At 45.2% G+C, this 66,456-nt stretch overlaps 3 protein-coding genes and 1 long non-coding RNA gene across 4 annotated transcripts; 1 reads left to right on the top strand and 3 right to left on the bottom strand.

The window, feature by feature from the left end:
- Positions 1-7,701: 7,701 nt before the first annotated feature.
- LOC127678455 (aldo-keto reductase family 1 member B7-like) lies at positions 7,702-19,043 on the bottom strand. Its single transcript, XM_052173410.1, has 8 exons — positions 19,026-19,043; positions 17,784-17,836; positions 14,295-14,417; positions 13,947-14,053; positions 13,443-13,524; positions 12,489-12,572; positions 11,789-11,871; positions 7,702-10,113 (listed from the first exon to the last, which is right to left on the bottom strand). Exons 3-8 carry the CDS (start codon positions 14,412-14,414, stop codon positions 10,071-10,073), a joined length of 519 nt encoding a protein of 172 aa, XP_052029370.1. The 5' UTR covers positions 14,415-14,417; positions 17,784-17,836; positions 19,026-19,043; the 3' UTR covers positions 7,702-10,070.
- Positions 19,020-24,235, bottom strand: LOC127678456 (aldo-keto reductase family 1 member B7-like). Its single transcript, XM_052173411.1, has 3 exons — positions 24,130-24,235; positions 20,461-20,628; positions 19,020-19,142 (listed from the first exon to the last, which is right to left on the bottom strand). The coding sequence occupies exons 1-3, from the start codon at positions 24,157-24,159 to the stop codon at positions 19,020-19,022; spliced, it is 321 nt and encodes a 106-aa protein (XP_052029371.1). The 5' UTR covers positions 24,160-24,235.
- On the top strand, positions 23,356-33,743 carry LOC127678457 (uncharacterized). The gene is made up of 3 exons (XR_007976566.1): positions 23,356-23,409; positions 29,881-30,009; positions 32,361-33,743. It is a non-coding gene; the product is annotated as an uncharacterized LOC127678457 (long non-coding RNA).
- Positions 33,744-41,458: 7,715 nt separating this feature from the next.
- On the bottom strand, positions 41,459-54,316 carry LOC127678454 (aldose reductase-related protein 2). Its single transcript, XM_052173409.1, has 10 exons — positions 54,201-54,316; positions 52,103-52,270; positions 50,916-51,032; positions 50,300-50,377; positions 45,278-45,400; positions 44,906-45,012; positions 44,398-44,479; positions 43,520-43,603; positions 42,835-42,917; positions 41,459-41,762 (listed from the first exon to the last, which is right to left on the bottom strand). Exons 1-10 carry the CDS (start codon positions 54,264-54,266, stop codon positions 41,720-41,722), a joined length of 951 nt encoding a protein of 316 aa, XP_052029369.1. The 5' UTR covers positions 54,267-54,316; the 3' UTR covers positions 41,459-41,719.
- Positions 54,317-66,456: the final 12,140 nt, after the last annotated feature.

Here is a 66,456-nt window from a genome sequence, read left to right as displayed (position 1 = left end):
CTTCTTTGAAGGCAGCACAAAGACCTCTCTGCTGGAGAAAAAGAAGGTCTAGCCCTCGCCTATTCTGGAGGACCACCTCCAATAATGAGGTCAGGGACTCCTGGAGTCTAGAAAATGAATTTTCTGTTCTTTCTATGTCTGTATCTATAGCATTTCTAAGGTCTTTATAGGCTTTGTAAGAGTCCGTTGGAAGACCCCCACTCAATAAGGCCACAGAGACCAGAATCGCTGCAATCTGCATGAGGTTTATTGTTCCAATGTACACTGGGGTCCCTCAGCGCGCAGGCAAGAGGAGACCCCGAGCTCTCAAACCATACCCTTTTTATGAACATTTTGGCGGGGAGTTCAGCAGTCGCCTGAGTTGAATGACTGTGATTGGTTACCCTGAGTAACAGTTAAAATTATTGGTTAACTCAATAGGAAGGTTGTCTCTGCCTTTTGGCCTTGTCCTGCCCACCTTGAAGCATTTGTGGTATTTCCTGGCTTTGTCTTTTTTGTCTCTTCCCTCTCTAGCCTCACCCTAGGCAGGGTGCTTCTGTTTAGGTCTTATCCTCCCCAAGGTAGAATAAGACCTGGGCAGAATGCAAAGTTTCAGTCCAGCTTTGAGCCCCCATTCTGGGTCGCTGGGAACTGGCCTGCTGTTTCTGACAGGGTTCTCACATTTCCCCCTTTTTTCTTATGGCATTTCAATCTTGAAATGAGGGCTCATACTGTCCTAGTTCCTGGTACTGTTGCCGCAACATTAGCACCTGAATGGTACTGATGTGTTCTCTTAAAAGGCAGCTCTTTTGTTAAAGATTAGGGGTCCCAGGAAAGGATCAATAGTAAGTTCACCAGTGGTCCTAATAAGGGGAGCAAATAAGGTAAATATTCATTCCAGGTACCCCACATGGGGTTATTAAAAAGCTCTTGGCATCTTTTTTTTTTCTAGAACTTTACTGGGTACTGGCTCCACTGCTCAGGTGGCTGGGTAGATAACCTGCTTAATTCAGGAATTCATAGACCTGGAGGAACAGTGAACTTCACCTTCACTGAGTGCTCCATCCTAGGCTGGGAGAGAAACTTCACCTTGATGAATGTCAAGTCATGTCAGGTGGCATAGCACCCCAATATGGTTCTCTGCATCTCCTCCCTTTTTATTAGTTTTAAGATGAGGAGGTAACAACCAAGAGGATAAACATCCATCAAAAGACGGTGGGCATTAACCATAGAGGGGAAGAATTGACCTGATCCTCCTAGATACTTTGTCGTGTCTTTTTTCGAAGGAGAGGACTTAGGCTTCCTTGTTGTTATTTTAAGGACCGCCTCTAAACACCAACCTCTATGCAATCAGGTATACTTCACAAGAGACCCAGAAACAGAAAACATGGTCCTCCCCCTGCAGTGCTTTGCCTTGCACCTCTCACTGGTGCCCATGTCTGCTCACAAGCTGACACACATAGATCTGAGTTCTATGTGGCTCCTAAAAGGAGATCCACTTGTATAGGTTTCTATGCCAGAGTCGATTTGTGCCAAACACTCTGCAAGTCTCTTTAACAGACTCGTGATTTTCAATCCAGGTGAGCCTGGGTGGAAACAGCCAGTCTGCTTAACAAATAAGGTCAAGAGTTAGAAGCAAAACAGAATTAACTTGCCTTTGGATGGCCCAAGGTGTCTCATTCAGTTCCAAATTTGTGACTTTCAGGCATAAAGCCTGGCATCCGGGGTGGGGGAGGATAGCTTTGTGAATCAAGAGACAAGCTGTGACTTCTCTGGAAGAGTGGAGATGACTCTTCTCTTTTAGATTGATTTTTCTAAGTTAGTTTAACACGTTACATGCTCTGCCCCACAAGGTCTAAGAGCTTGAGGCAAGGCAGCTTGTCCAGTCTGGGATATAGGCAAGCAAAGGTGGGTCAGGAACCAATGTCCAAAACAGCTTCCAGTCACCACTGTCAGGGCACTCAGCAAGCTCACAGGTCAGCATCATTCTTTGTCCAAGCATCAGCATGTCACACCAATCACTCTGACAGCTAGCACACTCTTTCAGCATCCTGTAGAAAAAACACAAACATGCCCTCTTCCTCATATTAAATACCTGATTGGAATCATGACATACGCCAGTATGTGGATCCTTCCATCTCACCTAGGCATAAGTATGCCTAGTTGTAGGATGCTATAGAGAGTCAACAAGGAGTTCCTTGGCATCCAAATTTTAAAATTTTCTTAATAATATACAAGCATAATTTAAACAATATGCATGGGGATATAATTTCCCCTTTTTGTTTTTAATAAGATATTGTTTTACATTTTCCATATTAGGTCATCCTTTTTTTATTTTTTATTTTTTTTTTTGGTTTTTTTTTCGAGACAGGGTTTCTCTGTGCAGCCCTGGCTGTCCTGGAACTCACTCTGTAGACCAGGCTGACCTCGAACTCAGAAATCCACCTGCCTCTGCCTCCCAGAGTGCTGGGATTACAGGTGTGCGCCTGCGCCTGCGCCTGCGCCTGCGCCTGCGCCTGCGCCTGCGCCTGCGCCTGCGCCTGCGCCTGCGCCTGCGCCTGCGCCTGCGCCTGCGCCTGCGCCTGCGCCTGCGCCTGCGCCTGCGCCTGCGCCTGCGCCTGCGCCTGCGCCTGCGCCTGCGCCTGCGCCTGCGCCTGCGCCGCCTGCGCCGCCTGCGCCGCCGCCGCCGCCGCCGCCGCCGCCGCCGCCGCCGCCACCGCCGCCGCCGCCGCCCGGCAAAATCTTGATTTTTAGCATCTTAAAAATAGCCACTGCAGCACCCAAGTCAATTATCTGTGCTGAAGCAGGAGGAAACTCAAAATATATGCATGTGATCCAATTACATGAGCTTCACTCCCACAGTAAATGTATTCTCCATAGGATATATGTATAAATCTATAGAAATGCATGAGCATGCATGGAAGCAAATTTTAACAACTTATCTTTTGGATAACAATTATTAATTTTGCCTAAAAGACTTGTCATGTAATAGGTTAACTATTAATATTCTGCAATAACCAATTTGATTGCTGTTTGAAACAAGGAACAAATGTTTCATCAGGTTCTTAAGACATTCCTTTTAACATACTTTTATGATTTTATCTTACAACACTTTATTAACACATCAATATATTTGTCAGAGGATGTTAAAACTTTACTTGGAGATGGAAAAAGGTGATTCCATATTAATGTTCCCTTTGCCAAGGAATGGCTGTAAACACATATCATAAACAGCTGATTACAGTAGCCTTCTCTACTATCTGTAAGTTATTTGTCCTTTGCCAGTTAATTTGTATCTACCTTGAAAACAGAGATTTAAGTCCTCCTGTGGCAAGCTTAAGATGAGGTTAATATAAAATAAAGCCAATTAATATATCCTAACAACCTTTGAAAATCATTTAGAAATAGCAAGTTATCTTTATTTGAATTTTTAGTGTCAATTTGCTTAGGATATAATTAATACATTACCTTTGAATCTTTTTTTTTTTTTTTTGGAGCAACAACTACTTAAAAAATTTAAAAACCCATTGTTAAGAGCAAAGGCCTGTAATAAAACTCCATGAACAACATACTGAAAGATTTAAAAATGTTAGCTTCTTGTATTGAAGCAGAGACAATATATTTTTTTCTCACATAAAGTAAGGATATCAGCCATTTCTTGAGGATAAACCTTCTAATGAAATTGCTTTATTGATACTTTAAAACCTTAAAGTTAGCTCATTGGAAACAAATGCCCCTACAATCATCAGGATCCACAAAGAAAAAGAAATCTTTTAAATCTTTAATAATTTTGTATGGAGTACGCAGGACAAATTTTAATGCCTACACAAGTTCTACATAGCCTTATTGATCCTTCATAGATCTGAAGTTTGAACTGTATTTTGAACCACACCTGGATAAATTTGTCAGGAATGTGCTTTTGGCCAGAAACTCCCTAGGTGGGGCCTTAGGGACAAAAGGAGGATCTCTTAAGCCTCCACTGAGTCAGCTCTGAGCTCTGCATTAACTCAAATGTGAAATTTTTTCTAATCTGTCCAACACCCACCAGTCCAGCAAGGATGTTGTATGAGGGTCGAATAACAAAAGGAACCTATAAAATTTTAGGGTTCCCTGAAAAATTCTACTAGCTGTTTTTAGTAGTCAAAGGAGCCTGTTTGATATCAAATAAATTCTCACTGAGATCTGCTTTTCAAATTGGGGGGTTAAATTTTGTTCCTACCACTGTAGCCAATAAACTTGTGAAAAAGCGGCAATAGGCCTATACTGGCCACAGCTGTTTTTAACCTTTATCACTCTAGAAATAATCTTAATTACTAAATGTTAAGAATCATGAGCCTTCACTCAGACTGCAAACTGCAGTCAATGGCACCCTGGCAGTTTTTACCGTAATTCTTAATTTTCTCTTGCAAATGTACCTCAATGGCAAACGCATTACTTTCACACTATAAAGTTTGTCTGCCAGTTCTTATGTTCAAATATATGATAGTATAACTTATCAAAGAGACATTGTTTTAAATCTTATTCCTCTTAAGTCTAATTTCCAACATTATACCTTTTAAATCATGCCCAATAACTTATAAGCCAATACTCTATAGTCAAGACATGCAAAACCTTATACCTTTACGACCAATTAGACACAAAATTGAAGCGACTACACGAATCTTATAAAATTAAACCAAACAAATTTTTTCTAGCTGTAATTTCAAGAGAAAAAAAAAGCACTTTGTACCCCAAATCACAATTGTACAGATTTCTCTAGGAGAAATAACCATCAACCCATTTGCCCTAGAATTTGAGCCGCTGCTGGCCCCTTTAAAAGCAGCTTTTTACTCCTAGTTAAATGTGAGGCACCTTAAATCAGCCTCCACTGTGTAAACTAAGACTGGCCGAGCCACCAGCAGATGAAGTTTTACCATTCTTTTTTAAACATGAAACATCAAACAACAGTCATTCAAACAACAAAACAGAGACAGACAAAAATTGACAAACTGGTGCACCAAAGACAAACAATACACAGAGCGGGAAGCACACTTGTACAGGTCTGTAACTGCCTGGAGTTATATGGATCGGGTTACCTTCAGGGGAGCTATAGTTCCAGGCAAGGCGGTGGAGAGGGAATCCATAAGCGCTTGGTTGCTGTCCTCATCGGGTGGCCTGTATGCTTGGAGAAGTGTCACCACAGGGCCCGGGGGCGCAGCTTGTCAACTCCAGCCCCCATAGCTGATCCAGAACCAGCCTCAGAAGATGGGGCTGAAGGGGGCGGGTGGTGATCTCTGTGAATTCAAAGAAGGAGGCTAGGGAGAGGGTCTAAAAGGAGGAGATCGGCATCAGGATCTGATAAGATGGTCTCCTTGGGGGTCTCCTGGAGAGTATACATCCCCACTGGCAGAGGTCCTGTGGAGGAAAGGAAGGGACAGGCCAAGGAGGGCAGAAAGGTGGCTAAGTCCTCCCAGACAATGATATACAGGACTTGATCTGGGTGACTTGCAAACCCGGTCCCAAAGATTTGTCAGAGTCAGAGTAGAAGCAGTCTGTCCCGTGGATTCAAACACAGTCATCAGTCCAAGTCCCCAAAAGAAACAGAGGCCACAAAGACACTAAAAAACAACATCCCAGCAACTGCTACAGAAGAAAAACAGGCTCAGATGGCTGAGGGCAGAAGCCCCCTTTGCCCAGATAGAGATGAACCCTATCAGATTCCTTCTACCAGCGGGAGACCAGAGTGTCCTCCTAGTCCCAATGTCACCACGGTGTTCCGGCACACCTGCCTGCCATCCTGGCAACTACAGATCAAACCAGACCAAATGCAGCCTCCAGAGGGAAAAAAAAAAAACAGAAAGAAAGAGGCACACAAGACGCACACACAGACAGACAAAGATGGCAGATAGGGATCCCATGTTACCTTGCTCGAGCAAAATTCCGATACAGGGCATCTGGGTCCTGAGGGGGGAAACTTCCTGGCCCATGCACCAGATGTAAAAGTCCATTGGAAGACCCCCCATTCAATAAGTCCACAGAGTCCAGAATCGCTGCAATCTGCAAGAGGTTTATTGTGCCAATGTACACTGGGGTCCCTCAGCGCGCAGGCAAGAGGAGACCCCGAGCTCTCAAACCATACCCTTTTTATGAACATTTTGGAATGGAGTTCAGCAGTCACCTGAGTTGGACGACTGTGATTGGTTACCCTGAGCAACAGTTAAAATTATTGGTCAACTCAATAGGAAGGTTGTCTCTGCCATTTGGCCTTGTCCTGCCCACCTTGCAGCATTTGTGGTATTTCCTGGCTTTGTCTTTTTTTGTCTCTTCCCTCTCTGGCCTCACCCTAGGCAGGGTGCTTCTGTTTAGGCCTTATCCTCCCCCAGGCAGTCCTGGGCAGAATGCAAAGTTTCAGTTCAGCTTTGAACCCCCATTCTGGGTCGCTGGGAGCTGGCCTGCTGTTTCTGACAGGGTTCTCATAGTTTGTCTATATGAGACCAAGGCAGAAGATCCAGTGGCAGCCCCTGCCACCCCCAGCCCTGTGCTGAGTAGGATTGAGAGAGTTATTCCCACTTCTCTTTTTGTTCTGACCAGTTCTCCCTCCCAGAGAGACAATAACTCTTCATACGGGTGATACACAAGTTGGGGGACTAACTGTACCAATACACAAAAGTCTTGAGCTTCCTTAAGCACTTGGAGGTTGACACAAGGCGTAAGTAACTCCAGATGCGCAGGCCCACCCTCCATCTATTGAGATTAACAAATAACCTGAAGAGGAGACATTTGACTGAGTCCGATTACAGAGGTGTTTGTGTGTGAGGAGGACCTTCCCCACACATAACCCTTGCCCAGTGACTACGGATAGGGTGAGCCTGACATTATGCGATTGTTGCTGCCTACAGGCATTGGCATCTTCAGTCTGGCTGACTAACTCTAGGTATGCTGTACCTTCATCATAGGGGGGTGCTACATCATAGCATAATAGGGGGTGCTACATCATAGCATCATAGGGGGGTGCTATATCATAGCATCATAGGGGGGTGCTACATCATAGCATCATAGGGGGGTGCTATATCATAGCATCATAGGGGGGTGCTACATCATAGCATTATAGGGGGGTGCTATATCATAGCATCATAGGGGGTGCTACATCATAGCATAATAGGGGGTGTAATATATCATAGCATAATAGGGGGGTGCTATATTATAGCAGAGCCAGCACGATTTGGTGGCTTCCGGATTTGTGGCATTTATGACCTTGAAGGCCCCCTTGAACAGGCCAGTCAGATAAGAATCCTTAGGCAGTTTGGGAGAGGCTGCAGGTAGGAGTAGCCGTGATCATACTTTTCGGTGGGTCAGCGGCACCAGCAGCGGCAGTGGGAGAGCTAGTTAGTTTAGGCCTTGCTGGTAGTTTGGGGCAGGGTCTAGTGGGGGCCAGAATCTTGTTGGGGCCTACAGGGATATAAAGGGTGTCTATTTAACTTGACAGTGAACGATAACCCATCATCATATCTCTCTTTATAAAACCTGAGACCCCAGGTGTATCCTTTGGTCCACCCTAAAGCCTGTCTTCCAGGCTCACTGAATGAGATTCGAAGTGGGTGGCACCATCCCCGTACACTCGGGAACATTTGTCCACCCTGAGTTTCCCTGACTACAGGACTTCCAGGGAGGGGGAATCCAAGAAAGGGGAAATCATTTGAAATGTAAATAAAGACTAAAAAATGCAAAAAAAAAAAAAAAAAAAAAAAAAAAAAAGACTTTAGGGGATTCCAGCTTGCAGGTCTCTCCTTCTGTCTCTGAACCTGTGAGCAGATACTTGACTGGCAGTGTGTTCTGAGAACCATGTAGTGATGTGTATGTGGTGTGTGTGTGTGTGTGTGTGTGTGTGTGTGTATGTGTGTGTGTTAGAGAAAGTAGAAAGTCAGAGAGAGAAGAAGAGGAAGCAGCAGAGAGAGAGAGAAAGAGAGAGGGGGGAGAGGGAGGGAAGGAGGGAGGGGAGGGAGAGAGAGACTGGATCTTGCTGCAATTTTCCTGCCTAAGCCTCCTTGGTGCTGGGTGTAAACACTTGTAACACCACGCCAGCTCATTATCACTAATAGTATTTTACAGTTAACACCCAGAAAAGAGGTTCTCTTTTTTGTTTGTTTGTTTCTGTTTTGTTTTCCTTGGAGACAGGGTTTCTCTGTGTAGCCCTGGCTGTCCGGGAACTCACTCTGTAGACCAGGCTGGCCTCTGCCCCCCAAGTGCTGGGATTAAAGGTGTGTGCCACCATCGATCACCCAGTGGAAAAGAGGTTCTTAGAGAGGGGCTAGCCTTGAGTAGTTTTATCCTCACAAACCTGCTTCCTCTAAAATATTGAAGCACTTGTCTTGGGGGGAGAGCAATGTGAGGTGGCTCCTTAATCCAGTGACGCCTCAGAATGTCATGGAGACACAAATGGCGATCAGCTACAAAGCAAAGAGCCTTGGGGATTCTGGCAACTAGCAAAAGTCAGAAAAGGTCAAGGGAAGAACCATCAGAGCGTCACTAGGGAGCACCACCCTTCTGAAACCTTGATGGAAGAATGGGAATATCAATCAGGAGGGTAAGCGGTCATTCCAAGGTTGGCAGCAGCAGGAAGAGACAGCCAGGCCTAGGGATGAGAGGATACAGGAGGAAGAGGGATATCCTACCCCAAAAGTGGTATCAACAGGTAGGATCAGAATCTATGTGCAGGCATGAAGGAATAGCTGGAGTTACTCAGGAAATGTCACTTCTGCTGAAATGCCACTAGAGAAGACAGATGCACCACCTGCCTTTCTCTTTCTGCAGACCTTCCACCTCCTACCAGAAGTGTCCACTGAGCAATGACAGAGGGAGCCATCTGACTAGGAGGCCTGGATTGCAAGTGTGCACACATGCCCCAGTTCCATGGGACCCAGAAAAGAGCTGAGCAGGACAGTTATATGAACACAACTAGGCCTCCGGGCAGCAGAGAATGGGGTGACACAGTGATCTTCAGTGGACATTGATTATGGCAAACACGCATGGGGTTCTATAGAGCAGTCGTCCACTTAGATCTTGAATAAATTTCTTTTTACAAAAAACATTTGGGGCTCAGTGTGGTGGCTCATACCTCTATTCCCAGCACTCAGGAGACAGAAGTAGGCCAATGTCTGTGAGTTTGAGGCCAGACTGGTCTACAAAGTGAGTTCCAGGACAGGTCTACACAAAGAAACCCTGTCTTGAAAAGTAAAAAAGTAAATTAATAAAAAATTTTATTTTGTAAATTGGGTGGTCAGTGACTCACTGTGCTCTCTTTTGGACATTTCTAGATGATTGGAATAGTTTCTAAATTCTTTTTCTGAAAATAGTTTCTAAACGTAGTTTTCTATAGGAAAAAAAAGAAGGCATGTCCCAGATTTATGGCAATAGTAAATGTTTTCTTCATGTCCAGACTTCCCCATTTCCTATCCCACTTCTCTTGAGAAATAGGCATTTTTGTGAATTTAAAGTCTATTAAACCAACAGCTTTGACCCTTTGGCATGATGGCTTATTAAAGGCAAGATGGAAGGGTCAAGAAAGCCACAGAAGAAGGGGGTCTGGCAAGGAGGAGGCTTAGGGGGAGGAGGGGGAGGAGGAGGAAGAGGAGGAGGGGGACCAAACTGTCCTGAAGTCTCCTGAAAGCACCTTCCTTTGAAACTTGTTTTAGCCACTGACTACCTGGGAGGAGCTTCACAAGTCCTTAGCTCTTCATGCCTCCATTTTCTCACCGTGAACTACAAGTAATGAGAGTTGAACCCAATGAGTTCATTTTCCAAAAAGCACTCTGACTTTTGAAAATGTCAATGACTATTACTATTTTTATTATTTTATCTTTTTAACCTTCAGTGTCGCTAGTGTTCCTGGTGACTGACAAACATTTGGCTAGGTCAAATTAGTGAAGAACATTGTCCTTTGCTGAGTTGCATTTTCCTGTGCAACTAGTCTGCTTCTAGTTGAACATGAGAATATAAATGCAGAATTGCCCTATGTATTGTGGCTGGCCGGGTATGATATCTGATAGTCAAGAGGAGTGGGTTGGCAGTCAGTGAAGAGTGTCCTCCAGGCAAATACTTCGGATGATTCAGCTTCAGTATTCCGCATGGAAAGGGAAGTCCTCATTATGACTTGCCCTGCAGCAACAAGCATGAAGAAGAAATTGTTCCACTGAAGCAACAGGTTTGATCTACAGTGCACTCTATTCAGCATGTTTGTGCTCCCTCAGCCTCTTCTCTCACAAAACCATAAGAAAACTAGATGGTGGTGCATAGACCATGACCCTCCCCCAAAGTATGAGCTGAGTATTTGAAGGAGGGCCTACAAGCAATCGGTGACGAGGTCACAAGTAAATTGTCATCATGAGGGATCGTAAGCAAGATGACAGACACAACAGCTGAGGGCCCCAAAATCATTCTCTCAATTTATTCTCGAATTGCTGTGAAGCGAGAAACACTATTGAGATCAGCAGATTGGCTGTGTGTAGTAAATACGATGCAAATATAAAAAAAAGAGCTTGACGTGTCTGCTGTATGCTAAATGAGTAAAGAGCTTGACGTGTCTGCTGTATGCTAAATGAGTAGTCACTGAAGGTTGGCTGTGATTAACATTGTCATCTCTTTGTGGCTAAAGCAACTTGGTGACGTCACCCAAACTACCCAAGGCCCTATCACTAATGAAAAGTGGTAGAGTTTCAAGTACAAGCCAGCTAGTTTTACATTTGAGTCCTTCAGTCTATGACCTCACTCGCATATCTAACTCCATGTGGCAATCCTACTTCATGCCAAACACACATCATAAATACATCTCAAATAGCTGTTTTCCATTAATCCTGAATCTGATCTTCCTCGTCTTTGCCACTATGATCCAAGTCGGGAGACTGTCCTCCTCAAGTCCAGTGACTGTCTTCCTCCTTGGATTACTATACTGCTTCCCTGTTCTCTCAATGCAGAAGTCAGTATGACATTTTAAGATGTTATACCAAATGCCAGCCTCTGCTCGAAATCCTCTCCTGGCATCTCAGTTTCTCCGGTTATAAAAGCCAGTGTTGTTCTCTCGGTCTATGCCACTCACTGTGGGTCCCGAGCCTGTGGTCCCTGGCTTGCTTTCTGCCCACAGTGCCCTCACTATCATGCTGGGGACTGTTGGCTTCCTTGCTCGAGTGCTCTAAACCTCTCACACCTCTCACACGGGGCCATCCAAGCTTGCTCTCACTGCCATAGATGCGGTTCCCCTAAATACGCGCGTGGCTCATCCTTCACGTCCTTCAGCGGTGGCTTTGTCAGCACAGCTTCCCTTGGACAGTCTTGAATTAAAGTATCTTTTACACAGGGCTCGCTATTTCCTCTACCTTTTGCCCTATTTATTTTATTCTATAGTATTTGTCACTCTCCGACATATACATCAGAATTACTTCAGTTTCCCTCTATAGAATATGAGCTTGGGAACAGGAAGTTTGTCGTATGATGTCCCAAACATGTAGACCATTCCTGTCCATAGCACACTGCAGTAAGTCACTGGGTGAATGAGTGAGGGAAGGAGAACTTGACTCCCACACAGCAGTGACAGCTCCTTTCTTTAAAATCCTTACTCCACGTGTAAGATTCAGAAACTGGGCATCAAATGACAATGTCTCTGCTCTTAGTGATTCCCCAGGACCCAAACTATTTTTAACCTTTCACAACTGCCAGGAAATAGTATTTGAAGAGAAAACCCATCCCATAATCCCACATGCCTTTCATTCCTTCCTACTAGTTCTTCACCCTTAGAAAAAGGGCTGATCAACCTCCTGCTTAACCTGGTACAACTTACGCAAACAGGCCACAGGCCCTCCAGTTCCTGTTGAAGCTGAGAATGGCGGCCATGTCCTCCTCACTCAACTGGAAGTCAAAGACCTAGAAAGACAAGAGTTCCAAAACCATCCTCAACAAAGAAGGTGCTGGTGGTGTATGGGGTTCTAGGTGTTTCTCCCATTATGTATACATTGCATCCAAATTATTCTGTAAATTATGACTGGGTTATTTAAGAGGGATTAATGTTACATAAGCAGGGTTTGTAGGTATGCAAGTGTGTACGATGACTGAAATCCCTGAGGGGCCTGTCAGAGACATGTTCTTTCAATCCATTCTATACCCTTATGCACAAAGGTGGGTTGAGTAGACCAAGATAGCTCAGGTATACTTTGTACTGTTGACACTGTACTGTTGACCAGGACAGTGTGTGGCCTGTGATCTAAGTGCTGGGGAGTAGGCAGAAATCTTTCCAGTTAGATAAAGCACACTTGTGCTCTACAGACAGACTGTTGCTGGTGCCTCCCTCTAACCCATCCTTGACCCACAAGTGACCACTGTATCTCTATTGAGGCCAGCTGCAGAGCCTAAGAGGTGATAAGGTAGTTGGAAGAAGGGAAAACACACTGGCAAAGACAGGATGGGATTAAAGCTTAATCTCTTAAGGATTGTCTCTAAGCCTACTCAACTGAGGAATATCTGATAAACAGCCCCGGTCTTACCTGAATGTTCTCCTGTATGCGAGAAGGTGTCACAGACTTGGGGATCACCACCACGTTCCTCTCTATCTGGAACCGAATCAGAACCTGTGCACAAAGAGGGGAGAGCAGGCATTCACTTACCTACATAATTCACTTACCTACATTCACTTACCTAGAGCCCTTCTAGTGAAACGAATAATAAAATATATCTATATTTTCTGTGCCTTATTATTCGAGATGCTTGAGAGTCTTCAACTTATGTCCCCAGGTCCTGAGAGCAACAGTGCAGTTTCCCCAGATAGGAAGGAGGAAGGCAGCCTATGCTCACTGGCAGACAACTAACTGATGGACAGAGTATTTCTCTAATGGCAGCTGTATTTCCTTGTGATCCCAACAGACTTACATTTCTTAATTCTTCCCCTCCAGCAGGTTAAAAGAAAGCAATACAAATAAAACACAAGACTGTTGCAGAGTATTGTAAACCCTGAGATTGTGTTACTTACTGGAAACAAAACTATTTCTACTTGTGGTGTGGCTCAACCCTAACATGCACCTTTAATCCTGGAACTTTCCATTTTTGTAAACAGGATTAAATAAGGTCATAGGTCAAGAGGTGGAGCAAGGAACCAGTTGACAGAGAGAGAACATAGGAAAAGAAAAACATAGAGAATAAGAGGAAGTCAGGTGGATGGACAGAGAGACGTACAGGAAGTAGAAGGGAAGAACATTCAATTTGAGGGGTTTTTGAGACATGCAAACAAGGAGAATTGCCTTTTGGTACATCAGTTGGAAAAAAAAAAAGATCAACTGGATTCTTTCTCTGCCCCTCTGAACTAGCAGGCTTTTACCCCAGCACCTGGCTCCTGAGTCTTCATTGGTAAAACCAAATGATTGAGATTTTGTTTAAAAACAGCACACGACCACAAGAACACATTGCTAGATGAAAAGAGAAAAGGGAGAAATACTCCATTTTACCTGTGCTGCAGTTTTTTTGTGCTTCGCAGCAATTTCTTTAATCTTGGGAATCTCCAGTAATACGGGGTCCTCTGGTTTGGCACTAGAGGCAGAAAGAAGGCTGGAGTGAAAATCACTATGGCTGCTATGTACCCGTGAGCATCACTGCCGGGACAGCACCAAGGCTGAGCACCGCCGGGAGCCAAGCAGAAACACTGAAAGCTTCATTATCTATCCTATGAGTCCATTTATGGGACCAGGAGCTTCAGAGGCTGCAAAGCGTGACCCAGCACTGCAGGGTGGAAATGTCATGTTCCCTTTCATGTTCTCTGAGCATCAGCTATGACCACTGTTCTGTTTTTTTTCAAACATTATTACAGCTGCATTCCCTTTTGGGTGGCCCAACACATTGCCAAAGATAGACACATTCTTCCCTATGCCTTGGAAATTATACACGAATATTAACAAATTATGAAATAATAGTTTTAAGAGTGATAAAAGAAAGCCAGCACTCTGAAGCCTTACTGAGGTCTGTCTGGGGAGCCCAGGGGACTGTAGGCTGTGACGGTGATGCCCTTGGAGTGACAGTACTGGATCAGTTTTTCCTGAGTGAGGTAAGGGTGGCACTCGACCTGCAAGAGAAAACATCTCCATCACTAGGGAAGCAGGCCTGCTTTCTGAGTGCTTCAGAAGGACTTTTCCATACAAAAAAAGACTAACTGCAACTCATTGATAGACGTGCTACAAACCAGAACCAGAAATCCCACCTCCTGCACACAGACCTCAGAGATGAGACTCTGCAGACAGTATTGAGCTCGCCCCCCTAGTGCTGAAGCAGGCTCATAGCAGGACCCCACAGCAAAGGGAACTTACCTGGTTGGTCACTGGCTTATGTTTCAGTCCAGGCTTGTTCAGGAGCCTTTCAATCTGGAAGTGGTTGAAGTTGGAGACTCCCAGAGCTTTCACCAGGCCCTGGTCCACCAGTTCCTCCATGCCCTGTCACAGGGAGGAATTTTGTTTAGATCAGTGGTTCTCAACCTTCCTAATACTGCTACCCTTTGGTTCACTTCCTCATGTTTGGATGACGTCCAACCACAAAATTACTTTTGATGCTACTTCTTAATTGTAATTTGCTAGTGCTTTGAATTGTAATGTAAATATCTTATATATGATATGATATGATATAGTAAAAGGGACATTCAATCCTTGCCCCCCACAAAGAGTCTTGACCCATGGGTTGAGAACTGATGATGTAGATGTCTGTGAGAGGATACAGGGATGCTGGCTTGCTTAGTCCTTTGTTGGAGAAATGGTTCCTACACGGCAGATTAAGTGAAGCACTAAAGAAGAGTTTTGTTCTAGACTGTGGTGGCCTCATGACTGCTTCCAGCCCTCCTACTCTTCCCCAGCTCAGATGTAATAAGAAAGAAGAAGGCAGGTTTTGTGTACTTTCTGTTCTCAACTCACACAACCCTGGTCATCCAGGAAATAGGCCCTGTGCCAAGATTCACTCCTATTGGCTTTCTTTTTGCATTTTATTTTGTGGTATTGCAGAATGAACCTAGAGTTCCTCATGAGTTAGACAAGCTCTTCATAGCTGAATGATTCCTCAGACCGTCTACATTTCCTTTGTCCATTTTGAGGGTCTCTCTAAGTCAAACAGATTTGTTTAGGCCTTACTCTGCAGGCCAAGTAGACTTTGAATTGTGAACTTCCTGTAGTGAGAGTTTTGATTTCTTTAAAAACACAGTTACCTTGTGTGAATATGTTTTTGTTTTAATCCCAGGTGTGGGATAAGAGGCTGTTTCATAACAGATGATTATGATTTGTCTCATGCACTAGCAGGGGTGTGCTTTTTGCCACTTACAGATAGCTTAATTTTAGGAAGTCTGGAGTGGGTATAAATGATAGAGTCCCCAGAGGACCTGTGGAGGTGGCTTCTGCCCCGCCCCCTGCAGCTCCTGGTTCCTGTTATTGCAGTTTGTCAAGTGGTCATCAGCAAAGAGTCAAAAAGAAGTTGGAGATATCCTGCCCTGACAAAGACTGGGCTTTCCCCAAGGAATACAACACCCCTAATCAGCAGGCAGTGGGCTAAAATAACTTACACCCCCTTTCCCCTCTAATGTTCTTTCCCTCCTACCTAGTGTTGCGGGCTTAAAAGGGATCAGGGTAGAATAAGCATTAAAAAGGAGGTATAAGAACACAATGAAATAGAATGTGTGTGTGTGTGTGTAAACCAACAACCTCCTGCCTCTGCCCTCAACGTAACTGTGATTACCAGCCTACACCCAGTCCTATCTGCCTATCTGGATTGTAATACATCTCTTTCCTACCAAACACAGTTTGGTGTGCTTGAAGATACATAAACCCTGGTAGAAACACCTATCCTAGAACTTCAGTCTACCCTATTAACTACATGGAATTAGCCCAAATGGAATCAACCTGAGGATTTGGCTTTTTTTTTTTCTATCCACAGTGATCTTGTTCTAAATTTTCCCAAAGATAATTATCCAATCCTATAATGACAGCCAAAAATTGAAAATAAATCCATAATTCATTCATGATAAGTTCCTGTCCAGTAGTTGCTATAATATAAATATATACAATGTGCTTCCTGCTTGAGATTCTTGCAGTCCAATTCCAGTGCTAATGTTTCTGTCGATGAGCTGTCAGCCTCAGTGCTAGGCTATCTCAGCTTACTTGACAGCTTGAATAGCATAGGGATCAGGAAGGAGAAGGAGGAATTGTCCAATCTCTGGATAGACATTAGAGGGAGAGTTTAAGTTGGGTCTGGAAAAAATAACATGAATAAAGGTGGTAAAATTATGAGCAGATTGGGAGGAAAGAGGAGCAAGGGCTTAGAGGCAGGGGCAAGCAGGGAGTGTTCAGCAGACACTGTGTAGTGGTTCCCAATCTCAGATGCATCTTGTACCCTCTGAAGGCTCTAAAGGGAATAGGTACCTCGACTCTACTCCCAGGGCATCCTACTGATTTCCTCTGGGATGCAGCATGGACATTAGGATGTTCAAACACCTTGGAGGTTTTAGTACCTGGTGTGAAGCACCAGGGTGAGTGAGGGAGGACTTCACTAGGCAAGACCCTTAGAGATCTAAGGGTCCCAGCATCTTCTCAGCAGGAAGCAAGATAAATGGTACTCTGTGACCTGGGCCGGGTTTGAGAAGGTTTAAGATTCATCTTGATATATTTAGGCTTTTAAAAATATATCCTTTATCTATTATTAATTGTAGTCTTTGGGGATTCTACTGGATTAGCGGTAAGTCCACAATGCCACCCCATGTTGACATATCTGGTCATGCTGGTATCTCATCAAAGCCACTGACCTGTAGTGTTATAACATCTATCTGTCCATTTATCTGTCATCTATCTTTCTTTCTCTCTGTCTTTCTTTCCCTCTTTCTTTCTACCTACTTACCTACCTATCTGTGGTGATTTGAGTAAGAATGATCCCCATATATTTGAATGTTTAGTCATCAGGGAGTGGCACCACTTGCGGAAAAATTAGGAGGTGTGTCCTTATTGTAATAGATATGACTTTGTTGGAGGAAGTGTGTTGCTGAGGGTGTGCTTTGAGATGTCAAAAGCCCATGACCAGCTTAGAGTTTCCCCCTCTCTCTCTTGACCAATGGATCGGGATGTTGCTCTCTGCTACTGGAAACAGCACCATTTCTGCCAGTGTGAAGCCATGCTTCCCACCACGATACTAGATTACTCCTGAAACTGTAAGCAAACCCTCTTTTAAATACTTTCTTTGTAGTAGTTGTCTTAGTCATGTTATCTCTTCATAGCAATAGAACACTGACCAAGACTGTCTGTCTGTCTGTCTGTCTATCTATCTATCTATCTATCCATCCATCCATCCATCCATCCATCCATCCATCTATCCAGAGTATTACTGTGTAGTTGTAGTTCTACCCGGCCTGGAACGTGCTCTGTAGAACAGGCTGATACGGAACTCACAGAGATCTGCCTCTCCCTACCTTCTGAGTGCTGGAATTCAAGGCATGCAGCCACCATGCTCAGTTCAGCACTCTATCTTTTCATTCCTTTAAAGTGTTTTGTGGGGATGGCTTTATCGATAGCGGTGCTGAAGGTCAAGGCTTGTGACTGAAGTTAATTTCCAAAAACCCACACAGTTGAAGCAGAGAACCTACTCCCACAAGTGTTCTCTGACCTTCACAAGCGCCATTCTCCCCAAAATGGACAAATGGATGTTTGGAAAAGACAGAGAAAACTTATAAACAATAGTAATACAATTAGACAGAATGCACTTGGGTGGAGTCACAAGGGAACCTGCCAGAATTTTTTTTCCCCCTGAGAGCACTCAGAGAAGCTGGAACTTACCTCCCAAGCATCCAAGAATGTATATTTACTGCTGAGAACATTGCCTTTATCATCTGTGGGTAAAAAGACATTTCCAGACTGAAAATGCAAAACAAAAAGCTCATTAGGATCTAACCTGGATACACCTGGTTCTCTGGAGCAAGGTTTGATTGAGGGCAAAGGCATACCAGTAAGAAACACCTGCATCGCCATTTGTCACACGCTGGGGAATACACTTTAGACAGCAAACCTTAATAAAATGTATGTATCACTCCACTGTGGGCTACAACCCCTGTGTGTTTGACACTGATGGGCACTGTTTCACTATCTGTCCTTAATATGTTGCAAAAAGCCATTATCGTTACCATGAAAATTGACCCAACACACCCAAATCCATAGAAACTTAGGAGATATTTTGGTTTCAAGGCTATTTAGACAAAGATTCAAAGACTTCATCCAAAGGGCATGGCTAGCAGGAGACCCTACCCAGCTTCCAGCTGAGGTTTGCAGTATGCCATTTTCACCAAACCTGGTCACTTGGGCATCAGAGAATTCACATCCCTTCAATTTCTTTTCTTTTTTTTTTTTATTTGAATGGGTGTTTTGCCTGTGTGTACCACATGCTTGTCTAGTTCCTGTAGAGGCCAAGAAGAGGATGTTGGGTCCTCTGGAAATGGAATTACAGACAGTTATGAACTTCCATGTGGGTATGAGGAGTCAAACACAATCTTCTAGAAGAGCAGTCAGTGTTCTCAACTGCACAGTCACCTCCCCCCTTTCAACTGTGAGGAGCAGGCAGGAGCAGGGCCCCAGGTGTTGAGCTTTAGTTCTTGAGACTGTAATGAGCATCTGCCAGCATTTGGGGGGTTTGTTCCTGGATGCTGCTCCCCAGTGGGATGGTGCTATGATTGACAGGAGAGTTGATCCTTGAAGTGTGTTATACAAGACTATTCCAAGAGATCCCTCTCCCTCTGCCCAGGGAATACATAAGAAGCTGACAAGCCAGTTTGCAGTTTGTCTGAGCTGGCCAGAATCAGTTTCTCTCAAGCCAACTGTAAGAAAACATTGGCATGTGGTTCTCCCACATACAACACTAGATTGCTTTGCAGGCCATTGGCTTTGTGTTGTGGACAAAACTCCAGATATAACCCATCCCCTGACCCTGCTTTGTTGATACAGCCCATCCCCCACCCAGCTCCAACAGGGCTGCTATTTTCTGGCATCTGCTTGGCAGCTATAGATAGGGCAAAGAGCAGCTCAAACCTGAAATCCCTGTGGCCAGTGAATTAGATACAGGTCCAGATAGTCCAGCTTCAGATCTGAGAGGGTTTTCTGGAAGGCTTTCTTCACCAGGCTTTTCTCAAAGAATGTGGGCCACAGCTGCAGGGTGTGACAGGGGAGCATTAGGACCAGGGAGAGAAAGGCTACACCACACTCTCCCTGCTTTGAGATTTGCAGCTGCTCTAACCCCAAGACACACAATTCGTATATTATACGGTTAGTTAAGAAAGGCAACACAGGGGCTGAAGAGATGGCTCAGCAGTTAAGAGCACTGACTGCTCTTTCAAAGGACGTGAGTTCAATTCCCAGCAACCACAAAGTGGCTCACGACCGTCTGTAATGGGAGCTGATGACCTCTATTGGTGTGTCTGAAGACAGCTACAGTGTACTCATATAAATAAAATAAATCTTTGAAGAAAGGAAGGAAGGAAGGAAGGAAGGAAGGAAGGAAGGAAGGAAGGAAGGAAGGAAGGAAGGAAGAAGGGAGAGAGGGAGGGAGGGAAGAGGAAGGAAGAAAGAAAGGAAGGGAGAAAGAAAGAAAGAAAGAAAGAAAGAAAGAAAGAAAGAAAGAAAGAAAGAAAGAAAGAAAGAAAGAAAGGCTACACAGTAAGTCACCAGCACTCAGCAAGTCAACGTCATGCATTGTGTTCTCCTGCTCTTGGTGTTAGCACATTTGATAACTGATTAACATTTGACACTCCTGTGTTATTCTTCCTTGGCTGTCAACTCTCAGGGGTCAGGGACTGGGTCTGGCCCTAGTTCAAGCACCCTGACCCCTCTGGGAGCAGTTAACCCTTTCAGTACTCTCTACTCTCCAAGCCCATCAGGCGTGCCCGCTCCAACAGGGGGTCTATCTGTCGTACCAGTTATAGCGTCCTGGAACACGAGTGTTTTAGTGTGCTGTGTCCACTGCAGGGCCAGAGCCCCTCAAATACCCCATACTCAACACCTCTAGTTTTTAATAACACTTTATAATCCATACTTTTTACTGAATTGAAATGAGAGGAGGTACTTACTTGACAATAAATAATGTCCCCACCATTTCCAAAATACACATCTGAGAATGTCAGAACCAGAGTCACTGAGACTACAGTGATAAGCGATAAGGTTCAGGGCCCATCTTAAATATACCCCTTATTGCTGCTTGGAGGGTAGATTCCACTGACAAAAAACAGGGAAGGGAGGTTCAATGGAGCCATCTCTACTATAAGAGAACAAACAGTGAGGCAGGGGGACCAGCATCAGCACTTTCTTACTAGTACTGACTTGGCGTGGACATTCATGCAGAGATATAATGATGAAGAGAGAGGTTAAGAGAAAACAAAGAACAGGAAAGGCTAATAAAGCTCTTGACGCTTCCCATACCCAGATGCTTCCACTTGCCTTGAAATCATGTCCATCAAGTGGACCATTGTACCTTGCTGACGATGAAGAGGTCCTCCCTCCTCACAGCCTTCTCTTTGATCTTCTCTTGGATGGCTTCTCCCACATCATTCTCGTTCTGATACACATAGGCACAGTCAAAGTGGCGATACCCAGCATCAATGGCCGCCTTCACAGCTCCCCTGACTTTATCTGGGGCAGACTGAAAGGCAATAGAAAAGACCATTAGAATCCATTCTTTCTTCCAAGTCCTCCTCTAAGGCTCCACATGGGCCAGATGTCTAAACCACAGCCTTGCTGGGGTCCATTTCAAGTGGACACCGGAGTTGGGGAAAAACATACTTTGGAAAACCTTTAAAAAGAAAAGAGTGAATTATTTTATTAATTATTAATTTTTATGGTTAGCATATAATAGAATTAATTGGTTTCATTTATGGAATATGGCTTGCTGCCAACTCTAGGGCCTGAGTTCAAGCCCTAGAACTCCCCCATGGGAGAGAACTGACTCTCCAGAATGATCCTTTCAAAGGCCGAATGCACGCCAGGGCATAAAAGGTATTTGAACATTTTTATGAACATGTTTGCATGCACAGAAACATACTAATAAATAAATGAAAAAAATGCAAAAAGAAAAAAAAACCGTTAGGTGAGGCACGGTCACCACCTTTGCATGCCTTTAATCCCGGAGGCATAGATGCAGAGGCAGGCTGATCGCAGTGATTTTGAGAGCAGCCCGTTCTGCACAAGACTTTCCACACTAGCCATGTTACACAGTGAGACCCTGCCTCAAAAACGAAACCTCAAAACTCACTAGTAGCCAAGTATACTAGTGCAAGCCTGAATCACAGCACAAGGGAGGCAAAGGCAGGGCAACAGAGAATCCGGGCCAGCCTGGAGCCTCAACTTCTCGGTGAGGTGGTTCACACTAGTAATTCCAAGCATTTGGGAAGTAGAGGTATGCGGTCAGGACCACTCTCAGCTGCCTACTAAGCTCTATGTCTGCCAGAGATACATATGCCTATCTCAGACAATAATAAACAAACAAACAAACAAATAAATAAATCCATCTGTCACAAAGTCTAGAGATCCTTTATGCAGTTGTCAAACATCGGAACCTCATAAAATTGCAAAGCTTCTGTAAGGCAAAGATCACTGTCAATAGGACAAAACAGCAACCAACAGATTGGGAAAAGATCTTTATCAATCCTACATCCGATAGAGGGCTAATATCAATATATACAAAGAACCCAAGAAGTCAGACTCCAAAAAATCAAATAACCCTATTGAAAAATGGGGTACAGAGCTAAACAGAATTCTCAACTGAGGAAACTCAAATGGCTGAGAAGCACCTAAAGAAATGTTCAACATCCTTAGTCATCAGGGAAATCTTAATCAAAACAACCCTGAGATTCTACCTCACACGGGTCAGAATGACTAAGATCAAAAACTCAAGTGACAGCAGGTACCTGTGAGGATGAAGGGAAAGAGGAACACACCTCCATTGCTGGTGGGATTACAAGCTGGTACAACCACTCTGGTAATAAGTCTGGCATTTCCTCAGAAAATTGGACATAATTTTTATTAATGTATTTATTTATTTGGTTTTTTGAGACAGGGTTTCTCTGTGTAGCCCTGGCTGTCCTGGAACTCACTCTGTAGACCAGGCTGGCCTCAAACTCAGAAATCTGCCTGCCTCTGCCTCCCAAGTGCTGGGATTAAAGGTGTGAGCCACCACTGCCCAGCAAATTGGACATAATTTTACCTGAGGACCCAGCTATACCACTCCTGGGCATATATCCAAAGATGCCCCAACATATAACAAAGACATATGTTCCACTATGTTCATAGCAGCCTTATTTATAATAGCCAGAAGCTGGAAAGAACCCAGATGTTCTTAAACAGAGGAATAGATACAAAAAATGTGGTACATTTACACAATAGAGTACTACTGAACTATAAAAAACAATGACTTCATGAAATTCTTAGGCAAGTGAATGGAACTAGAAAATATCATCCTGAGTAAGGTAACCCAATCACAAAAGAACACACATGTATGCACTCACTGATAAGTGGATATTAACCCCAAAACTTGGATTACCCAAGATACAATTCACAGACCACATGAAAGCTCAAGAAGTAGGAAGACTGAAGTGTGGATGCTTCCATCCTTCTTAGAAGGGGGAACAAAATACTCATGGGAGGAAATACGGAGACAAAGTGTGGAACAGAGACTGAAGGAAAGGTCATCCAGAGACTTGCTCACCTGGGAATCCATCCCATATATAGTTACCAAATGCAGACACTATTGTGGATGCCAACAAGTGCTTGCTGACAGGAAACTGATATAGCTGTCTCCTGAGAGGCTGTGTCAGAGCCTGACAAATACAGAGGCGAACGCTCACAGCCAACCATTGAACTGAGCAACAGGGTCCCCAGTGGAGGAGTTAGAGAAAGGACTGAAGGAGCTGAAGGGGTTTGCAACCCTATAGGAACTAAACCACCAACCAAAGAGTACACATGGAGAGACTCATGGTGTCCAGCTGCATATGTAGCAGAGGATGGCCTTGTTGGGCATCAGTGGGAGGAGAGGCCCTGGGAAGGCTCGATGCCCCAGTGTAGGGGAAGGCCAGGGCTGGGAGGTGGGAGAACACCCCCATAGAAACAGGAGGAGGGGGGATGGGATAGGGGGATTCCGGGGCAGGGGGAGGGGGACCAGGAAAAGGGATAACATTTGAAATGTAAATAAAAAGTTATCTAATAAAAATAAAGAAGTTAATAAAACCTCAACAGCTGCACCATCACTGGAACAAGGAATTGCTGCCAGCCACTCAGAGGCACTGGGGTCCAGGCTGAGACCCCCACCCTCCTGGGCATGCACTGAGGAGCACAAGGTCCCCTTTCTGCCAGCATTGGCCCCTCCTCCTGAAACCAACTCCTTGCTGCTGTTGAAATTCAGAAAGTTCATCTCTGTGAAGTTTTCCAGGTGAGTAGATTCCTTTGAGATCTGCAAGTGGTTAGCTGTTGTTTTGACCAATATGAAATTTCTGGTTTGGAGCAAAACAGCTTCACTCACTAAACATTGGCATGAGCCTCGCTTTGGAGCGACTTGCCAGGAGAGGCGAACACAACACAGCCAGTGTGAGACCTGAGCTGACTCTCACTCGGTCTCTCTGTCACCCAGAGCTCGGGCTTTAATATGTGGGAACTAGTGGAGTCCTTGTAAAGTGAAGGTGCCTGGGCTGGGGTCTGAGACTGCGCTTTCACAGGCTCGCAGACTACCCAGAAGTAGATAACGGAGTCCTTCACGTGGGTAGCGAGGGGAGCTGGGTCGTTTAGAGCTCCGTGTTCTAGTTCTAAATGATTCATCCAGTAACAAATATACAGCCCAAACCTGTAAATTGTGAGGTAATTCTGAGGGAAAGCTTGCTAAGAGAATAACTGCCTGGAGATGATTGCTTGTTGTTCTTTGTAAAAATCCAGGAACAGCTGGGAACCCGACACTCGTTAAGGAAGTTAGAAGCCAGCTTTGAGGCCTGAAGCAGCACAAAAGCTGAAAGCGACTTAGGCCCTAGCGCTGGAGTTCCAGCCTTACCCCACCCCACCCCACCCCCACCCCCACCCCACAGATGCTGTGCAAAGAGGAAGACATGCTAAGACCTGTCCCCACTTGAAAGAAGCAGCTGTTCAAAGATTGCACACTCACCTTCCAGGTGCCCAGGCCCACAATGGGCATCCTGGCCTTGGTACTGAGTTTCACGAAGGCGGCCGTGGTTGCTGCAGAAACGGTTAAACGGAACAGACAGGCGGCGCCTCTGGCCTCAAGTAGGAGTTTGGCACTGGTTTCCTGTCCTTGAGGAGACAGGCTCTTCTTCCCTCTGGCAAGCAGCCGCGGCCTGGGGGCGGGCACTGGCACAGGAAGTGCATTTCAGTTTTTCCGTAGGTCCGATCAGCGTAAACGCTGCAGAATACAAACTTTCCCTGCTGCAGAGTGCAAGGCTCCTGCAGCAGTGCCCACGCGGGTGTGTGGACAAAAAAAACAAGCTGTGGAAGATGAATATGTAAGTTTATTTAATGAAGATCGTTGCTGTGAGAATGGGCATACTCTAGTGAACCCTGTGGGTGTCCAACAAGTTTTCAGCTATGGAAAAAAATTCAAGGCAAACAAGGAGGCTTAGAGCAATCATTTTGATATCAATTAGTGCTGATAGATAACCCACTACTATCAGACTAGCCAAATCAGTTATTTTTGAAACCACTATTTCATTAGCTACATTATTCATAATGAAATATCGGTGTGAGATCGAACAGACAATTGGCTGATGTCCTTGCAAAAAATTTTTTTTCGGTTTTTATTATTTATTTACATTCCTTTCCTTGTCTCCCCTCCCAAAGTTCCTCATCCCATTCCTCCTCCCCCTTGCCTCTGAGAGGGTGCTCCCCCACTCACCAGGCTTCCCTGGGGCCTCCAGTCTCTCCAGGATTAGGTGCATCTTCTCTCACTGCAGGCAGACTAGGCAGACCTCTGCTGTATATGTGCCAGGGGCCTCCAACCCGCCCAGGTGTGCTCCTGGTTGGTGGCTCCGTCTCTAGGAGCTCCCTGGGGTCTGGGTAAATTGAGTCTGCTGGTCTTTCTACGGGTTCACTCTCCACTTCAGCTTCTTCAATCCTTCCCTTAACTCAACCATAGGGGTCCCAACTTCAGTCCAGTGGTTGGATATATCTGCCTCTGTCTCAGTCAGCTGCTGGTAGGGCCTCTCAGAGAACAGCCATGCAGGTTCCTGTCTGTAAGCACATCATAGCATCAGTAATAGTGTCAGACCTTGGCGTCCCCCCATGAGATGGATCCCAGGTTGGGTCTGTCATTCTTTTTAATATATGCTTTCATTTGAAAAGCGGTAATGTGGGCTGGATCTAAGAAGAAAGAAACATAATCTCAACTTCGTTAACGCAAAAGAAACACAGAGTAAAATTATATGTGGTTATAGTAGCCTCTGTGCCCGGCATGGCTCTGGGAGTGTGTAATTCCATCTGTGTTCACACGGTCGCTGTAGATCATGGGAGTAAATTGGTCTAGAAGTAGAACCTATTAGTCATTTGGACATGATCTGTTACTATGAAAACTCTCCTTCTCCTCCTCCCTCCTCCCTCCTCTCCTCTGCTCCCCTTCCTCCCCTCCCCTCCCCTCCCCCTTCCCTCCTCCCCCTTCCCTCCTCCCCCTTCCCTCCTCCCTCTTCTTCCTTTCCTTCGCCTCCTCCCCCCTCACCTGCTCCCCTCCTCCCCTCCCTTTTTTTCTTTCAATAATAAAAGTTTCTTCATTATTCTTTGCTTTTCTTTCAGATTTAATGACTTGACCATGGCACTACTTGTTCCTGTCCACTCCCTCCCAATCCTGCCCCTGATTCCTTCCAGACCTCGCTGGGACATTCTGTTAAGTCAGGCTTGGCTGCAGAAAGCAAGTTACTTCAAGATACTACTGGATGACAAGCAGATCCCAATGACAGGAGCTACTTTATGCTCCTCTGCCACTCTGCCCTTCTCTCTAGCTTCTCACCTCTTAGCATTCCCAGCGCAGCTAGCGAGTGATGGCCCAGACCATAAGCAAAGTCCTGTCTCTCACTGTCAGTGTCTATCATGTGCCAACCACTGCACTCTATGCTGGGATGCAGTCCCTGCCTTCTAGAAGTTTGTGTGGGAGCCAGACTGGGGGGCAGGGGAAAGTCCTAGGAACAGAGGATTGAGAAGGTATGTGTAGAACTTCTGATGTGTGTGTGTGTGTGTGTGTGTGTGTGTGAGAGAGAGAGAGAGAGAGAGAGAGAGAGAGGGAGAGAGAGTGTCTATAGAATGCATTGCATCTATATACATCTATAATACAAAGTGTTGGAGTCCTGGAGTCACCCCACAAACCACATGAAAACCCATCTCAGCCAGACAGGGATGGTTTATTGAACACACACCCTAAGACTGATCAATCAGGGCTGTAGTTCAGAATTTGGAGACTGAGTTATGACCCTGAACATCTTTCTCTGCCAGCTTATTAAAGGCTAAAACCACAATGAGCTCATGCACAGGTGCAGGAAATGTTGCCCAGTGGTTGGCTCTGATTCAAGCCATTTTAGACATAGCAGTTCATATTGACCTTTGATTTGATGGGTCTTATGTAAAGCTTTGTGGAATTTCTTAAGACTAACAAGCCTCAGAACATATAGAACATAACAGGATCATATGATCAGCATGACCTTGCTCTGAGTCAAGTTATTTTTCTGTGCCAATGACTGGCAGGCGTAGCTGTCCAGCAGCCATGGATCAACTGGGTAGACCTACCTGAAAGGGAGGCTGGAAATGAAAAAGGGCGGTCAAGATGAAGCGAAGACAAAGGTTTCTGATCAAAGCTCAAAGTTTAATTTTCAGCTCTGCGTTTATATAGGGAAAAACCCAGAGACCTATCCTTTGTTTCAGCTGGATTGTGTTGCAAAGCAAGCTCAGCGGGCATTCTGCTCCTGTAGGAAACTTCAGGTGCAGCAAGGCGGAAGTCTCCCCCTAGGTCAGCTATGTGGCAAAGACCAACCTGAAGCAAACACTTAAAGTCTATTCAGCCTGATCAAGGCTGGGGGAAGGGCACAGGCAGGCAAATTATAGCAACAGAAAGAGCTGGCAATCATGGAACAAAATGGCTACAGCTACGCTGTGGGGGGAGGGCTCAACACAAAGACTCTAAAGAAGAGAAGAGCCTTGTACTGTAAGACAGGATACTCACACACAGTCATTCAGGACAGAACAGGTTGGTCAGACAGAGTGGCCTGAAAGGCTCCCTCACGGATGGCACTTTGGGGACTTACCCTTGTCTTATTTTTATATGTCATCCTCAGAGCAATAATGGAGCTTTGTGGAGAGTTACAAGAAACAACTAAAACACCTGCTTTGGAAGAATTAAAAAAAATTAGCTATGACATTCAACTGATATTTTAGAAGTTAACTCTCACATCGGGCAAGAGGAAAATACAGACAATTGTTGATAGGTCTTCCTTCTTCACCATATTTCGTACTTTTACTTACTTTTTTATTTTTTTTTAATATTAAAGATCTTATTATATATCCTAGCATAGCCTAGAGCTCACTGTATAAAGCTCATGCCTGAAACTCAAGATCCTCCTGCCTTGGTCTCCTGAATGCTTGGATTTCAAGTGTGGACACCAAACTTAAAACCATTGTAATTTTCAATGCAAAATCTTATAGTCTCTGAACCAGAGCTACACAGACATGTTCCAGAACAGATGGTTGATGATATTTCTCTGTCTCTTAACTCACTCAGCGTAACCCACTGACTTGAAAAGGTCTGAAAGAGAAGCCCTGACATGGCCCATATTGCTGCTAACAACATGGACTCCAAGAGGTCTTGGAGGGGAAAGGTCTAGATTTAAAATGATGATGAATGAAAGGAGAGTAAAATTGTTGATAGTGTGAACAAGAGAATATGACTTCTAACTGGACTTTGGTGGCTTGCAGAGGCGTAGAGCAAAGAACAGCCTCTATTCAGATGCCTCTTGGGAGAAAGCACACTGGGGCTGAAAACCTCTGTCTCTCCCACCTCTCTTGAGACAGGGTCTCACTATGCACCTCTGGTTGGTCTGGAGCTCATTATGTAGACCAAGCAGGCCTTGAACTTACCTTCCTCTGCCTCCCAAGACCTGGAATTAAAGAGAAGCACCACCATGCATGGCTGGAACTTTCCCTTTTAATTCAGAAGTAAGCTGTGTAATATTCAAGCTGTTAAACTTGTTAACTTTGATTAGAAAGTGACCTATGGGCTTATTTTCCCCAATCAAACCCAGGGAAGGCCGGTGATTAATCACCCGAGTGAACATTGGGTGGCCTGAATACAGAAAGGTGTAAGAATGACCTTTGGTCTAGTAGTCACCTCTTGCCTACCCTGCCTGAGTGCTTGAGACTGTAATACCAGTTACTGGTAAGTCTTCTTGGGAGGCAGAGGCAAGCAGATTTCTGAGTTCAAGGCCAGCCTGGTCTGCAGAGTGAGTTTCAGGACAGCCAGGGCTACACAGAGAAACCCTGTCTTGGAAAAACAAAAAAAACAAAAAAAAAACAAAAAAAAATTTTTTTTTACTTCTAAGTTGTCTGAGTCACTGTTCTATTGCTGTGAAGAAACACCATGAGCAACACAACTCTTAAAAGAAATCATTTAATTGGGGGCTTGCTTACCATTTTGAAGGGTTAGTCATATTCATTATGGCAGAAATCGGACAGGCATGGTGCTGGAACAGACGCTGAGAGCTTTATATACTGATCCACAGGTAAGAGGCAGAGAGAGACTGTGTCTGGCATGGGCTTTTGACTCCTCCCAGTGAAAGTTCCTTCCAACAAGACCACATCCTTCTCAGATAGTTCCACTCCCTGATGACCAAGCATTCAAATGTATGTGCCTATGGGAGGTCATTCTCACTCAAAGCACCACAGAAGTTGAAAGTCATCCTTGACTACATTAGGATATTTGAGGTCAGCCTGATCTAAGCTAGGAAGTCTGTCTTTGAAAAAAAGAAAGGAAAAGAAAAAGAAGAGACAATGGGAGAGAGGGAGGAAAGGAGGTAGAGAGGAAAGAAGGAAAGAAAAGGAAAGGGGAAGGAAGGAAAAATAAAGGCCAAGAAAAGAGGGGCTGGACAGATGGCTCATTCAGTGGTGTGTTTGTTCCGCAAGCATGGGGACCTGACTTTCTGATCCCAGACATCCATGTACGTAGTCAGGACCAACAACATGTCTGTAATTTCAGTCACTGAGAGGCAGAGACAGGCAGATCCCTGGAGCTCAGTGGCCAGCCACTATAGCTGAATCATTGAACTTCAGATTCAATGAGATACTCTCTCAGAAAATGAGACAGAGTAAAGATTCTACAGTGGACTTGTGGTCTCTACATTAAGCCACACACATGGTTAAATACACTCACATGAACACCCATAAGTACCACACACACAGCATATACACAAATTATTTTGAGAAAGGCTGCAGGCACTCACTACTAGTGTGTTTGCTTAGCATGTATACAGTCCTAATTTCAACTCCAGAACTGAAAATAAAGTTGTCCCTTATGTGTCCCACCATCAGTATATATATATATATAGTATATACAAATATATTTGTAACATACCAGTAAAAGGTGAGGATCAATTAGGGTTTTGAGATCACAAAGCAGTAGGTATAACTTGGCAAGTCTACATGGTAAGAATAAAAAGATTATATACAAATTTTTCACATAAATTTCAACATTTCCCAAAATAAAAGTTCAGTGAGAAAAGTGTCATTAGTTTTCATTTTTATAAAACCTTTAATGTATTTTTTAATTCATGATCACTGTATCTTTATCATCTATCTATCTATCTATCTATCTATCTATCTATCATCTACCTATCAACCTGTCAACTATATATCTCTATTGTTTTGGAAACAGGGTCTTCTGTTGGCCTGGAACTTTGACTTTGAAGCAATCCTCTTGGTTTGACTAGAAATCTCACTTGGCATGGACAGACCCAGTCGGATCTCCTCCTGTGGGAGGAGCAGAGTCCCAGTACTCAGGTAGGTAAGGAGTCGGCAAGTGACAGAGACACAACACACCAAAAAGCGGTTTGAATCTGCTGCAATTTTACTTCTGCAAACATCTTAGATACATACACATGATTTAGGAACTACTTTTTGACTTCATGCCAGGTTACATCAGGTCATGATCAGATAGGGGGTTACATATTTACAACTTAACTTAAAACTAAAATGGACAGAGCAGGAAGTGGTTTTTTTTGGGAACCTTTTGGTACCCAGTGGTTAATCAACCCAGAGTTGAGGTCACTCTATTATTAGAATTCTGCCAAGCTGCAGTCTGAGAAAATTTGCTGTAGCTAATAAATTTTATTAATATTTTATGGCCAGTCAGGCCAATTTGGAACACTGTATGAACTCCCATATATGGCATTGGAGGGGCTGTTGTCCTGAGCCTTTATGGAGTTTTCCTATTTACTGGAGGATCCCACCAACACCCCCTGAGTAAGTAATGCTTCCTACCATACATTACAGTTGTTGGAATTCCCAGACTATTCTCCTTAACTTCTGACACACCTTCCAGGTCTTTCCCTACCAGCTGTTGAACTTTCATCCTTTCACTACCCACTATATCTGGATTTCTCACCAACAACTCTTCCTATTGTAACTGATTCATTACATCTCCACATTTCCTTCCACTTAACTCTGAGTAAATCTTGGGAAAATAGGGGATCTTGTGTTGAATAGTTCATGAATCTTCTTTGATCCAAGTCTGGTATTACCTGGTGCTGATCATCAGGCTCATTGGCATCAGTCTTGATAGGCCCTGCAGTGATCACGCTATCAGGAATGTTTCCTGGAACACCCCTTGGGCCCTTGATCTATCAAGATCTGGCCAGATCGCATTATGCTAACTATTATCATAAAAATCAAGAAAGACAAAGCACAGAACCCAAATCCACAGAATTTGATCACTGCACTAGAACAACTTGCAGAAGCAGAATGCCAGGGACCTCTGGGAGGCCAAGTTCCGAGGAACACACACCTCAGGTCTGAAAGCACGACTTTCGCTATGTCACATAGACTCCACCGGAGTTGGTGTGGCACCCACTGTGTACTTTGACAGAATAAAAGTTATCTTAGTTTTCTTCCTATTATTGTGATTAACACCATGACCAAAAGCAAGCCAAGGAGAGGAAAGGTTTACTTACCTTAGAGAGATCCTAGTCACAGTTCATCATTGAGGGAAGCCAAATCAGGAACTCAAGCAGAAATCATGGAGGTGTGACTCAGGTGACATTCCCTCTGCCCTGCTGTCTCTGGCGTGTATCAATTGACAACAACAAAATCTAACCAGGACAAGTTTAAAAGGAAAATTCAGTTTTAGCAAATTTATAAAAATGGTTTTGGTTTCATGAACTTCTCATTGTGCAGATTCAAGCCACAGTCAAGCCTTTAGACTTTAAAAAATCATCCATGCAGAGCAGCCTGCATCTTCTGCAGATGCCTATGTCGGGGCTCAGCCAGCATGGGGAAAGTGAATGTGACTGTATGGCTGGTTCTGTGTGTTAACTGGACACAGGCTGCAGTTATCACAAACAAAGGAGTCTCCCTTGAGGAAATGCTTCCATGAGATCCACTTGTAAGGCATTTTCTCAATTAGTGATAAAGGGTGGGGGGCCCATTGTGGGTGGTGTCATCCCTAGGCTGGTAGTTATGGGTTCTATAAGAAAGCAAACTGAGCCAAGCAGCGGTGGTGCACACCTTTAATCCCAGCACTTGGGAGGCAGAGGCAGAGGCAGGCAGATTTCTGAGTTCGAGGCCAGCCTGGTCTACAGAGTGAGTTCCAGGACAGCCAGGGCTACACAGAGAAACCCTGTCTCAAAAAACCCAAAATCAAGAAAGAAGAAAAAAAAAAAGCAAGCTGAGCAAGCCAGGGGAGCAAGCCAGTAAGCAGCACCCCTCCATGGCCTCTGTATCATCTCCTGCCTACAAGTTCCTGCCCTGTGTGAGTTCCTATTCTGACTTCCTTTGGTGATAAATGGAATGTATAAGTATAAACTGAATAAACCCTTTTCTCCCCAACTTGCTTCTTGGTCATGATGTTTTGTACAGGAATACAATCCCTGACTAAGACAGTGACCATGAGCTGCAGTGACTTCAGGGTCCCAACTGAGGGTATGAAGAACTGTGAAGTGGTTCCCTACAGTTTGATCTCTCTCATAGACAGCCTGAAACATGGTGGATGTTTTAATAAATAAAGTTGTAAGAGAGTTAGTGAGGCATAAACCTATAGCTCGGGAATGTACTGAAACCATCTAGAGCTGTCAGTTGACAAACATGGCCTGTGACTGACTGATTACTTAGTACTGAAAACATTCTCTTCTAGACAGGTAGCTAAGAAAATCAGATGGGTGTTGGCAAAAAACAAACAAACAAACAAAACAAACAAAAAACAGAAAAAACCAACAACAATGGCACCAACAAAAACCAACACCAACCAAAAACTGTCACAAATGAAGAAGGACAACAATTTGCATTAAAAGCCTCACAGACTGGCAAGAAGCTCCTTTCAAAGTCTGAAACACAACCATAAGCACGGGCACACTTCTTGGCTTTCTCCCATTTCTCCTCCATGAAGGAATTTGCCTATGCGAAGGCACTGTATGAGGAAATTTCCAGTTCCAAAGGTAATTGATCATAACTGCCGCACAGTGGTTCAGTAACTCAGGAATGGTTATTCCCTGCACCCGATACATCATGTGGAAGACGGCATATCTGTTTATGATGAAACCATAGGTCTAACAGTCTAACTCGGAAATTATGGTCTGGTTCTTGCAGATTCCAGTGGATTCGGATTATTATAGATAAAGAAGACTTTAACACCACAGTGGATTTCCACAAATGGTTTCCACTTCATTCTTGAATGCTGAATGGTATTTTGATAGAGTTGTTAAATGCTTTAGAGAGTTCTTCGTGAAAGGTGTGAGCTGTGGGGTGAGTTCTGCCCAGTGTTTAGTGGCATCAGGAAGGTTGGTTCTCTTGATGTTGATGGCTCTGTCCCCCGCTACACAAAGGAAACACAGGCAGATGGTGAGCTGCTACATCCAGTAGTCCAGATAATGAAATGTCTGAAACAGCAGGGATATGACTTCTCATTTTCTGATGAAGAGCTCTCGGAAAAGGCAATGGTTTGAAGGCCAGGAATGAAAAGTGAACCGAACCCAGCAGATGAACCAGGTGACCACCATGGCTCCTTATCTGGAAACCTCAAGAGAACGAGGAAGACAGATTATCAGAGGAAAGTGCAGACGACAGCAGTTCTGAAGTGACTGCGTTGGAGCAAGCTTTAGAGGGAATGGACATGAACGACAGTTTTCTGGGGAGAGGAATGGATCTGAAAACGGCACCAAGCAAGATGGCCAGACTGGGGCGGGGGTGGGGCGCTGCAGGCTGTGAAGAGTGAGAGGACGGATGCGCTCATCTCATTGCCTTATCATCACTGGGCAAGTCTTGGCCTCTCAGAGATGAAGGAAGGCCAAGGAGCACTGGTCAGCCAGCACACAACAGGCAGCTTGAGTGTGACATCTAGGGTCAGTGCCCTAAGCCTTTCAACACTCCCTCCTTCAGAACGGGTGAAGCAGAAGGTCAAAGGTTAGCTGGGGAGAAAAAACAAAAGAAAACAAAGAAGCAAACAACAAAACCCAGTAAAATTCATCTGCCAGAAGACAGCCGGAGAAAGAAGCAACCCTGGTCCCAAGTAGTGTGTGTGTGTGTGTGTGTGTGTGTGTCGCGGGGTGGGGGTGGGGGAACATACAAGATGTGAAATCGAGTTCGGAAGCAGTCAGTTTTTGAGGAGACAAACATATTATTCCTATTATGTAGTTTTTTAAGTTACTATAATTCTATTTTCAACCACCTTTGGTCCTTTTTGGACCAAGGCCAGCACGTACAGATATAAACCTCTTTAATCGATAAAAATAAAATAAAAAATCATCAGCTCGATGAATCTAACAGAAACACCATGTGACACTATGTGAATAAGTCATCCATATTCTCCTCACCCCCTTTCCCTCCCTCCCTCCCTCCCTCCCTCCCTCCCTCCCTTCCCCCTTTCTCAGTGCAGGGCTATGAAAATTCTACTTTGAAGGAAATAATAATCATGTGAATTCGTCAAAATCCAAAATATTTCTTAACCTTCAACTAGCAGTTGAAGAGATGGCTCAGCAGGTAAGAGCACCGGCTGCTCTTCCGAAGGTCCCGAGTTCAAATCCCAGCACCCACATGGTGGCTTAAAACCATCCGTATCTCGAGAGTAGCCCTCCTTTTCTTTACTCTGAGAAAGCTCTCAGAGTTGTTAGAGACGGCCTGGTGCTCACTCTTTAGCCTCTCACCATGAACTTGCAATCTGTCTGCCTCAGCCTCCTGAACAGTAAGGATTTTATGCCTACAGCACCAGGCCCGGCACTTCAGACTCTGCTATTGCTTACACCCAAACCTCATAGTTATCCTGGTTTCACCAGATTCCCTGTTAGACTAGGTGTCACTGATATGTAATGTCACCAAGTGCCACTAGGTGGCGACAACGTCTAATGTCCCAGATGATACTTGTTAATGGCCCCAAATATAAAGGGTAAGCTGGTCATTAAAGGATAAAAAAAGATGGACCTTCTGGGAGTGGTAACATATGCTGTAATGACAAGAGTGGCGTGGAAGAGGAAGGGAAGTCTCAGGGACCTAAAGGTCAATCTGATTTATATCATGAGTCATAAGCCAGGCAGAGACAAATAGCAAAATCTGGCTCAAAACAATTTAAAACAAGAAGAAGGAAAAGTACTTGTGCCTACAGTTTGGGCACTGGTACAGGGTGATGGGTAGACAGGCAGAGATCTTGATCCCAGGGGTTTAAGATTAGCCTGGGAAACTGAACCATGGATGCTGGGGACTGGGCAAGGAACAAAGAAAAACAGAAAGCTATGAGACTAAAAAGACCAGCGCGCTGAGGTCAGGAAGATACTGATCTCCTTATAAGTATAAACCAGTGAGGCACGAACACCCAAGCATTGGGAGACGGCAGGCACTCTGTCAGTGTAACGGTTCCTACAGTCGGAAGGACGGTCTTCCCTCTGCTTTGACACATTTCTTGCCAGTGGCTGAAGGACTATTCCTCTGTGTAAGAACCACTTTTCTATACCGAGTCTCCAGCCCCTCCGCTTTCAGCTGCATTTCCGCTAATCCTCCATGGATGAAGTCAACCTTCTCTCCATCCCGGCCAGCCAGCTGTTCTGCAGAGTTTACAAAGCCTGTGTGCTAAAATCAACTCTAAAATGCCCCAAAACGAAAGTTGTACAACACCCTCTCCTCATTTTCTCTGTCGGGCTCTTGCTGCCCTCGCAGAGGTAATTCTTCGTCTTCTCTGCTCCCCAAACCTCTTTACGCGACTCCAGCAGCCCTGGCACACGGAGGACTGTAGGGCTTCATCTCCCCGCAGGTCTGGGGTCATCTGCCCTGCTTCCTCTGTTCCTCGGAAGCCCCTCGCCACTGCAGACAGAGCGCGCTGGGCTCCAGCCTCTGGCCACATCCACAGAGCCGGATGGGGAAGATACCCACACTCCTCCAGTGGGAATCTCTGGATCAGTTTACTCTTGCAGGAGAGCTACAAATGCTGGTGACTGGAGTTTTTCCTAAACTGTAGGAAGAGGTGTGAGGTAGCAGTTTCTACAGAGTTTCCCCAGGAAGATGGTTGTGTTCATGATATCCGCAGAGGAGCTTACAACTTTGTCTAACAGTATTCCGTTCCAACGATCCATGGTTCGTATAGTCAGACACTTAATACGTATTTGCTGACCATGAAACCAAGATACCTAGCCGCTGGACGCTGTGCTGAACACAGAAGTTGCATAAAGGATGATTTAAATGGCCGGTACCCCATGCTGACAACAGGGAATCCTGAGAGTTAAATTGGCAGTTGTCCCTTTAGTGCTATGAGGAAGAAAGCTCCTCACTGGCCAGCAGCCTTTAATCCCAGCACTCTGGGAGGCAGAGGCAGGCGGATTTCTGAGTTCGAAGCCAGCCTGGTCTACAGAGTGAGTTCCAGGACAGCCAGGGCTATACAGAGAAACCCTGTCTCGAAACACCTCCCCCCAAACAAATTATTGCAACACTGCCTCATCCTCCTAAATATTTGGGTTCTCATTCTGCGCCCAAACTTCAAGCTTGGTTTTCAAAAGCTTCCCACCTTACCGGTAACAGAATTTAAAACAAGCAGGTGTACATATGGTCTAGCTAGATTGATGGATGGTCTCAAATTGTTATGCAAATTAGAATTTTATCATGGCGATTGTCTTTTTATGAACTAGATTATAATGAATTATCTCCAAGGTCATTCATGATTAGACAAGCAAAATGAAAGTTTTGAAAATTAATTCTGAATTTGCAACACTGTCCGCTGGACCCTGGTAACACAGCAACCCTGTCAGTGTGTTAAAATCCTGTAAGACTCAGCTCTTCTTGGCTTGTGAAAGCCACCAGAATTAGCTTAAAGACACCAACATTTTAAATTGCTTTAATTTAATCTGTCAGCTAACTTAAATTAGTAAGATATTTCACTAATAAATCAACAAAATTGAAATTAATGGGCCATATTCAACAGCTTCCATTAACTGTACATATTTTTTTTAAAAAAAAATGTACTGGGTCTAACACAGACATATGACAGAGGGGTGGTTTGTACGAAAATGTTCTCTGTAGACTGCATTGGAACTCTGGACTCCAGGGTGATGCTGTTTGGAAGTTTAAATGGTGAAGCCTTGCTGGAGGAAGTACACAGTTGGAGGCAGATTTTAAGGTTAGAAATCCTAGTTCTGGGCTGGAGAGATGGCTCAGCAGGTAAGAGCACCAGCTGCTCTTCCGAAGGTCCTGAGTTCAAATCCCAGCACCCACATGGTGGCTTAAAACCATCCGTAAAGAGATCTGACGACCTCTTTTGGTACATCTGAAGACAGCTAGTATACTCACATATAATAATACATCTTTAAAGAAAAGAAAAAAAAAAGAAAAGAAAAGAAAAAAAGAAATCCTAATTCCATTGTTCTCTCCCCTCCCCTCCCCTCACCCTCCCCCCCTTTGCCCCTCCCCTCCCCCCTCCTTTCTGTTTGTGGCTCCAGCCATTATGACCCCTACTGTCTCAGCCATGCCATTATGGGCTCTAAATCTCTGGAACTTAAGCCCTTAAAAGGAGGTGTTCTAGACATTGCTTTGGTCATGATGTCTTATCACAGCAACAGAAAAGTAACTAGTGTAGCCATCTAGATTCACTGTGTGTTGTCTTTTGTGTCCCTGCATGCAGAATTGAGATGCCTTCGAAGGAAAGCACATGGGGGTGGCTTTTGTAGACACAGGATTTCCTAGGGATCCATTGGGAACAGGATTCCTGGGCAGTAGTTTTGGGATCTCAGCTAGACTATAATGCTGACGACCTGGGGGAACTTGAATATATCCTAATCCCTGAGACCGGGCCGGCTGACCCAGGCTGCAGCTCCCTAACCAGCCCGGTCCTCTCTCCTGCAGCCCAAAGCCCACAGCTTTGTACACGCCCTTGTAGTGAGATGTGGCTCTGCCGCCAGCCCAGACACACCCCAAGGCTGGAAGCAGGGCAGACCTCCCCCGGAGCAAAGCAAGTCCTTCCCCTCATCAGAGCTGGTAGAGCGTGCGCTTGTGAGCGTGCGCCTCTTTGTATGGTGAATTCTGAAGGGATGGTGCTGCCAGGTGAGGGTACCGATGCAGCCAGTGTTTGCGTGCTTGGCACAGAGCTTGGCTTCCGGCTTCCCGGGAGGTTCCACAGAGGCTTTCCAGTTCTATTCTTCATGTTACTATCGAGAACAGATAAAAATGAGCTAAGCCGGGCGGTGGTGGCGCACGCCTTTAGTCCCAGCACTCGGGAGGCAGAGGCAGGCGGATTTCTGAGTTCGAGGCCAGCCACACCGACTCCAGCTGAATCTGTGTGACAAGTTCCACAGACTGAGGCATTAGACTTCAAAAGCAGGAGGTCTCCGGGAACCGGTTGTGGAACTCTCGGCCGGAGAAAACAATTGAGCCATAGTTCTCATGGCAATTTTTCTTTTTTGCTCTCGTTCATTCCTTGTCTTAGTTACAGGTGCCTGGGAGCCTCGGCCATGATCTTAAGCAAGAATAGTGGGGACGAAACCACCCCTTGAGACGGGTCACTAACATGACCTTCTCTCCAGAGATTTATAAAAAAAAAAATCAGGCATTAGATGTTAAGCAATAATTAACCACAGGGTCTGGAAAGTTAGCTCAGCGGTTAAGAGCACTGACTATCAAGATTTATTAACCTGTCCTTGGGAACATGCCACTAGCCTTGGATGACCACCCTAGTGTACATATGGTTTTAGAATTGTTATATTTTTGATGATGATGTTACCTGCTCTGTTTGTGATTCACTGAACATGTAGTTTCAGAGTCATAATGCTTAGACGATTTTTGTATTTTACTGTGCCAAATGATTCTTGTTGGTATTCATGATTGTTTGCTGGATATGGTTTCTAAGAATTGTGTCATGTTTGGTTTAATGTATAAAATCCCCTGCTTGAGAGCTGCAAAATACACTCAGATTCAAACTGCCTCTGCGTTTGTTTCTGTTTGTCACCACTGAATCCTTACCCACCTAGACCTCAAGAATCCTCATCACAGGGACCCAGGGACCCCCATAGCCAGCTGGGGTGTTCTGTGGCAGAAGCCAGCCTGGTCTACAGAGTGAGTTCCACGATAGCCAGGGCTACACAGAGAAACCCTGTGTGTGTGGGGCGGGGGGAGCTGAGCTGACATGCTGACCTTAGAGAAGGGGTCAGAGGAGGGGCAGGAAGGTTCGTTTTCCTGAGGTCACTTTTCTGTCAAAGCTCGGGGGCAAGTGAAGGAAATGGTCACCTAAGGGGCCCAGGGCCTTTTAGGAATTGTTGCAATTAGACAAACAGTAGAGAGCCGGGGTCAGAAAGAGCCTGCCTCAAGAGCTGCGCGGGCAGAAGTGAAACTTGCTTTGGAAGATGTACTTTAGGGGGGTCATGACTTCCAACTTACAGGTCTCTCCTCTGTCTCTGTGTCTGTGAGAGGACGCTTGTCTGTGGGGTGTTCTGAGAACCGTGTGAATGATGTATGTGATGTGTGTGTGTGTGTGTGTGTGTGTGTGTGTGTGTGTGTGAAGAGGAGGGCGGTGATGGGAGAGGGAGAGGGAGAGGGAGAGACTGGATCTTGCTGAACCTTCCCGCCTCTGTCTCCTCAGTGCTGAGAGTAAACACTTGCAACAACACCATGTCAGCTCATTACCACCACTAATAGCATTTTACAGTTAACGCCCAGAAAAGTGGTCCTTAGAGAGTGGGGCGGCCTTACAGATAAGCTGACTCTATGAGCTCTCCCGTGAGAGTCTACAGCCCTTGCCTCGTCGGGGAGCAGGCTCTTATAGACAAGAAGCTGAAGCCACACAGAGCCAGAGAGAATCCTAGGACCTAGAAAAAAATAGTATGAGCACTCCGCCAAGGTCGCAGGCAGATCTCTGTGAGCTCAAGGCCAGCCTGGTCTACAGAGGGAGTTCTAGGACAGCCAGGGCTACCCAGAGAAACCCTGTCCCAAAAACTAACAAACAAACAGAGTGGAACATAAAACGTTCTACTCACGTGCAGGGTCACACACTGTTAAACCTGGTTTTTGGTGCACATACTTGCCAGTCAGTATCGTTCAGGCCAAGCAGTGGAAATATCCCACAGACTCAGAACCAGGGTTTTCATCTCAATTCTGGATATGCAACAAGCTCTGCTTCTGCTCGCTGGAGTCTGGATGAAATGAACTGTGAAGGAGCTGTGGCTGTCATGTCTCTTGCTCGCCGTCACAGTCCGCACGGGCGTTTGTCTCATGAACAGAAACGACACACAAAAGTCATATGCTCCCTAATGATTTCCTATTTAAACTCTGCTGGTTTGTGGCAAACACTGAATAGTCAAATAGAGGTATAATAATGTTCCAGACATTGCCTGAGTCTCAGACCTCAGAATATGACCTTAATTGAAGGAATGGCCTTTGCAAACAGAATACATTACATAAAGATCCATTTCTAGGTATGATGGTACACACCTTTAATCCCAGCACTCAGAAGGCAGAGACAGGTGGATCTCTTTAAGTTTTAAGTCAGTTTGATCTATGTAGTTTTGGGGCAGCGAGGGCTATATAGTGATTGATGATGGGAATGATGGGGATGGTGGAGATGATGGAGATGATGATGATGGTGATGATGATGATGATGATGATGATGATGATGGAGATGATGATGACTGTGATACTGGCGTGTTTGGTGAGGGTGGCTCATGAATCTAATGGCTCATAAGAGCAATATGAGAAGTCAGAGAGAAGTCAGTAGTTCTGAAGAAGTAACTACAAAATAGGGGAGAGTCAGTGAGGAAAACACTAGAGCCTCAAAAGGAAGTCCCCCCCCCCCACACACACACACGCACACCCTGCCTCCTCTTTCTGATAACTTGATGGAGGGCCAGACTAAGGAATAGCTGGAGTGGTGTGTCCTGATCTCAGAAGCTGTGTGACCCGGTCCAGAACAAGGGTGTAAGAAAGAGATGGTGTCCCACAGCAAATGTAACTGGATCTGAAACCCACACATCTTGCTTCTCCAGCCCTTCTGACTTCCTAATGGAGGCCCCATTGAGCAATCCCAGAGGGGCCCATCTGACCGGGAATCCTGGAGCTGTGGGTGTCTGCGGATCCCTCTCCACCACGTGCACTGGAGGAGAGGCGGGATCGGAGAGCAAGCAGGCGCGTAAGCAGCGGCTGAGACAACTCTGCGCTGTCATGGCACTGCCCGTGGGGCGCGGGGGTCGGGAGAGCAATCGTGGTTTTCTACCCTACGGTTACCATGGTGTTTGGATCAGATGTGAACATCCTTATATTTGTAAAGCGGGTGGCGGATGTCTTTTATATTCTTTTCTGTGCCTTTCTAGATGATTGCAATGTTTCCAAGAAATATTATAAACGAGGGTCATGTCCTAGGCTAAGGACAACAGATTTTTTTTCTTGTCCAGACTTCCCACTTCCCACTTCCCCTTTCCCAGAGATGTCTTTGTGGATTTCTGTCTCTTCCCCCACGAGCTGACTCTCTGGCTTGACTGGGTATTAAAGGCAAGGCTGTGGAGCTACAGGAAGAAAGGACCAAGAAAGCCACAGGGAAATAGAAGAGGGAAGAAGACTTGGGTGGAGGAGGTGGCCCCCAGTTGCCTTGAGCTGCCTCTCAGAACATCTTCTCTTGGAAGTTAGGGTCCGGCTCTGCACAGGGACCTCAAGCGAGCAAGTTCTCGGTTTCGCCATTCCACCACTTCCTCCCGCGCCAAATGTGCGTGACGAGAGTCGGACCCAATGAGCTCACTCTCTCAAAAATCACTTCAGAACAGTTTGGATATATTTGTTCATGTCACGACTCTTTATTATTTTATCTTTATACCCTCTGACATTACCAGAGCTCCTGGTTTTTGACAAACATTTGGTCAGATCAGATTAGTGAAGGAGCTGTCCACTTGCTTCGAATGCTCTGAGGTACACTTGCTTGCAGTCTGTCCCCTGATCAGCGCGGGGATTTAAAGGCAGCCTTGCCTACAGCGCGCAGTCAGGCAGGCTGGCCTGAAACAGGGCTCCAGAGTGCGGCGTGCCTCACTCAGCATGAGGAGGGAGCCTCGTGAGCTTCAGTATTCCGCGTCATAGGGAAATTCCTCCATGTTTACTGTCCTGCGGCCACAAGCATGGAAGAGACATTAGTGCCATCTAACGCCTCATGCCCCCCCCCCTCTCTCTCTCTTTCTCCTTCCCCCCTTCTTTCCTTCTTAGAGATGATCCCACACAACCCAGGTTGTCTCTGAACTTATATAATGGAAAGCAACTTTGGACTTGCGACCCTCCTGCCTCTGCCTCCAGAGGACTGTGATTGTGATTGCAGGCTTGTGCCACCAGGCCTGGTTTTATTTATCTTATTTAGTTATATTTTTAGTTATTTCTCTTATGTATCGAGATTATAATATAATACGTCACTCCTCCTCCCTCCAAAATCTGCCATGTACCCCTCCTTGATCTCTTAGGAATATATATGTATATACATAAACATATGTGTATGTAACAACAATGAATGAACAAGAGGCCTGGCCTCATAGTTCATGCCACCTGCATGCCCTTGTCTTTAAAGCTGTCCCTGGATTCATTTCTTCCCACAGTAGCCCCTACTCATCGGCTGCAGATTCACACTGCTCTAAATCCACTAAACCTCAGGGCATTTGCGCCCACTGTTGTACTTGCCAAGAAAGGCGCTGTCCTGATACCACATGGCACGTTTCTCCCTTCTTCCAATTGTGACTTTATCAGCAAACCTATTCGGGCCATCACCTATGAGGCCTCTGTTCTACCAAGATCTTATACCTCTTACTAACTTTATATTTTTCCTATGGCATGTGCTACTACTGCCTGACATACATACTTAGTTACTTCAGGTATTTCTAGGATACAGGAGTGGCAAACATGCCATTTGTATAATGTGATTAGAACACAGTGCATGCAGATAAGCCAGTCAGCGAGGGAGAGTGGATGAGCGCTCCAGTCTCCCGCAAAGGAGCATCGTTTTATTTAAAACACTAAATTTCAGAGAATTAGTGGCAACTGGCAGTCACGACTTCTCGTGACTCAAATTTCACTTTTTCACAATTTTAAAACAACCAGTATTTGAGGATGATCTTATCTTGGGTGTCTCCCAACCCTTCCAGCTAACCCTCTACAACTTCCGGAAGCTCGTTTACAACCCTACCCCACTCACTCAGGCAGCAGGCAGGCCCTCCAGTTTATGTTGAAGCTCAGGATAGTGGCCATCTCCTCGTCACTCAACTGGAAGTCAAAGACCTGGAAGGACAAGAGGCCCAAAGCAGCCTTAGCAGGGGAAGGGCTGGCGCCTGAGGCTATAGGCATTCCGCTCTGCTCACACAGGTCCACACTGCATACAAATCATTTTCTAGATTAAGACTGAATTATTTATAGAATTCAGTGTTCCAAAAGAGAGAGACCTTGGGCTTGTAGTCACAAAATTCTCAGTCTGTGCAGTGTCTAATCCTCGAGGGACACATGGATTCTTCACGAAGGACATTTCCACAAGTCTGGTCCATGCCTGTTCTCTGGCTAAAAGGTTGCTGTGTGGGCCAGGGCAGTCTGAACTTGGGCAGGATATCTATGGCTCTTGACCTGAGGGCTCATGGGAAAGCAAGGGTCTTCTCGGCGGTATCAGGTACACCTGTGCTCAGAGCTGACAGGACTTCTCTGGGCCCAATTGTGGCTCACTGGTGATCTATCTCAGCTCTGTCGAGGCCAGCTCCCCGGGGACAAGGGTTCACAAATGATCAGAAATCCAGGAAGACACATGGACAGCCCGGGAATGGGATGAGTAGCAAGCCTAGTGGGCATCTTCGCATCATCCATCCATCATATCAGATAACTGGTCACAATCTTACCTGAATGTTCTCCTGTATCCGCGATGGTGTCACAGACTTGGGGATCACCACCACATTCCTCTGGATGTGGAACCGAATCAGAACCTGCACCAAAAAGTGAAGAAGGAAGGCATGTTTTCACTAAAAGAGGACTATGGTGATTTAGGAGAGAATGGCCCCACAGTGTATGTGTTTGGAAACTCGGTCCCCAGTTAGTGGGACTGGTTAGGACGATTTAGGAGGGGTGGCCTTGTTGGAGAAGGCATCTCACTGGGACAGGCTTAAGGTTTCAAGACTTAAGTCAGTGCCAGGGTGCTCTCGGGTTCCTGTCTGTGGTTTGAGATGTGAGCTCTTAGCTGCTCCAGCACCACGCCCGCCTGCCTGCCGGCTGCCATTTTTCCTGAGAGATGTCAAAGAATTCCTATCTCTCTGTAACCATAAGCTCAAAAACAAACAAACAAAAAAGGGCCTTTCTTCTATAATAAGGCGGCTTTGGTTGCTTTGGTCATGATATCTTATCATAGCAACATAAACGTAACTAAGACAAAAATTATCATTGTGACTCCCTCTGGCTCTTTTATCTTCCGTAATCCTGGAAGCAACACCACGATTTCTCTAGTCAGGAGTGAAGACTTGGCAAGAAGCTAACAAACTAGAAGCTGTCTTTGTTTAATACCAGCGGCATTTCTGGGAGATGCAGGCAGACATACATTTCCCATTTCCATCCCAGCAACCACACGGTGGCTCACAACCATCCATAATGAGATCTGGCGCCCTCTTCTGGAGTGTCCAATGACAGCTACAGTGTACTTACATATAATAAATAAATAAATCTTAAAAAAAAAAAAAAGACTAAGAATGGATTGCAGGGCTGAAAGTGGGGAGGCAGGTTATTTTACCTGGGCTGTGGTTTTCTTGTACTTTGCAGCAATCTTTTTAATTTTGGGGTCCTCTAATAGTGAAGGGTCGTCTGGCTTGGCGCTAAAGGTGGAAAGATAGCTTGAGTGAGTAAAATCTCCAGGGCTGCTACAAGCCAGTGACACCCACATCTGTGACACCGTCAAGGCTGAGAATCACAGCCTTCCCCACTGGCAAAGTGGCCAGGGGTCCTCCTGGAGGCTTTGCCTTTCCTGTGACCCCCATCTGTAGGCTCTGCAGCCTCAGTAATTTTCAAAGGGTGCCCTAACATTAAATAGTAGAAGTGTTCTTAGAAAGTAAGGCATCCTGTCTTTTAAAAAAAAATTGTACCCCACCCCCCACCCCATGCAATCCTATTAGGTTGTGTCAGATATATTGCTATAAAGACATTTTCCCCCCAGGTACTTAAGAAATTTATACGAATACTAACTAGTTATTAAACAATCATTTTAAGACTGATAAAAGAAAGCCAGCACTCTGAAGCCTTACTGAGGTCTGTCTGGGGAGCCCAGGGGACTGTAGGCTGTGACTGTGATGCCCTTGGAGTGACAGTACTGGATCAGTTTTTCCTGGGTGAGGTAAGGATGACACTCCACCTACAAGAGAAAACATCTCCATCACTAAGGAAGGAGGCCTTCCTGAGTGGCTCAGCGGGAACTCCAGGCTCTAGAAAGGCCAAACACAAAGGTCAAATACAACCCACTGATAGATGTGCTACAAACCAGACCCAGAGACCTGCCTCCCACCTCCCTGAGCATCCTGCACCCAGACCTCAGAGATGAGACTCTGCAGACAGTATTGAGCTCTCCCCCTAGTGCTGAAGCAGGCTCATAGCAGGACCCCACAGCAAAGGGAACTTACCTGGTTGGTCACTGGCTTATGTTTCAGTCCAGGCTTGTTCAGGAGCCTTTCAATCTGGAAGTGGTTGAAGTTGGAGACTCCCAGAGCTTTCACCAGGCCCTGGTCCACCAGTTCCTCCATGCCCTGTCACGGGGAGGAACATTGTTTAGATGTCTGCAAGAGGATACAGGGATGCTGGCTTGGTTTAGTCCTGAGATAAGAGGAATGGCTACACAACCCTCCAAGTTTTAGGTAAGCTGCAACCCAGGAAAGAAGTGTCAGTCCAGACAGCAGAGGCTCATCAAGGGGCAGACGGTACTGGGAATGTATGTGTTCTGTTCTCATCCCGCCCAAATCTGGGTTACCTGAGAAAATTGGTTCATTCAATTTTGTCCCCTATCTTTCTTTCACAAATCTGTGTGTGTGTGTGTGTGTGTGTGTGTGAGAGAGAGAGAGAGAGAGAGAGAGAGAGAGAGAGAGAGAGAGAGAGTATGTGTAAGAGATAGATAGATAGATAGATAGATAGATAGATAGATAGATAGATAGACAGACAGATATTGCAGGCTGATTGATGCTAGGACCAGTCAGGCACTCTATTGTTGAGCTACATCTCTAACCTTTTATTTTTTTCTTTTCATTTTAAAATTTTGAGATATGCTCTCTGCAATCATCCAGATTAGCCTCAACTTCTTCTGAAGCCCCGGCCAGCCTCAAACTTGTGATCCTCCTACCTCTGCCTCCTGCGCCTCGATTAAAGGCCTGTGTCTTCAGAGCCAGCTTCCTACTTGATTTCTGACCCCAAATCTCGTCTGGGTCTGAAATCTGTCCAATTGGCCACTTGCCACAACTATTTTTTTCCCCAGAATGAGCAATTTAAAATTTGTTAAATGATATCATATCTGATGTGGCAGCTACAGATTCAACATGTCTTTGTAGTTCATTTATGATAGGTTCCTGCCTAGAAGTTTGCAGAATATGAAAGTATTCAGTGTGCTTCTTTCAGTGAGCCACGAGCCTTCACAGTGAGGCTGCTTGGGACCAACTGACAGTTGATGACCGTGCACATCAATATGGGAAGGAAGGAATACACATGGGTCCTGAATGAGAGCATAAGCAGGGTTTAACTTGAACCTGAAAAAAAAAATAATGTAACTGAGGGAAATCATGAACAGGCTGGAAGGACGGCAGAAGCCAGCACCAGCAGCAGCGATGGCCAATGTGTTCTGAAGCGAACACCACCAGAGACCACAGAGCACTCTCAGGCCACAGTTTACTGGTTTTCAACCTTTGTGCAACCCACTGAAAGCTAACATTTTTAAAAAAATGTTGCTGGGTGTGGGGGTACACACCCTTAATCCCAGCAGGCAGAAGGTAGAGGCAGTGTATCTCTCTCTCTCTCTCTCTCTCTCTCTCTCTCTCTCTCTCTCTCTCTCTTTAAATTCCAGGCCAGTCTGGTCTGTATAGTGAATTTCAGACTAGCCAGGACTATGTAGTAAGACCTGTTGAAAGGAAGAAGGAAGGAAGGAAGGAAGGAAGGAAAGAAAGAAAGAAAGAAAGAAAGAAAGAAAGAAAGAAAGAAAGAAAGAAAGAGAAGGGAAGGAAGGAGGAAGAGAGGAGGAAGAAAGAAAGAAAGAAAGAAAGAAAGAAAGAAAGAAAGAAAGAAAGAAAGAAAGAAAGAAAGAAAAGGAAGGAAGAAAGAAAGGAAGGAAGAAAGAAAGGAAGAAAGGGGGGGAGAGCAAGGAAAAGAAAATGAAAGAGTTGGGGTGACGTTTGGCCCCACTCCCTGAGTTTCTTACAGACTTCCTCTGGGATGCAGCACAGGAATTCGGATGCCCCAGTGACATCAGTGTACAAGGTTGAGAGCCACCAGAGTGAGGACGGAGTTCATTAGGTAGGGCTGTTGAGCATTGATGAGACCTGAAGCCCCTGAACTCCCTCCCCAGTGTGCAATGAGATCATTTACGCGTGCTTGTGTCTTCTATGTGAACTTTGGTCTGCATGTCTGACACATCTGGCCTTCTTTATATTAACCTCCCCTACCCTCTTCTAGATTTCAGTCAGTGAGGCTGCTATTGGAATAGTTGCTGTTCCAAAGCACTCCATGCGGACATGGTTAATCCTGCTGCCTCTAATCAGAGACTACAGCTTGTTTGTTTAGGCCCTTGAAAGATTCCAGCCCGGCAGGGTACTTGGGAGGTAATGGCAGAGGCAAGCAGATCTCTGTGAGTTCAAGGCCAGCCTGGTCTACAGAGAATTCCAGTCTCAAAAACCAAACAACCAAACAAACAGTTTAATTTAGAAACAATTCTGGGATTCATTTATAAGACATATTACTAAGACATAGGACTAGGCAAATCAGGGATATACCTATGTTTCTATGACAGAATTACCAATCGCCATAGTTGATTCAGAATAAGAACTACTCAGTTAGTTTCCACATCTCCATGTGTAGCCCATGTGTAATCTATTCACAAAGAATAACTAAGTTATTTTCATGGTCATACATGACAGCCATCTTGTCAGGTTATTAATAATATACTTGCATCAGTGAAAAAAAATGAATGCTGAAATTTTAGGCTGTCCTGGGGGCTTTGCCACACAGACTATTCATTGTTTTTGACTCCATGTTGTTCCTTAAGCCATCAGCAAGCAAGCTGGCCCTGTGTTGTTGCTGGTCGTTTGGAAGCCTTTAATTTCCCCTTTTCCCATCCAAGTCAGAAGGCTCAAGAGAGTCTTCAAGATCCATTAAGGAAGTAAGGACAAATTTTTTTTTTTAACTTGATTTTCCTACTGTTCTGGGGATGGGATCCTGGGCCTTGAACTTAGTAGATAAAACCCCACCACTGAACTAAACCTACAACTTCTAGATTTCCCCCTGGACTTTCTTATAATTACTGTTGTGTTATGGGCACACATAATGAATGATTTCCTTGCCAAGATTGATTCCTTTCAAGTATATTTCTAGGTGTTAACTTTTCCAGGGGAGACATAAATTCCTCTTCAGCCCAGAGCAGCCAACAGCAGACCAAAGAAGCGGCCCATGTCCTTTGGGTTTCTTACTCAAGTCTAAGCTGGGAAAACAACCAACTTAACTGGGCTTCCTTCACACAGAGCTATGAGGGAGGAGCTACCCTCAGGAGCGAGGAGGAGCTACCCCACCAGAGAAAATATCCCCCGGCACCATGAACCTTATATCCAGATCCAAGAGGAGGGCTCTTATGTGCTGCTGGCTCTTGAGCTGCTCTAGAGAGCCTACTGGTCTACCTCATGACCCTGGTGAGCCCTCTTCCCACCCCATCCCAGGAGGGAATGTCATTGGGTCCAGTCTTATGAGAGTCTCATGTTTACATGTACAACTGGCATGCATGTCTGTCCTGTCTATCACTGGCATGCATGTCTGTCCTCTGTACCACTGCATGCATGTCTGTCCTCTGTACCACTGGCATGCATGTCTGTCCTGTCTATCACTGGCATGCATGTCTGTCCTCTATACCACTGGCATGCACATTTGTTCTCTGTATGTTCTTGCTACCTCCAGCTAAAGTTCAAAGTAGCAAGAATACCATGCAGGTGGAAAAACACTTTTGGACACAGAAGGCTCACATTTATGTCATGATATCAGTTCCCTCTTCTCAGGAAAGGCAGTGTCAGCCATGGTGAAGTAGGGAAGATTCATCACGGCTTGCTCAGCTCACTTTTCATCACAAGCTGGTTCACTTTTCTTCTGTTGACATTTGCAACATAGAGTGGCAAAGCATCCATGATTTATTCAGCTTTTGAACATTAATGATGCACATCAAGTATTGATCTGGGTTCTTCAAAGAAATAGAGCTGATAGAGTGAACGGCTTGACTTTAAAAAGCATGGTGCTTGCTTTTTCTTTTGTTTACATATATGTTCACTCTTCGCCGAGCACTGTGCTAAAGGTTCTGGTAACTGGACTGTGGAGTCAAACAGATCTGAGTCTAATCTTAATTGTCACATCCCTGCTCTATGACACGACCACTTCCCAATTCTCAAGGTTATTGGTTTCACCATTTGTACCATTTCACCATTTGAGGAAACACCCCTCAAAGGGCTGGTAACAAATGGGCTCTGGCGGAGCTTAGGATGTGAGCTCTCTTCATCCTCATCATACCCTCAAGGGTATACATCTGTAGAAGGTATTGTGTGAGTGTGTGAGTGACATGAGTGCATGCTCATGCTATTGCGTGTGCAGAGGTCAAAGGACAACCTCGTTTGCTGCTTTCACCTGGTGTGAGGCAGGGTCTCCTTGGTTTTCATCTCTGTGTGTGCCCGCCTAACTGGCCGGAGCTCTCCGGGGATACTCTTCCTCCCATCTGGCATATGAGCACTGGAAAGGCAGACATGTGCTTCCATATCTGGCTTTGTATGGGTTCTAGGTCCTGATGTCTGTGCAGCAAACACTGTACCCCTGAGACTTCCTACTAGCCCATATGTAAGAGGAGACTGGCTTGAAAGAGCTAAATTTTTCCCTAGGCCAGTGGGGTATGGTGGTGCATGCCTCTAATCCCAGCACTGGAAGGCAGAGGAAGGCAGATCTCTGAGTTCCAAGTTCCAGGACACCAGGGCTGCAGAGAAACCCTGTCTTGAAAACTCAAATTTAATAATAATAATAATAATAATAACTTCCCTAGGCTACTAAAACGTGCAACGTTCCTGTATCAAGTTCCCGCCCTTAGTTTCAAACTGGTGTATGTTTACCACAAACTGAGGAACACTATATTTCCTGTCTCAGTTGAGGTGCTAACCGTCACCTCAAAAACAGATGATTTTAATCTCAGCACCTGGGAGGCAGAGTCTGATGGATCTCTGTGAGCTCCAGGCTAGCCAGGGATATAGAGTGAGACACTGTATCAAAAAAAAAAAAAAAGTAGATGATTCTAGATGAACCCTAAATTCAAACACAGTGAGGAAGGAATTAGAACTAGAGAAAAACAGAGGCAGGATTACGCACAAGGCATGTGGGTCTGCCCGTACCACAGTGGCCCTCTCGATAGCACAGTAGAAGCTGGAACCTACCTCCCAGGCTTCCAGGAACGTTGTTTTACCAGGGAGAACATTGCCTTGAGCATCTTTGGGGAATAACTCCTTTCCCGGCTGTAAATACAAAACAGACACCCATTGGTTGCACCTGGTTCTATGAAGCAAGGATCCAAGACAGTGGAATACCCAGGACCCACACCTGCTTAGCGCCTGATCAGGCTCTGGGAGACACACTTGCAGACGTCAAACTTCAATCATATCTCTATCCCAACCTACTGTGGTTAGGTAAATCTTAAGTTACAGAAACGCAGGACCAGTTTCCAAATCTGCTATTGTATGTCATAGACATGCTCAGGAATTTCCACCACCTTGGAAACTAATGCAGCATTATCTGGATCCACATAAACCTAGAGCAATTTTAATTTCAAGACCACTAGGCAAGGATCTGATCCCCAGCATTGTCCTAGTTGGTTCAGTCACTCCCTAGGCATGCCTTGATTGGCAGGAGTCTCAGCATGCTTTGGTTGACAGGAGGGCTGGACCCTGGAATACAACACCCAAGGTGTTTCTCAAGAGGGTATCCCTGAAAACAGAGTCAGAGGGAAGTCGACATCATCATGTCTCCTGTGTCAGCACAGAGAACAGCTCAAACCTGAAATGCCTGTGGCCAGTGAATAAGATAGAGGTCCAAATACTCCAGCTTCAGATCTGTGAGGGTCTTCTGAAAGGCTTCCTTTAGCAGTTTTTTCTCAAAGCAGGTGGGCCACAACTGCAGAGTATAACAGTGGAGAATTAGGAAGTGAAGGAAAAGAGTCACTCTATGCTCACCCACCCTGACCAGAGATTTACAGTCTGATCTAGCCTCAGGACAGACTATTTATAGTTAACCAAACTGGCTAATTAATATACAAGACCTGATAAGAAGGCTCAGCGAGTCAGGTCATTTCCTAAGTGCTCAGGGTGATATATTTTTCCATGCTTGTAGAATTTGATGTATATCTTAGATCACTTAGCATTCTGGTGCTATGCATGGGATAGTCCCATAGCCCAAAGATACCAGGCCCTAATGGTGAATTACAAGGAGTTAAATGGTCATGCTACACAGAGTCTTTGTCTCACACCAGATGCAGTTCCCAAGTGGGTAGAGTGTGCCAGCTAGTGATAGCCAGTCAACCACCTCATTCTACACACCCCTCTCCTTTCTTTTTAAAGCATTTTATATTCCACTTTTATTGAGATAAAAAGATATTCCTATGCAATAATTAAAAACACTCTTTCTGCATAGTCACTAAGAACATGGTACTGAGTGGTACGGCTCAGGGCCCACCCTTTTGAAAAAAAATGAAAAGATTTATTATTTCAATGTATGCATGTACACTGTGTGCGTGGGTGCCTGTAGAGGCCAGAAGAGGGTGGCAGATTCTTTGAAACTTAAGTTATAGGAGTTGTGAGCCCCCTGATGTTGGTGCCAAGAACCAAATTATGGTCTTGCGCAAGAGCAGTAAGTCCTCAGCCTCTGAGCCATCTCTCCTGCCCCCCAGACCCACCCTTAAGGGCAACCCTAGCATCTGAGTGTGCGGAAAGATGTCACTGACAAAGAGCATGGAAGTCGAGAGTATTCAAATCTTAAAGGAGCCATCCTTGTTATGGGAAAACTAACGCAGGGGGATGGGCCAGCAGCAGAACCGATCGCATCAGTACTGGCTTGGAGCATGGATCTTGACGCCCACAGATATAGCAGAAAGCAAGGAAGGAGGTTAGGAGAAGCTGGAGAGGGTTCTTGGTATGGACCAGACTCTACCTGCCTTGAAGCCATGTCCATCAAGTGCACCGTCGTACCTTGCTGACGATGAAGAGGTCCTCCCGCCTCACAGCCTTCTCTTTGATCTTCTCTTGGATGGCTTCTCCCACCTCATGCTCGTTGCAATATGCATACGCGCAGTCGATATGGCGATACCCAGCGTCAATGGCTGCCTTCACAGCTTCTTTGACTTGGTTTGGGGGAGACTGAAAGGCAATAGAAAAGGCCATTAGATGCTCTTATACCAAAACCTTCCTCAACAGGCTTCACTCAGCCCAGTTTTACCAAATCACTGCATTTGCTGGTGGGGGCCACTGGGGAAGAAAACAAACTTTTCAAAGGAGAAGGAAAAGTGAACTGTAATGTGCCCCCGTGCCATGTTCTAGCAGCGCTAAAAGTCAGTTTCCATCTAATGCACCTGGTCTTAAAGCAGCTCTTGTTTCTGGGGAGAGTGATGGCTCCCACTGCAAGTTGCAGAAAGCCAAACTCAACTCTGCAGTGACCCAGAGGATTTCAGTCCCAGACCGTGATAAGAATGTGAAGAAATGGTTACTGTATGGTAAATCCAGACTCGACCACACAGCAACTAATACAGCTGCACTCATGAATGAAATACAATCAACTTTTTTAACAGCAGAAAGTCAGACTACTGGGTATGGTGGGCCATGTGTGTAATCCCAGTATCTGGGAAACAGGAGGATTGTGAGTTTGAGGCTAGCTTGGGGCACATAGTTGTCCCCAAAATAAAACTTAAATGCTAAAAAGCCTTTCATCAACAAAACAACCAGCCAAACAACAGCAACAACAAAAACCAAAACTCTTCTTTCACCAAATCTAGAAATATCTTGGTTAAGCATCAAATGTAGAAAAGCACCAGAGAGAGAGAGAGAGAGAGAGAGAGAGAGAGAGAGAGAGAGAGAGAGAGAGAGAGAGAGAGACTGCTTCTCTAGGACAAGCATCAAGCCTGCCAGCGTTTCTTCAGATAAGAGCAGACCCTCCCTTGCTAATACCACCTCCTTATCTTGAGAACAACTCCCTTGTCAAGCTTTCTGTCTAATCTTTGGATTTCTGAGACTTACTTCTGGTCAGAGTGTTTGTCTGCTTGGTAGAAAGTGAAGTTTCTAATTTGGAGCAAATTCAAGTAAGATTTTAACCTAGTGCTGAATCAAGGAGGGGCCACACCTCTGTCCCAGGAGCAGAAGAAAAGGACAGTGCAAAGAACGAGAGACAGGCTAAGCCACCAGGACGAGAGACTCCACAAACAGATCCTGGAGGTGGCTCATGCCTGTGATAACCTCTAGAAGCTGAGGCAGGAGGATGTCAAGCTCAAGGCCAACCCAAGCTACAGAGTGAGTTCTAGGGCAGCCTAAACTCATGTGTAAAACTCCCAGTCTCCAGAAACCAAATTGAGAGAGCTCCTGGAAACAAACTGACCACTGTCAAGTTCTCACCAAGGGAGATAAACCCAAGGGCAGAGTTAGGAGACGGGACAATGTCAGACTTGTCTCAACAGAAGTTGGGAAATCTGCCTCGCCAGGAAGAGGGGTGGACCTTGGGGCATTCTGCCAGGGGAGCACTCTGCCAGGGGAGCACACTGCCAGGCAGGGTCTGAGCTCAGGCTCTGGAGTCTTCCCGCTTAGTTTGCTGTACTCAGAAAATGGTGTAGTGCCTTGGTAAGGGTCAGGTGCCAGGAGCCTGTGCTGGGGTCTGAGACTCCACCTTTCCCCCAGGCTTCCAGACCAGATGCTGCAGTCTTTCCCCCCACAGGCAGCAAGCAGCGCTAGGTCATTTGAAGTTTCCGGTGTCCTGCCTCTGAATAACTCAGCCAGAAAAAAGATCAAACCAGCCAAAACTTATAAAATGTTAAGTGTCTTGTAAGTTCTGAATGGAGTTTGCTAAAGAGGCTAACTGCCAAGTTCGTTGGGGGTTGGGAGGAAGCTTGAAACCTGACACTTCTCAGGGATGTCATTGCTGGGAAAAGCCTGTCAGAGCTTTGAGGTCTGAAACAGCACAAAAGTCAAAACCAACTTGGGTTCTGGCTCCAGGGCTCCAAACTCCCAGTAGATGTCATAGAAAGAAGAGAAAATGCCCAGACCCTGCTCAAAGGCAGCAGGTATCCCAAGACTGCACACTCACCTTCCAGGTGCCCAGGCCCACAATGGGCATCTTGGCTTTGGTGCTGAGCTCTACGAAGGTGGCCATGGTGGCTGCCGAAATCTTCCTGAGAGCAGATGTCTGTGTCCTGGTTAAAGAGGCGGATGGAGGCTTTATGTCCTGGATGAAGAGGCAGGCTCTTCTTATACTGCGTGAGCAAGCAGTTCCACCCATCCCCGCCCCCCACCCACCCCACCCCACCCCACCCCGCACTGAACCGGAAGTTCATCCCAGTCTTTTGTAAGTTTTAAGAGTGTGAGTGAAGATTAATCATAAGCCGGGGGAAATCTCCCTGGTGCAGAATATGAATTGCTTTGGAGAGCTACTTAGAAGTTTATGAGCCTTAGGAACATGGGGTGAAAGATCCTTCCAGCTGTATTTCTAGGTGTGTTTGGGTTAGCACATTGTGTGGAGGACAGTGAAGCATGTAGGTATTCCGGGAGGTTGAATGGAGTAAAAGTTTTCAGAGGAGGCTACATAAATTATTCTGAGATAACTGTTGCTGATCACAAATGATCAGTGACAGAGGGACACTAGTCTGAAATCAAAAGACAATTGGGCAGATGTTGTTAGAGAGGAGAGAGAGACAGAGAAGGAAGTGAAGGAGAGGGGAAAAGAGGGGAGGGGAAGGGAGAGGAGAGAGATTTTGACCAAGACTATGGCGTCCTGGAAGTGTCTGTTTTCTAACCCTCTTTTTGTTTGTTTGTTTGTTTGATTGTTTAAGTTTTACTCATCTAATTGCTGGAAGATTGTGAAAAACAAATTTCCCCTGTTAACCACTAAGACAGGAACCTTTCTTTGGTAATATTCTTCCTCTCTCTCTTCTCTCTCTCTGAATTTGAAATTTGATGAGATGTACAATTATAGTGAACTTTTAAGTTTTTTGAGTGCTTATGTTTAAAAACGAGACTTTTGTGATTATGTTCTATTTCACTAAGAACAGCATGAACAAGAAAGGCAGCTATTAGATGAAAAGAGGAACATCTTTTTCCCCGTCACTCTGGATACCGTCGCCCAGTGCAGTCTCCTCGGCTCTTCTCGGCATGTACTAGTTTTTACATGCTGCACCCATATATTTTGAAGCTGACACCACAAGGCAAGCTTTTCTACACATTTATAGTAAGTCATTTCAAAATTGCCTTTATGCCAAACATTTTAATGTTGTATTCTGTTTTGTGATAATTTATTCTACCACTTCCACTATTCTTAGATATCTACCTGATTCCCAGCTGGTTTCTATGATGTATAAATAATATTTCAAGGTATATCATTGCAGTGAAGCATTGGGCCTCATGCCCTTGGGATAGATCTTTAGAAGTAGGAGTATAGGGGCTGGAAAGATGGCTCAACAGTTAAGAGCACTGACTGCTCTTCTGAAGGTCCTGAGTTCAAATCCCAGCAACCACATGGTGGCTCACAACCATCTGTAATGAGATCTGACCCCCTCTTCTGGGGTGTCTGAAGACAGCAACAGTGTACTCACCTATAATATATAAATCTTAAAATAATTTAAAAAATAAAGAAGTAAAAGTATAGACTCAAATGAAGCTTTATTTCAGTTTATTTATCATGCAAGGTATAGGTTCAAATTAATTTTTTTCAAAATGGGAATTTTCTGTCATTTATAGAATAATACATTCTCACCTCCATGTTTATAATTCTTCAAGAATCATATGTAAATGTTCTTGACTTTTACTTATTGATATTATAAAACATGCCCTCAATAAAGAAGAACCAGAAAAATCAGAGTAAACAAAAGATTTCACAGGAGTTGTAAGAGAATAAAAATTATCCTATTTTCAATTTAGAAATAATTATCAGCAGTAACATTAGGGGGTAACTGGAATACCTAGCTGATTTGAGAAGTCTCAGACTGTAGGAGCACTGATTTCCCAAGGTGAGCCTAGGACAGAAATATCAAGCCCAGGATAGAAGCCCTGACCCACAAATGTCCAGTGACAGTGTCAGGTAGCCAGGTGCGTGCCTAAGTCACCTTCAGTGTGTCTCGAGAACAGCACAGAGAGAGAGCTGAAATGTCTGGGGAAGCCGACTGAAGGGGGACACAGCCTGATTAGAAACATTTATAGTCAGCATTGTGAACGTTGCAGAGTGAGTACACCTTAACATTCTCAGGAGAGACTGAACCAGGGCGGAGGCTCTATGTCTAAGGATTTGCTGGTGATATGGGCAGTTTAGGAAGGCTGTTTGTAACTAAGGACCCAATAAATTAGTTCAGAGGATGATAATCTTCAGGGACAGGTCACAACCAAGCTGAACTCACACCCTGACATTTTTTATGTGCCCTCCTACCCCACTGAAATCCCACTGACACTTGGAGAGAGAAAATCCTAAATATAGTAATTTTAGTCCATATATAAAGGGAAGCAAAACAGAAGCACGGATGTCAGCACCAAACTGGATCGAAGAAGCTACATTTATTTATTGTAAAAATGCTGCAAGCTCTCTCGTGTTGGCTCACTAGACAACATCGTGTTGGAGGGAATGTTGTAGGTCAAAAGAGTTCCTTGGGCTATCGATAACTCTCTATACAGTCAACTTGTTTATCTGACCTAATATCCAGACCTCTAGATTAAACTGTAGCTTGATTCACTTCTAGCAAGCAAAGGTCAGCCTCAGGATGGACAGGGCGGCATCTGACCCCCACAGAAAGAGCCCTGTGCGGTGCTGTATTCCGCATGCCTGATGCTTCTCCTAGGATAATGATAGTGTTGCCTAGTGGATTGCTTCTTAGCTTTTTCTCCTCTTCCTCCTTCCCCTTTTCTTCTTTTCCTTACTGCCTCAGATTTGCTATGTGTTGGGTTTCAGACCCAGGTACAGGTAGCTAAGGTGCACGAAAGCAGAGCTGGCCTCCAGGATTTCCCAGGATCCTTCAGTCCCTACCTGTTACAGAGCATGGCTGGCATATCCAGCCCTCTACCCAGAATTTTGCTGGGCTCTTCACTACATAATCCAGACATTTTTGCCCCCTCTCTTTCTCCCCCCGCCTCTCTCTCTCTCCTGCTTTTCTTTCTCCCAGTTTCCATGGAGACTTCCCTAGCCCTATCCTGTGAGATCTGTGAACCCACCCAACAGAGAGCTGCCTCCAATAAACCTGGCTTTATCTACATTTAAATTTGGCTTGAATAGGTTTCTGTTTTGTCAAGGGAGATCATCAATCACTATGACGCTGAGTTCCTGATGCCCCCAACTCTAGCATCTGAGCATTGGCATTACAGGTGTGGATCGCAGAAGCTTCTGTTTCCTGTCTTCTTAATTCCCAGTGTGTTCCCAGCGGAGAATGGCTCAGGGGTTAAGCTTGTCCTGCCTGCACCCACTTTAGGCGACTCCTAACCACCTATAACTCCAGTTCCAGGGGATCCCAGATGCTCTTCTGGCCCCTTAGGCATCTTCATGTATGCACATCTGCACAGAGCACACATAATTACAAATCAATTAAATATTTTAAGTCTTCCCAGATTGCCATTCCATAGCATAGCCATGTACACATAGGGGAACCTTTGTCCCAGTGGGTTGGTGGCACATTTCTGTTTTCCCAAGATTACTGTTCCATTATCACAGGCACCGCGGTTTGCTTATCTGGTTCCTTCTGGAAGGGTGTAGTGATTTCTTCCCTGTTGATTTTTCTCTTCTCTCACCATGATTCAGCAATTTAACCATAGCTGAATGTTGAAATGCTAGTTAATATAAACAGGAACTTACTCACTGCGTGGGGAGGGGTGGGGGACAAAGGGGACCTTTGCTGCCTGTTGACTGTTTCCAGAGGAGAAGGGAAGAGCGGAGTCCTGGCTGGAAGGACTGCCACTCAGGATTCAGTTCAAGTGGCGCTGGAACAGTTCTGACCGGACTCAGAGGCTTTGCCATGAGGTGACATCATTTTGGGTTGACACAGCAAAGTATTATAGTGTGTGTGTGTGTGTGTGTGTGTGTGTGTGTTTTAGTGGCAGCTTTGTTTGTTTTTAGGATTTTACTTGTTCGTTTGTTTAATGTGTATGAACGTTTTGCCTGCATGTATGTCTGGGCATCGTGACTGTGCCTGGTGCCCCAGGATCCCAGAGGACTGAGGTTACTGATAGCTGTGAGCCACCATGTGGATGCTGGGAATCAAACCTTGGTCCTCTAGGAGTACTCTTACCTACCGAGCCACCTTTGGCCCCATGCTCTGAATCAACTGTATAAAGTTTAATAAAGGCTTACTTAGATACTTTCTTGATTCATTAATTTTCCAATTTACTCCTGGTTTATACTTATTATTTTTAACTTTTGTTTGTTTATTATTGTTGTGTATGTGCGTGAGTGTGGGCACATGTGCGCAATATGGCGTTCAGAGGACAAGTCTCAGGAGTTGGTTTTCCCCTTAGGCTTGCACAGCTGGTTACAGAAGGATTCCAGTCTGGGAGAATCAAGAAATCCCCATGCCTAAATGCTGGTTGCCTAGCTATTGGCGTATTTCACATAAGCCCCGCCTTGTTGACAGTATTCATGATGACCCTGGCAGGATTGAGAACAGGTTGGAGGTGCTTCCCACAGGTATGCTGTGAGCAGCTGGAGATGACCAGAGTGGAAGAAATAGAGCAAGCAGACAATGCCATCAGACATTATTACATCCCTCATTTGTAGGGGACGTTTGTCCTGGCTGTTTGCAATAGCCTATTTTGTTGGATGGTGTACTGGCTGGTTTTGTGTGTCAACTTGACACAGGCTGGAGTTATCACAGAGAAAGGAGCTTCAGTTGGGGAAGTGCCTCCATGAGATCCAGCTGTGGGGCATTTTCTCAATTAGTGGGGAGGGCCCCTTGTGGGTGGTACCACCTTTGGGCTGGTGCTCTTGGGTTCTATAAGAGAGTTGACTGAGCAAGCCAGGGGAAACAAGCCAGTAAGAAACATCCCTCCATGGCCTCTGCATCAGCTCCTGCTTCCTGACCTGCTTGAGTTCCAGTCCTGACTTCCTTTAGTGATGAACTGCAACATGGAAGTGTAAGGTCAATAAACCCTTTCCTCCCCAACTTGCTTCTTGGTCATGATGTTTGTGCAGGAATAGAGACCCTGACTAAGACAGATGGGGAGCCTCCTACTTCAACACGTATGATCAAGACTTTCATGTATTTGTTAAATACACGAGTTTAATTGAGAAAAACATTGTCTCAAAGTTAATAGAGCATTTAGTAATGAAACTACTCCCTTGGAAGACACCTCCCAGCTTATCAAGTTGTCCCTTCCTTGGAATAAAGGACAACTACAGGGTTCTGCTGGTTAAGAGTTCCTATAACAATGACTTTGTTTCTAGCACTTGTTCCTGGTAGCATCCAGCCACTGTACTCTATGCTACGATGCAGTCCCTGCCTTCTAGACATTCATACTGGAGCCAGAATAGAGGGCAAAATGTAGTTTCTGTGCTGAGAAAGCACAGGGGTTTGGGGAGGGCATCTGGAGCTCCTGATGTGCCACCAACCCCCACAGCCACCACCACAGCGCACTGTGCGGCTGTAGTGCTTCCTTGGTCCTGAGGAAGGACGAGGAGGTGGTCTGTGTGTCACAAGGCGGCTACTCTCACAGCAGCCAGCCTGGACAGGGCAGGTTGGCTAAGCCAAGAGGCACCCGTGGGGGACTTTTGGTGCCCTGTGTGCAGCTGAGCGGCCCCAGATGATCCCAGGTAGAGAGAGCTCCTGGAGTTGTTTATGGTAATGTGACCTCTCCTGCACCCTTACGCTGCTCAGACTTGGAATGTCATTTGCATGCTAGATTAAAGTCTCTGGATGCAATAGTTGGACAAAAACCTGCATTTTATTAAGATGATATTTAAGAAACTCAAAACTAATAGTCTTTTTATTTTTTTTTTTAAGGCAGGGTCTCATTTAGCCCAGACTGACCTGGAACTTTCTTTGTAGCAGAGGTCGACCTTGAAGGTCTGATGCTCCTACCTCTACCTCCTAAAGCTGGGGTGGGGGGTGGGGTGTTAGACATGTACCGCTATGCCCTGTGTTTATGCAATGCTATGCAAGCCGAAGCCCAGAGAAAGTCCTCAACCCTGTCATGCCAAGCCGAAAGACTAGACCAGACCATTGCTGGTGCTGCCCCCTGGTGAAAGAACTGACTTGTTGTCAGACATTGAAATAACAAAACAAAACCTTCAGAAATACTGTAAATATCTACTGCATTGTGCAAAACAGTGAATCCTGGAATACTCTTACCAGGGAAATCACAGGAAAGACACAGTTCTTCATGAGCCACTAGCCTCTTTTCCGTTGGTGATGTGTTTATAAAAAACGATAAAGAGAGTGGGGATATGTTTTGTGGATGTATAATTAGGTGTGGGGGATGGGAGTGCCTGGGCGGGCCCGTGCAGAGGGACCAGCCACACACAACATATAGAATAGAGTTTATTCAGGGCATGGAGAGGGGAGTCAAGAGGGTAGTAGAGGCAGAGAAAGGCAGAGAGAGAGAGAGAGAGAGAGAGAGAGAGAGAGAGAGAGAGAGAGAGAGAGAAGGAGGAATAAAGGAGGAGTGGAGTCTGACCATGAGCATGTGGGGAGTGAGGGGGGAGGGGAAGGCGTGAGAAGAAGGCAAGAGAGAGTGGAGGGGCAGGCATCCCCTTTTATAGTGAGTCAGGCATGCTTGGCTGTTGCCAGGTAACTGTGGGGCGGAGCTTAGACAAAATGTTAACACTTGGGGCCTAAGATTTACAAATAACTGGAATAAAATCAAAGAAGACATTATACCCTTTTGTCCCATCTAGTTATATCTTATCAAATCAGGGCAAATGTTTTTATTTTTTATCATATTTATTTATTTGTTAGTGTGTGTATGCATGTGCATGTGTGTGTATGTATATGTGTTTGTGTGCTTGCAAGAGTGCATGTGCATGAGCGAGTAGGTATGACTGTGTGCGCGCAAGTGTGTGTGCATGTGAGGGTACGTGTGTGCACGCGCGCGTGCACGCATGTACACCTCACGCCCCAGCATGCCTGTGCAGGTCAGAGGACAACTCTCTTGAATGTTAGTCTTGTCCTACTATGTGATTCTTGGAAATCAAACTCAAATTTCCAGGCTTGGTGTTAACCATTTGTATCCACTGAGCCATCTGTCCAGCTTAAGCAAGTTTTTTTTTTATTACCCATATCCCACCTCAAGAGTCCAAAACAAAAATAACAATATCAGCAAAACCACACCACATCAATAGAGTTATCATATTTACTATACCCTAGAACTCATGAGTTTTACAGAAAACTAGCATGATAGGAAGAACTGGCCTCTCTGCAGGTGTGCATGGTAGATGGCTCTTAGAGTGCTAAGATTGTGCATGTAAACCACCAGAGTACAGCACCACTTCCTTCATCATCAAATCTGGTAGCGACTGATACCAGATTCTGTAGTTACATGGAATGCCTCAGAGGCAGTTCCTAATAAGGTTGATTCTAAGGTGAATATGTCTGAAAGAGCTCCTTAGACATTGATGTTGTGAGTTGTTAGTCTATTGCCTTGTGGGTGGGATTGTCCCATGTTCATTTATTCAGTCAGTCTCAGCACCGGAAACTGGCCGAACAGGAAGCCCCGGGATGTCCCCAGTTGCTACCCACAGCATGGACTGCACAGTGCCTGAGCAGAGGGACCTCCCTTGGGAACAAAAGTGAACATTAAAAATTATTATAAGGGCAGGAGAGATGCTCAGACAATTAAAGCACTTGTTCCTCCAGAGGACGAGGGTGCAATTCCCAGCACCCATGTGACAGCTCACAACCATCTAAAACCCCAGTTCTAGGGATCCACTGCCCTCTTCTGACCTCCGAGGGCACCAGCCTGCACATGCTGTGCAGATATACATGCAAGAGAAACTTATGCACACAAAATACAGAAAAAATAGGAAAAAAAGATTAAGTGATAGTAAATGGAAGAAAAGTAAAAACTCGGAGAGAATGAAGAAGTAGGTTGGCATCTCACTTCTGGTCAGCCCTGGAATCTCACTTCCGGTCAGCCCCTTGCAGAGACTTAGAACAGCTTCGATCTAGATGTGCTTTGAGAGGAAGGACACTAGAGCAGAAAGTGCTTGTCGAGAACTCAGAGGTGAGCTGATAAGCCCAGTAAAGGACTTTCCTTAAGCAGTGGCCCGTGGGCATGTTTCCCCTGTATAACCAGTACCCATCCGAAGGAAACGGCGTGGCCCAGTTATAAAAGTTGAGATACCTTGGGAGTAGCGTCAGTTACACCTTGCCCTCTGGGCCTGATACAATACCTATCTTACCAACTACTTGGGAGTGTAATGGAGAATGAAAAATTCTAGCCCATAATTGAAGATAATTGCGTTGCCCTTTAATCTCACAGGGAGTTCAAGGCCACCCTTGGGCTGTAAAGTAACCGAGTTCTAGGTCAGGCTTGGCAACTTAGTATGATCTGGTCTCAAACGTACAAATAATAACTTGGAAGGGAGATGGAGACCCTGAGAGTTTCTTTGAATGCACTGGACCTGAGTTCAGTCTCTGCCACTAAAGAGAAGGTTTGCTTTTCGCATCTGCCAGCATATTAACATTGGGAAAAAGGGCTGTAAGACATCCATAAAGGAGTAAAGAGACGGTGGGTGGGACTTTTAGATTGCTGATAATAGACGCACATAACGTGGCTAGTCTGCATCTCAGGAAATGGAAATGTAGATATTCAGTTTAGTGGCTAGGAGATACACTGCCTGTGCACAAAGCAAACTTCGCCCAAAGCAAACTTCACCAGGAGGGCCTGCTTTTCACCAACCCTTTCAGAAGTGGGACAGGCCAGCCAGTGAGTGAATGGACGAACTGCAGAACACAGCTTTGGAGATTTCTGTCACAAGATAAGTCTTCTCACCTGAACGCTAATACTTCTTTGGCTACAACACAGTGCACCATTGTGGAACAATTTTTGTTTGTTTGTTTGGTGTTTGTTTTTGTTTGTTGAGACAGGATTTCTCTAAGTAGCCCTGGCTGTCCTAGAACACACCATGTAGACCAGGCTGGCCTTGAACTTATGGAGATCTGCCTGCCTGTGTCTCCAGAAGACTGAGACTAAAGATATCTGCTACCACTACCCAGCTGGGGACAAATATAGGTTGTCTACGGTGGGGAGGTGGGCCTGCCTCTCCTTGGGAAGCAGTATTCTCTTGTTTATTTGCTTGTCTGGAGGAAAGGCGGTGACTCAAGGCTTTTGATAAGAGATCTGACCATAGGAGACACAGAAGGGTGTGGAAAGCAGAGTCCCTCCCAAGAGGCTTCTGTCCCAGTCCCTGGCACTGGTAAACACATTAGGTTGGATGACTGCAATTCTGTTTGTAGTTGGAATTACAGATGCAAACCTGCTCATTCTGATAACGGGGTAGGTGTGGGTAGCATGATTATTCTGCTGAGTCAAAAGATGTCACAGGAGTTCTAAGGAAACAGAAGAGTAAGTTAAGAAAGCCAGGTAGGCAGCCAGCCTCCTGAGTAAGATTCAGCAGGTGAGAAATCTACATGCCAAGGAATGCGGGTGGCTGCCCCTAGAAGCTGCAAAAGGCAAGGAAATGGGGCCTTCCTTCCCTATGCTTTAGAAAGAATGCAGCCCGGGGCCGGCTGTGTCTGAGGCCTTCCCTTGTTTGGCTTGTGAGTTGGAGTCCAGGGCTCTGCACATCGCTAAGCAAGTACTCTACCACTGAATGGCACTCCATGCTTGGCGTGTTGATTTTATTTTATTTTATTTTTGGTTTTTTTTCCAGACAGGGTTTCTCCGTGTAGCCCTGGCTGTCCCGAAACTCACTCAACTGACCAGGCTGGCCTCAAATTCAGAAATCTGCCTGCCTCTGCCTCCCAAGTGCTGGGATTAAAGGCGTGCGCCACCACCGCCTGGCTGGCTAGACTTCTAACTTAGAACCCCGTGAGATACCAAAATGTAATGTTTCAAGCCATTAAATATGCAATGACTGCGTAGAGCATCCATAGCTCTGCTGCACAGAGCATATACAGGGTCAATTTGTAGGAGGGGCTGACTAATCATTCTATTAACGCCATTTGATTTATATTGTAATCATATATGCTAGGTAATTATTTCTATAATATAGAATGATTAGCTAAGATTAATGTGTAAAACCTACATTAATATCAATGATGCAGAATCTAATAAACATTTTAACGTTGGTATAAATAACAAATTCAGAGGAAACTGAATTTCTGTACTGTACTGTATCATCCTTGCAGGATAAAATAAATAAAAGGAGATTAAAGTTGTTTCATTGGAGAGTGATGACGACCCTTAATCGCTTCTCAGATACATTGCGCAAAGCACAGACCACTACAGATCAGCAGATCTGCAGCTGCAGAATGATCAGAAAGTTGCTGTGAGATTCTGAGGTGACTCAGCAGACAGTTTGAACCTAAGCACACCCCCACCCCACTCTGGTTATGGAAGATGTCAGGGCCTGTGTGAGCATTTTGATGTCTGCATAGTTCATGTTAGGAGGTCCACATTTTCTGATTGCTTGGCCTCACTTACAATTCACCCTGTTTGCATCCTGCTCAAAGCTGAAGATATGGTCCTGCTTGTGCCACCATGTCAGCCGGATGCTGCCGAGTCTCCCCCCAACCCCCCCTCCAGCCATGATGAACTCTCATTCTCTGGAACAGTAAGCCTAAAGTAAACTTCCTTCCACGGTTCCCTTTGGTCATGTATTTTTTTTTCACAACAACAGAAAAGTGACTAATACACAGACTAATGGTATAGAAGCTAAGAACACACAATACTGATGCTGATGATCAAAGTTGGGGGATACTGGAGCTGGAGAGATGGCTCAGCGGTTAAGAGCACTGTATGCTTGTCTAGAGGTCCCGAGTTCAAATCCCTACAACCACATGGCTCACAGCCACCCGTAATGAGATCTGGCGCCCTCTTGTGGAATGTCTGAAGACAGCTACAGTGCACTTATAATAAATAAATAAATCTTAAAAAAAAGAAAAATTAGGAGGATACTAAATTAAAGATCATGAAGGATGTTATCTCCTTAGGAGAAAATTAAGAAGATTAAGGTTAAGTGTGTATTGATGGTTTTCGTTTCGATACTGGAGATTGAAGCTGGGCTTTATTCATAACAGGTGTGGTGGATTGAAGAGGAATGGCCCCCATAGACTCGTGTGTTTGAATGCTTGGCCCATAGGGAATAGTGATATTAGGAGGTTCAGCCTTGTTGGAGAAAGTGTGTCACTGTAGAGGTGGGTTTCGAGGTCTCCTCTGCTCAAGACATACCCAGTGAGGTACACAGTCTCCTGCCTGCCGCCTGCCGCTCCGAGATGGCGAACTCTCAGCTCCTTCTCAAGCACATCTGCCTGCTGCCACGCTTCACGCCATGATGACAGCAGACTAAACCGCTGAAACTGTAACGTAGCTCCAATTAAACGGCTCCCTTTATAATAGCTGCCTTGGTCATGGTGTCTCTTCACAGCAGTAAAACCCTAAGACACCAGGCAAGCAGTTTATCAGAGTTGAATTCCCGGCAAGAATTGAGACAACATCTCAATCAGTCACCTGTCTAAGCTCCACTTATCAGCCTTCTTCTTTATTCCTGCAAGTAGCCAGAATTACAGTGTGCCACAATGCCTGGTTTAATGACGGTTCTTAATCACTCAGTAAATAATACTGAATAATGTACACTCTAGGTTAGGAAATATAAAATCAGTATAGGAGTATGGACAAGCTTATGTGGAATTGTTGGATGGTTCAACTGTCTGTTTAAAACTAAGTGAATCACTTCCTGGCTTTTGAAATGGTGTGTGTGTGTGTGTGTGTGTGTGTGTGCACGCGTTTAAGCTTTTTCTCTGAAACGGGTTCTCACTATGTATCCCTGGCTGCTCTGAAACCCACTCTGTAGACCAGGATAACCTTGAGTTCAACCTGCTTCTGCCTCCTTAGTACTGGGATTAAAGACGTGGCCTACCATACCTGGCCCTGTATGGACATTTTTAAGGCTGCTGACTCACTGTTAGGAGGCTCACAGATGCTGTCAAAGTAAGACTGGCTTTTTTTAAATTTTCTTTTCCATTTTGAAAAGAGATTGACAGGTCCAATGAGAAGATTCAGCAGGTAAAAGTGCCTGCCGCCAGCTGGGGGCCTGAGTTCAGTCCAAAAAACACTTGGGAGGAGAGAGCCAACCCCTATAAGTTGTCCTTGGTGTTTCACATACATGCCACATAGCACATGTACATTGTGTGTGTGTGTGTGTGTGTGTGTGTGTGTGT

This window comes from Apodemus sylvaticus, chromosome 2 (assembly GCF_947179515.1).
Source record: "Apodemus sylvaticus chromosome 2, mApoSyl1.1, whole genome shotgun sequence".
Taxonomy (NCBI): Eukaryota; Metazoa; Chordata; class Mammalia; order Rodentia; family Muridae; genus Apodemus; species Apodemus sylvaticus.
Note: the sequence above shows the minus strand (reverse complement) of the source record. Positions and strands in the feature narration are given on the sequence as shown.

Coding starts and splice junctions, on each gene's coding strand:
- LOC127678455 (XM_052173410.1), bottom strand. CDS start 14,414: ATGGAGGAACTGGTGGACCAGGGCCTGGTGAAAGCTCTGGGAGTCTCC. Junction 14,054..14,294: donor ATAAGCCAGTGACCAACCAG/GTAAGTTCCCTT, acceptor TTTCTCTTGCAG/GTCGAGTGCCACCCTTACCT. Junction 12,573..13,442: donor ACAAAAAAACTGCAGCACAG/GTAAAATGGAGT, acceptor CTTTGTGCACAG/GTTCTGATTCGGTTCCAGAT.
- LOC127678456 (XM_052173411.1), bottom strand. CDS start 24,159: ATGCCCATTGTGGGCCTGGGCACCTGGAAG. Junction 20,629..24,129: donor TGGGCCTGGGCACCTGGAAG/GTGAGTGTGCAA, acceptor ATTGCCTTTCAG/TCTGCCCCAGATAAAGTCAG. Junction 19,143..20,460: donor ACCTCTTCATCGTCAGCAAG/GTACAATGGTCC, acceptor CACACCCTGCAG/CTGTGGCCCACATTCTTTGA.
- LOC127678454 (XM_052173409.1), bottom strand. CDS start 54,266: ATGGCCACCTTCGTAGAGCTCAGCACCAAAGCCAAGATGCCCATTGTG. Junction 52,271..54,200: donor TGGGCCTGGGCACCTGGAAG/GTGAGTGTGCAG, acceptor ATTGCCTTTCAG/TCTCCCCCAAACCAAGTCAA. Junction 45,401..50,299: donor CGTTCCTGGAAGCCTGGGAG/GTAGGTTCCAGC, acceptor TCCCCGTGACAG/GGCATGGAGGAACTGGTGGA.